Source organism: Thermobia domestica, chromosome 15, assembly GCF_964235325.1.
Source record: "Thermobia domestica chromosome 15, izTheDome1.hap1.1, whole genome shotgun sequence".
Lineage (NCBI taxonomy): Eukaryota > Metazoa > Arthropoda > Insecta > Zygentoma > Lepismatidae > Thermobia > Thermobia domestica.
In genome coordinates this window covers 111524388-111585335 of record NC_137468.1, presented here as the reverse complement: position 1 = coordinate 111585335, position 60948 = coordinate 111524388, and the positions used below count along the sequence as shown (strand labels likewise).

General features: G+C 35.0%; 1 protein-coding gene across 1 annotated transcript; it reads right to left on the bottom strand.

Annotated features, from left to right (window-relative positions):
* Positions 1 to 840: 840 nt before the first annotated feature.
* On the bottom strand, positions 841 to 60473 carry LOC145671203 (uncharacterized). Its single transcript, XM_081740061.1, has 6 exons — positions 59822 to 60473; positions 22188 to 22510; positions 15441 to 15591; positions 14047 to 14231; positions 10625 to 10882; positions 841 to 3685 (listed from the first exon to the last, which is right to left on the bottom strand). The coding sequence occupies exons 1-6, from the start codon at positions 60255 to 60257 to the stop codon at positions 3464 to 3466; spliced, it is 1575 nt and encodes a 524-aa protein (XP_081596187.1). The 5' UTR covers positions 60258 to 60473; the 3' UTR covers positions 841 to 3463.
* Between the last annotated feature and the right edge of the window lie 475 nt (positions 60474 to 60948).

Sequence of the window (60948 nt, the reverse complement as noted above, 5' to 3'; positions counted from 1 at the left end):
AAAAGGCCACTGCTCACACATGCACATAAAGTTACTCGTCTGCAGTGGGTCAATAATAATCAAACATGGACAGTAGCAGACGGGCGCCGTGTCATGTGGTCTGACGAATCACAATTTTGCCTGTATTCGAATGACGCCCGGCGTCGTGTCTACCGACGGCCACATATAGCATTTCACCCGCAGTGTGTGGAAGGTCAGGTGCAGGCCGGAAGTGAGTCTGTCATGTTCTGGGGGTGTTTTTCGTACTACGGGGTGAGCTCACTCATTGAGGTGTCCACGAACATGAACCAACACGTTTATTTGAACATCCTGGACGAACAGGTGTTGCCCTTCAGTTACTTTCTTCGCGATGACTTTGCTATAGACACACCCATTTTTCAAGACGACAACAGCAGGGTTCACAGAGCTGGACCCATATGTGACTGGTTTGAGGAACACTCAGGTACCCTACCACACCTCGAATGGCCCGCAAAATCGACCTCAACCCAATTGAGCATCTGTAGGACCAGTTGGAACAGCGAGTGAAACGTCGACATCAGCATCCCCGACGTTTGGTGGAATTGCGTGATCTTATCCTCCGTGAGTGGGTTCAACTGGATGTGACGACCTTGCAAATCCTTGCGTACTCCCTTCCCGACCGCATCCAGGCAGTTATCCAGGCCATGGGCGGCGCTACACGGTATTAACGTAAGTACCAGAGGGGGTGACTAATTTTTGTCAGTGAAGCTTATAAATATTCGGTTCGCCTAATTTCAACAAACGAAATTATTGGCAGAAAGTAAGAATAATAAATAAAATGCAAATATTAAATTTCAAAAAAAAAAAAAAAAAAAACTCAATTTACTTTGGATTCAATCATTTACACATAAGACAATAATACTTTCAGGAATCATCATTAGAAAATGTTACGTGAGTTGTCCAGGAAAAAAATATAGTTTAATTACAAATTTAATACAAGAATACATAAAATAAAAGTTATTTACAACTTCTCTGATACTAAAACAGTCTTCCATCGTTGTGTTTCTCATCATCACAGCTAATATTTACATACAACTTACTTATGCTATACGATTCTTTACTTTAAAGATGATATTAAGATAACTTTACAATTAGAGGAATAGAAAAGTAATGATCATTTATATCATATATACAAAGTAATATTATACAGACACATGAAATGAGATATCTTTGTAAGCTGATATATATGTTACTATTTTTTCTACCTAATAGCGTTCTGTCTCCTATTACCGTTCCTGAAAATAAATACGTATATTTTGTACTATAGAAAATTTCAAAACGAGGACTATCGGTTATATATATATATATATATATATATATATATATATATATATATATATATATATATATATATATATATATAATTTTGTGTTTTACATATTTTGCGTTGTTGTTAACACATTATATAATTTTCCCTTTTGTTTTATTTGAACTTTTAAATTATCACCGAGAGAGAGAGAGAGTATAAATTCAACAGTATGCCTATTTCAAACATTTCTAAATACAATACTGAGAATTCGACACGTGGTTTACGTTCCTAACCATCATTACCGGTACATCCAACAGAAATAAAATAAAAATAGATTTTGTACTGGTTAGATATTTTATAGCAATGGAGAGAGTAAAAGTATTCTTCCCACCAAAGTTTCCTAGCCTGGATTATTAGAAATATGAGAATATTACTTTAGACAAACGACAAAATATAAGACGACACTAATAACTGTTGCATTACTTCACTTTCGCAGCATTGTAGAGAGAGAAAAGGGTCATGTTTCTTATAAACTTTATAAATTGGATTATGTATTTCTCTGCAAAATGCAACGGTTGTAATACTTATACAAATATATTTATGAACATCTTGTTCGTTCACTGGATCTGTTACTATATGTTCTAGAATCTTTCTTCTGAGCACAATCATTTACCTCTGAATGTCAAATATTTAAATAGATTACATTTAGTTGACAATCAGCTATATTATGGAATCCAGCTTGCATGGTAATTTACAAGATAGCTATTTCGTAATTACGAAATGTTAATAAAAATTAGATTCAATATGGACTGTTATCCTGTGGAACTAGCAATATAAGACAAGGTACTGGTCGTGAGACATAAATAATATTGAGCTTTAAATAGTATAAGAATGCAATGTTAGTCAGTGTCAGACATTAATAGTATTTAATTTTCAACAACATAAAAACAAGGTTTCTGGTAATGAGACAAATAACATTGAGTCCTCAATAGAATAAGAAGGCAAGGCTGCTAGATTTTAGATATTAATAATATTTAGCTTTCATCAATATAACAAGAAGAAGTTATTTGGTGTTAGATAATAATGATTAACTTCCAACAACATAAGGTAAAGTTGGTATTCATGAGACATAAATAGAGAGTTCTAGAACAGCGCCATCATGACGTATACTACTATTCAAGAATGTATACTCAAGTAATACTTAAAGAATTTTAAGATTTGCTTTTCTTACATTAACGGTTTTGATACCAAGTGTGAAATATTTAGTGACATTAATGACATATAAAGCGAATAATTAAATTCAAAACAATTACCACATTCAACAGGCAATTTAGTTGACTGTGTCTCTATTTTTTACAACTTATGTCGTAATTTTTTTATTCATAAAATTTACATACAAATAATTAAATACTTATGAGGGCAATTCATAGCTCATAGCTCACTAGGGCTTATGTCTATAGAGCACCACTAATCACCTTTAAATGGTATTAGTGAAATGAAATGAGCCGAATAATATTGATCTTGTAATAATACAATATAATGTTGCTGGATTTTAGACATAAATAACATTTTATTAGTTTTCAATCCATATCATGTACGTACAGTTACTGTAATATAGGTCAGTACACCGTTCCCTTTTTCCAACAGAAGATCATTGAAAAATATTACAAAATATTTCTTAACATGTTAGCTCTTAGCAGCATCTGAAATGTACCTTTAATATGATATGCACGTATCTATGTTAGATGACTTTTCTCTCATGTATGTATACTTATACATAAATGAAACTAAAGCTTATTAAGACATGTCCGTTCGTTAATTTCACCGTAGTAATGCAGCTAAGTATTTCACTTTTTTCTCCTTTTCTTAATAGTTGGATAAGTACAGAAAATATTATGTCAAAGAAAATACTTTGAATGTTAGTTGCGATTCTACTTCATATATGCTCATAGGCTTGAAGAAGATATTTGAGAACTAACATAAATTCTTCTTGGGAATAGTTTTGTTCTGTCTGATGCTTTGACAAGCAAATATAGTTTTCACATTTTCTTTAATAAATTGCATTTTAAAGTTTAATATACTGTTGAGTAGAGTACATCTTTGTAAAATTAACTACTCTTCCTTTCAAAATGTTCAATCAGATGTGCTATACATTACAAGAATCAGACAATAGAACAATACATTAAAGTAAGTTCTTCAGCGTATTTTGCTCGATCGCTTCTGTCTACTGCTTGATAGCATTTTGGAGATCCATAATCGAGTTGGGATATTCTGGCAGCCTAAGTACTTTTCTTCAAGTTCATACTTGGTAAAAGGTGGCGTAACATCGCAAGGTGCTCCAAATAACGTCAGATGAACGTCTCCATTAGAGGCGTCGTAGTGGGTAGGGTATGAATGGCGTACAGCATGCATCGATGCCTAGAAATAAATAACAATACAACAACATTATAAGAACATTGACAGCAGAGACAGCTCTCTTCTGTTTTCAGAAATACAAGTATGAGAATAATTTATAGAAAATGTAGGCTACCTTAATTTTGTGAAGTCTTAAATATTTATCAAACCACCGTACATTGAAAGCTCTCCTACCGGAAATCGACCCCGGGACTACATTACACGGAGCGGGGAGGGCCTTATCCAGCGGGGAGGGCCTTATCTCATAAGAAGGAATTAAGATGGATTTTGGGTGTATTTATATACGGGAAACATGTCGAAAGTTTTTAGATACAGAAATATAAAAGGCGCTGTCGTATTGAAAGGTATCATGTTTAAAAGCGCATGTTTAAGAGCGTGTAATATATAAGTGAAAGTCTGCAGATTTGTTTGTTTGAAAATTAGAGAGGTGGGATTGTACGCTAATTAAAACCTGTCATTTGACAACAATGGAGATCGAGCGATGTGATTTATGTGCAATGATCTTTTAAGATTTTACGGTTTATTGCAACACTAGAACCATGCTCGTTTACAGAACTGTTTCAGAGACTCTGCTCCTTCACGCGCAATCGCTTTTAATTGATTTTTGGAATTTAAACGCGGTTGACAAAGCCTGACAGATGAGTCTCGCTCTGGGGACGCTAGCGCTGCAGTTACAGATGAAAATGTCGCCACAGTAAGAAATCTTGCAAAAGAGGATCGCCATATCACATACGAGGAAATTCAGTCAATCTTGCAGATTGGATCAACTGCAGTCCAGTCCATAATAAATGATTATCTCGGCCTTTCCAAGCGTTGCAATTACTGGGTCCCACACGAGCTTACGCCTGAGCGAAAAGATGACCGTGTGGAGTGGTGCAGCTATATGCTTAAAAGATTTTCGCAGAGGTGAATGAAAGACGTTTATAATATTGTTATTGATGACGAAACATGGATTTACTAATATGATCCCGAAACAAAAGAGCAGTCGACAGTACAGTGTTTTGAAAATGAAACTCCACCTTCGAAAGTTAAACAAGCGCGCAACTTTTTCTCTGAAACCGACCATGTTGCAACTATACAGTAAGGTAATTGACGTAGAGTGACAGCAGAGTGGTACGTTACTTATTATCTTGCGAATATCTTTGAAGATTGGAGATCTGCTAACCGAAAGTCCTCATTGTATCACTTTCTTCGTCATCACGACAATGAACGGCCACACAAAGCAACCAAGTCTTTGGAGTTTCTACAGAAAAGTGGAGTCTGTATTCTACCATATCTGACTTATTCTCCAGATTTAACTCCGTGTAACTTTGTCTTCTTCCCAAAACTCAAAACTCCGAGGAAGCCGCTTTCAAACAGGTGAAGAGACTATCGCAATGTATAATAATGAAATTTCTGATATTCTGAAAAATTAATTTTTAAACATATTTGACTCATGGTTATTAAGAATGAAAAAGTGTATTGTTGCTTGTGGGAACTATTTTGAAAAGTTGTAAAAGGTTTTATGTAAATAAATTAATTTTTCAGATTGATTAAAAAATTTCGGCACGCTCCTCATACATAAGTATTTTTGAAAACCGTTTTTTTTTAGTATATTGGAATTGCATTTAGTAAATTACTATTATTATTACTATTACATTTTGTTGGTATTGAAGAACAGTTTGTTTATTATTTATTTTAATTGTGTTTATTTATTTATATTATTATGCGAAAGTGCAATTAAAAGTATGATTTAATTTCAAATTTTGATGTTTAAAAGTTAGCCCAGAATTCTCCTTCATTAAACTATTGTCTGAAAGGATATTCAATCCGTGAACAAATTTCACAATTTTATGTTAATTTTGTGGGTGGAGTAGTGCATTTCTGCTCTGGTGTCTAATGGGAAATTAATCTGAACAGTTTTTCGCAGAGACGAGATGCAGTGTTCCAAAGCCAAGTTAACTATATTTCAAAATGTGTCCAATAACACTGTATACGCCAAAATACAAAAAAGTAAATCATTTGATATATTAACAGTAAATATTACATATGGTGTGTTACATCATGAGAAAGTATAAAATGCAAACAAGGGGTAAGTTTGTTTCTATGTTGCAAACTTATTTGTAGCGAAGGGATTGTGGTGAAATATTATCTGATATTATCTGCCCAAGTTGGTACATACAAATGAAATAATTTTATCTATATATATAAAAGAGAACGCACAAATCCTTTGTGAACTCATCACGCTAATACGGCTGAACCAATTTCTTTCATTTTTGGGGGGTTGTTAGGATTTGGACCCTAGATGGTTTTTATCATATCATTTTAATTTTTAATTACCAGTGTCTTGAGATAATTGACCATTCAAGTGTCCATACGTACAAATCCTTTGTTATTAGTTCATCATAGGTAAAAATAAACGTATTTATATGCAACCCGCATGACCATGTGACTCGGCGGGTTAACATAAATGACAGGCGCTATAATTTTAACATTTACTGCAATTTGAAAGCGAAAAAGTAAAAATTATCTAAGTAACAAAGTTTATTGCGTTCCGGGGTGACCGCAGCGAAGCGGGTCACTCGGCGGGTTAACATAAATGACAGGCGCTATAATGTTAACATTTACTGCAATTTGAAAGCGAAAAAGTAAAAATTATCTAAGTAACAAAGTTTATTGCGTTCCGGGGTGACCGCAGCGAAGCGGGGTGAACGCTGCTAGTCTCATATATACGACTTATCACACACTTCATGCGTAAACAAAGAAATAGGTGATCTTAATGACATAATTGAAAAGCTTTATAATTGCTCTACTAATGTAAAATTATTGGAAGTATCCCAATTACCCAGTAAGCCATATACCAAATGTGGCCAACACCTAAATGACGTAAGTGATGCAACTTTTGCAGAGATCTCTATTCATGTGAGAATAGAACAAATAGTCGCTGTCTAATAACTTTTCCAGTCTTTTTTTTTTCTTTTTAATTATTCCTATCTTCTCACTTTCTCTTTCTCCTCCTCATAAAATACGAGTATCATAAGCATAATATCATTGGTGAACATATCCTTCTTTGAGATACTTATTTCTTGTGATCACACTATATCAACGAAATTTTGATATCGAATATTATTTCATCTTATAATTATTTATATTGATGTACATGACAGAACGTTATTGAAATAGTTTATGTTTGAACCATCGGAAAAAAGCCTAGGAACCTTTCAATTTGTGTGTTTTCTTTTTTTTTTCTAATTGTCTAAATTAACGTGCCACAATGAAATTAGCATCCTGAGTGTAATACCCAGTTTCGTTGATCACCCGTGTTACCACGAAATAGGATCAATTTATAGAAGTGGTCAACTTTTAAAGTAAAAGTCGTACATGATTATCTATATGATTCAGCAACAAGTTGTTAAATTAAGCACTTGGTCGAGTTAGGTGACAAATTTAATGGGTTCTGTTTTGTCTTAGTGCATCAGATTTATGTTCTATCTTGAAAATACTAAAGAATACTTTAAAAAAAAAAAAAAGTTGTTTCTCTGATCATCTGAACACTTAAAGGAGTGCAATTCGATTAAACTCAATTTAGACATTAATTAAGCAGTAGTAAGTCAAATAAATATATGTTACTACAAAAGCATTCGAGTTTACATAACCAACAAAGAAGTAAACATACAGGAAGTTTGATTTAAAACTGACCCTACAAACCGTTGTGGATTTGAAATCAAATATTGAATATGAAATACGAAACACCACTGTGCACATCACTGCGGACCAGCTTTAGAGAATATTGAACACCCTGTTCAAGAGGATTGAAGCGTTCCTGAATATCAATGGATTACACTTTCAACACCACTTGTAGCAGAAAAAGTAAGTATATGTATTTCTATTCAGGGTTAGTTTTAAATCATACACCCTGTAGTGTACTATTTGTAATCAGGTCCGTTCAGTAATCCGAAGCTTTTTTGGTGGGTTACTCCGGTTTACAATAATATTTAAATGGTCTTGAAATTCATAATGCCGTATTCGTGTTCATATTTCAGTTCAGTTTATTTTTTGCTTTATAGACAGTATGTCTGGAACTAGTAGAAGATCTGTGTGTAGAACTAGTAGATCTGTGTGTGAAACTAGTAGATCTGTGTGTGGAATTAATAGAAGATCTGTGTGTGGAACTAGTAGAAGATCTGTGTGTGGAACTAGTAAACCTGTGTGTGAAACTAGTAGATCTGTGTGAGTACTGGGAGTATGTATGTCACCGCTACGAAAAGATAAGCAGTAATAGCGGAATAAAAATTGTTAATTATTATTGACAACAAATGACATGTCAAATCGCCATAAAAATTCATTTTGTTTGATTTCCTCGAAAACTACCATGTAAATTTACCCTCAAACATGTAATTTTATTGAACTGGGAATGTTCTTTTTATTGATATAATGTCAATATATTATTTTTGGTATGAGTAAAAGTGAGGGGAAACGTGGGAGGATGCCTTTCCCCACTTTCAGAAGTATATATGGTGTCCCTCCACTTCCTAAAAAAAATTACAATGAGCAAAGATAAGGACGGGAGACGGCATGACGTCATGCGTCCCTCTACCTTTTCAGATCCACTTTCACCCCTGATCTTTGGGCAATATTATGGTTTACAGTTAATCATAATTTTGGACTTAATTTTATTAACTATGTTATGTACTTGCACATTTCTCTTGTTGGCGTCATACTGAAGAGCTTAATTGTAATATACTTCAGTGAAAACATACACGTGTGATGACAAAATGTGAACTGTTACAAACACTAAATATTTAACTACCTGACACTCCTCATCAGTGACCCTAAATATCTGTATAAACTCCCAAATGGTCAACTCAGGTCCAAAACGCTACTCTCAAGATTGTATTTCCGAATTCCCTTCAGGCAAACACACAACAAATATATCTTTTTCATGCAGTACGATCTAGACTTTCAATAGTTCAACGCATGGGCGGCGATTAGGGGGGGCAAAGGGGGGCAGTTGCCCCCGCACTTTTTTTAAGTAACCAATTAATGTATATAGTTTCATTTGGAAATATAACGATTTTGTATGTGTTACTGATTAATAGGAAAAAATGCTGCCATATAATATTTGCTGTTGCGTGAATACGTATTGGTTGTCTTCCCGTGGAGTAAAGAAAGCTACAGTAATTGCGTTTTAATCGCCACAGAAAATAACCCCAAAAAATAACCTATTGGAGCACAATTTCAGCATACTTTCATTTCTTCTTACAAGGGCTCGATATGTTAGTGAGCCGCTTTGAAGCTAATCGAAAGAACATTATGCAAAAAAGTAGGGCCTATTTCACAAGTTATTCTTTAATTGCACAAAAATTGACAGTTCCTAAAATGTCTTTTCTTCTTTCTAAAGTAAGGAATATCGATTAAAAAGAGCGTGATAAGAAACAACTTCTACCTTTTCCATTGTTTTGTAGTGTAATATACGAGTGAAGTGTTGTGTTTAAGGATGTACGAGTGTATATACAATAAAATTTAGTAAATTGAACATAATTCTAGGTTTTAAGTTTATTTTGTATAACTGAAGTGTGGATTGTAAGTATTGTTGTGTTTTGATGTGTTCCAAGAAAGTGAAATCTGCACCTAATGGCAACGAACATATTTCAAGAAGTTGCAAAAGCAAATATTTCTTTAAATGTCGTAGCATATGCTTGTAGTATTTACTGTCTTTCATTTTCTAAGAGTAATAACATACATTTAATATCATGTTTGGAATTAAATATTAAGTTTTTCATTAATCCTCAGTTTCAATATAACTTTTGCAAAACAAGCATCATTATTCATTACTATGATTAATATTATCCTTTCTATTTATTTGTTTTGCAAATTTATTAAATAATCTGATCACACAATTTTCCAGACACAATTTTAAGATGTTCATGAGCAAGGAATCAAATCTCTTCTTACACTTTCGTTGTTTAAGAGTACAAAGGGCTAGTATCTACTTGCGTTGTTCTTCTCAATTTACTTAATAAACTATTATATACGATATACGGTATTTTAACTGAAAATATAGTATCCTATTAGTTATACAACCTTTCGTCAAACAAAATGTTAGAAACAACCAGGAAAACTAACATTTATATAAAATATTCAGATCATGTCTTGCCCCCTCACTTTTAACGTCCAACCGCCGCCACTGGTTCAACGTTCTCTGTTCTACATGCTTCCTAAACTATACAAGGAAATGTCATATACACTCACAGATTTATTTAATTCTGCTGCATAATTATAGCTCTGCACTATGACGTTATTTTGGTGGATAAACTTTAGTCAGCTATTGCCAACCTGTTTATTATCACTTACATATTGTTATATTGTTTTACTAATATATATTATTACTATTGTCATTATTGTTATTATTATTGCATTATGTTTCATCACTTAGATTTGTTAGATAGTCCAATGTAAACTGGTATATCTGGAATTGTGTTCGTTAATAAAAAATAAAATAAATAAATTGGGTTCTGCATCGTATGATTACTGAAAAGTAAGAAGTTTAAAAGTAAATTTAAATGATGAAGAGCTAATATATTGGAAAGATGTATTCGAAGAAGTATTTTGAGAGCTAATGTGAAATTCACGTTATCGCTTTTCCGACTTTCAAACTGTACGATGTTCTGCCAAAACATTATTGATGGCTGGAATTAAGAGTAATATAATACTTCTCAATATGTTTTTGCTAAAATTTTCGAATTAAAAGCACGTTATTAATCTGAAAGTAACGATTCTACATATGAAATAAAATTGATGTCGATCAAATTCACATCAGAAATCGTGATAATTTGAAACTGAGCTTCAATTACGGTACTTGACAGATGTCAGAAATCAGAATGGGATATTTAGCACAGAAGTTTGTGAATCATACAAATTTGTCAAAGAAAGAAACATGAATCTTATGAATAGTCTACATACCTCATGAACTTGCATGGCACATGAATGAGAATGATGAAAGTGTACCCAATGACTTGTGAATTCTCCATTCCAAGATGGCTTTTGATCGTCGCTGCTAGCAAACACAAGAACATTGTGATGTTTCTGTGGAGATCTAGACAGAGCTTGAACTACCTCCCCTGAAAAACTTTGGTCTAACAATAACACCACCTGCCGAGCTAAGCAGTTTTGAATGTCTCTAAGAAGTTCCTTTACTGTGTATACCTCTGTCTCATCTACCTAAAATAAAACAAAGAACAATCATTGTAATATCATTTCGAAAATTTTAATAACTTACGCAAGATTGATGTATATATTATAGTAAAGTGTATTCCATCTATACATGTGTAGTTTATATATAAAGGATGCCGCTTTCTACGTGTGGGGGCTAGTGCCATAAATAAGTCATCGTCCGCAGGAACTTGTGAAAAACACTAAATGGCCAACCAAAACCCTCATTTCCAGCATTTGACAACCGCACGTCAAGTCCACGTGGAGTACTTAGTTGCCACAGTTCCAAACGCTGTCCTTTCAGTCAGTGATTAGAAGATTGCTGTTCAACGTATATAGTTTTCTTATACACATATATTATACTCGATTATAGCAAAATGTGGAGGCCTGACATCTGTTTCACATTAGCGATAGTATTGGGAGAGAGAGAGTAAGAGACACGAGACAGTGGGTGCTGCAACATTGCAACCCCGCAAATGCGGTCAAAAAAAAAAAAAAAAAAAAATAGGGGAGGAAGAGATACTGTTGTAAAATCCAGCAGGGGAAATTCAAAGAATTTGCCGAACTGCCAATGTATAAAAGAAATACACTTTACACATATACACTCTAAAAATAAAGGTGCCGGTACGCTGGACTTCAGGTTCATAATGGTTAAAAAGTTGCATAACTTTCAGGGTATTACTATTACTACTACTACTACTACTACTACTACTACTACTACTACTACTACTAATAATAATAATAATAATAATAATAATAATAATAATAATAATAATAATAATAATAATAATAATAATAATAATAATGCCCATAAGCATATCACTGCAGTCTTATAAGTAAACACTCTTACGCACATACATATAAAGATGCTTTAAAAATGATTCTTATATTGATTTTATAATACAATAAACGTAATGATAATCAATATTTCTTAGTGATTTGTTTCTCGCTTTTTTCTCTTTCTGTAAACAGGGGAAAGTAAGCTGCATTTCTTTGTTTTTAAAAGGCATCAAGAGTTCCACAAATATTGAATTTCAATAACAACACACATACAGTACATTGTTCACATAATGTTCTTAAGAATACTAATCATGCTACCAGAATGTTCTACAAACCTCTACTAAATTAATAAATAAACTTTGCGAAAAAATCTAGGGTGATTTCATTTAATCATCTTACTGATAATGAATAAAAACAATTAATTGGATACATTAAAACAGGAACTGAGCAAAGGCTCCTCGGAGGAGAAAGTACAGAGATGGAGTCCCAACAGAATTTTTGTAATGGCTTTCAGTTTAGTCGAACTTCAGCGACAGACAAATTTGTTGGGATTATTTCTTTGTGGAAGGTCAGCCTTTTCAGAAAAAAAAAAAATCTGGTCAGTTCAGTCTTTATGGTTTATATTACCGTGCGAGAAAGGAATGAAACAAAACATGGAGGGGCGAGAAAGTGCCAGCGAGCGAAAGACAGAAGGCCCCAAGTATTAGTGGTTTTTGAATACAATTAAGGGACTTCAACAAAGAACAAACATTCGCAACTCTTTCTCTATAAAGAAAAAAGGAAAGGGAAAACAATAAAAACTCTGATTTTCAATAAAAGTATATATTTACTATTTGGTATTTTCGAAGTTTCTCGTCACCTCCTTGTTAAGACCGCCAGAAAAAATCACTGCATGAAAATGAGGTGAAGTATACCTTACTGCCTCTCTGCGATTTGCTTAATACTATTTTTAACTTTTTCGTCTAGAATTTAGTAACATAAAAATGCAAAGTAAATAAGCAACTCGTCACTTAAATGTAGTTCTGGCTGGTTAAGAGAAAAAATGATAATTGATAAGCTAAGACATTATGAAGGAGCAAGCATTCTCCAGATGCATCTCGCTAAATGTTACAAGTTAAAATATTAGCAAGCTTGTCGAGTTTCGGGTCACCTCATGTTATCGAGAACTACAGCAAAATGGAATACGAAGTGTTCCTGAAAACAATATTCTTAATCTCCGGTGATTGATACATGTCATTTATTTTACAATTAATTGTAGACCCAGGACATTTAGTCTAAATGTTAAGAACAGTATTAAACTCTAAACAAACTGCAAAAAATAATTTTAGTTGAAGATCGTTAGAATATGGAAAAATATGCAAAATTGATAGGACACTCCATTAATATTTTGTTGTATGTTGTGAATCATATCATCAGGTACACATTGATATAATATATTTTATTGGAAACGTACCGGTATTTATTTTCGTTAACTTATTTAGATTTTTGCTAAAAATGCACCAGCAGAGTGCCACAGTGGTCAGTATATACTGCCTTTGTCTGCATTCTTTTTTCTAGGCCCCTATATTGAATTCACATAAGTGAATTGTATATTCGTATTTTGTAGATCAAACCACACTCATATATCAAATTCGGTGTCTGGGTGTCCAGTAGTTTAAAAGTAACACGTAAGAGTAATATATATATATATATATATATATATATATATATATATATATATATATATATATATATATATATATATATATATATATTTTAAGTGAATTTCACAAGATCCTATCTTATTTCCAGTTTAGGGTTTACGAAGATCTGAACAAAAATTCAAATCGTTAGGTTTAACGATCCCGGAGATTTACAGTAGTGGTGAGCGGGGTCTGTGATTTCTTTATAGACAGAGATTGACACCTGTTTTATTTTTTTAAAAAAAGAGTTCCTTGAGGTAAATCATCATCACAATTTTATTAGATCATTCCGAATGTGATCGATAACTAGAGTGGTTGCATCCACGACAAAATAAAAAATAAAAAAACGGTGTATGCAAGTGTCATATATTTAAGAACATTGTTATAATTATGTTACGACATGAAATTTTCAAACTCAATAATATCACGTCGTAGCCAAGTAAGCAAAGAGCCTGGTCACAAATTTATTCCCAGTGAGGAGATACAAATTCTACGACGCATGTTATATAACGTAGGTACTGAATAGAAATGTTAGAATACTACAATAAATCAATTAAAGCACCATGTACATTTTCATGAATGGAGGTAAACGCAATTACGATTTCTCAGTTTCCACCAAAATGATAATTAAAATAGAAGTTTATTTGACTCTCAACCCTTCAATTAAAATTCATATCAAATTTCGTGTCAAGATTGAAGAAATAAACGTACCTCTCCATTCCCATCGAGATCCCAGAGAAGCGACGCACCGTCACTTCGGGCAGGACTATTCAAGTAAATAACCAATGAGTCGGCGCAATACATGTTTTCACACAAAGTCCTTATATGGTAACGCATGGCAAGCTTCAAAATCGATGGAAACATTCCGGTTTCTAATACTTCTCCTGTTTCTTCATCTGTAATATACAATTACACAAATTAATCCAAATATATATACAGAGTTTTTCTTTTATATATATAAGGGATTTTTCTTCTTGCGCAACAAACTGTTAACAAACCTAAATTTGTATCGCAATTTGTTTTTATTGTATTTTCAACAATGAAGGGAAATTATCATTATTTATCATTATTATTATCATTATTTTAGTATTGTATACTTTATTCTTTTACGTTTATATGGAATAATAAGAATAAAAATTTTTTGTGTATCATACGTACATAATGAAAAGCAAAGTAGAGAAAAAGTAATGAGAATTATATTTTAAAGATGTACTAATATTGACTTCTATAGATTTCTAAGCTGGTATTTACCGTGGTTTTAAATGTGTCTATGTGGAGCTATTTTTAAGTGCTGAATTTGTAATGCTATCGTGAAGTGGAGAATTGAAATCACGTAACATCAAAATTGCTTAATCATGCAACATAAAATACCTTTGACATTCCAATAGTTAATATGGTGCGTTAGATGTTTAAGTAATGGTTATTAAGGAGGAAACACGATGTACATTAAGCTGAGTGTGCTTTTATGGCTAAAATCTACTGAACCACTAATATTTCTCACTAAACAAACACTTAGGTAACAAGAATTTTAAGAATGATCCAAAAATGTATCAAAAGATTGTGATATTGGGAAGTAATTAGTTTTTGGATCAGGGGTCACAAAAGTTTTGAACGGCCCTAAATCGAGTTTTCGTAACTTTTACGGAATAAGCACATCATACAGAGTTAAGTGATAGTTTGGGTTTGTCTACATTATATGTAGTTCTCCAGATATAAAGCGTGCAAGAAAGTTTTTGATTGAATTAAATATATTGAATTTTTGTATCAGGAACCACAAAATTTTTCAACGGCCCCTAAATCTAGTTTTCGTATTTTTCACGGAATAAGCTCATCATGCTGAGTTAAATGATAGTTTTGGTTTGGTTGCACTGTATGTAGTTCTCCAGATATAAGGCGTACAAGAAAATTTTTGCCTGAAATATATTCGATCTTTTGATCCAAAAATGGGCAAAATTTATTGAACTACCAAATCCCCTTATTATTGCTACGCAAGGACTTGTATAATTTTGACTTTTGTTCAATCTTATTAAAGTAGTTGGAGCAATACAACAGTAACCTGCTAATAATATAAAACATTTTAATATTGATAGTGGAGGAGTAATTACCTATTTGAGGCTTTACTCCATTGGCGTAGAATATTTTAATATTATCTTCCTGAAATCCGTTACGTATCAGCATTGAGTAGACATTCAACACATTTTGCTTTGTTTGCATGTCGCTCAGTTGACGATTCCAACCACCAGATATCAGCACAGCCTAAAATGAAAAAGAAATAATAAATATCGTAATGTGAGTTTAAAGCAGCGGTAATTATCAATACATGGCAGAACTTTCCCCTTTTCTTTCCAATGTACTTAGTAGTTAGAAACAATATTCGCAACAATTCAGTCGAATAAACAAACAAACAAACAAACAAAAAAAAAAGATATCCCTTGCCCAAAAATAGTCTAAATACAACCAATACTCGGAAAATAATTCATGTAGTTTTTTAAATCTTGTTTCTTTCCTGTTGAGAGAGTTTCATTACTGGAAGCATTTGTCTGAGGTAATTGCACTCTAAAATGTATAAAATAAATTTAAAATGCACAAATTATTCTCTGATTATAAGACACTTGCGGCAAATAAGGCCCACCTAAGTATAAATGCTTTATTACTTAAATACATATGATGTAATAGACAAAAATTTATATGCATTTTATTTGTCAATGTTTTATCTATCTTATAGTATATTAATTTTAACTTACACATTGAGCTAAATGTATGAAAAACGTATTAAAAGAGAAACATACAAAGTAGCCCTATTACCCGCGGTAGGTAAATAGGGCCCGCCGTTTGAAAAGTAAAATTTAGTACCTGAGAGACCACTGGAACTCAATTATCACCTAATATTTTTACAGCACTTCAAATCAGGCCCGGAGCCAGCCCAAAAATGTAGGAGGCCGGCAGAAGTTAGGGAGGCCCAATCCAACCATATTATAGTTCATTTGCAAGCCTACCGTCAAAATTTTAGGGGGGCCCAGACCTCCTAGATCCCCCTGGATATGGGTCTGCTTTAAATACTAATAATAAAACGATATTTAGTAACAATATGGATATGAAATATTAAGGATAGAGGTAATCTCCCTTGCGTTATGCAGTCGTTACAGGTAGTTATATCATTGCAACTAAGTGAATTTTAAAGATTAAGCTTGGACACATTATAAACAAACCACGATTGGAAACAGATTTCACACTAAGTTTCAACAACGATCAAACTCGAACCTGTAAACCCCATAGTCAACAACTAGGCCCGAACACGACAGACCGCCCTACTACAGAGACTGGCACTGGCCAGGAAAGAATTAGGGATGGCCAGAACCGGTCTCTGGTGGAACCGGTTTTCGGGTCTGAACGGATCCGGTTTTTCGGATCCAGGTCTGGAACCGGTTCTTCGGATCCAGATCTGGAACAGGTTCTTCGGATCCAGGTCTGGAACCGGTTCTGAAAACAGAACAGATTCCTCGCGGAACCGGTTCCGCTGGAACCGAAACTTTGTTACCATCCCTACGCTAAACGCGAGCTGCTGGCAAGCTGTGAACAATATGCTAGATGAAATGGTGGAAGCGACAGGCAGGCGCCCAGGCGGCGGCAGCTTGTCTCATTTGGCTAAATAAACTGGGTAACTGGCAAACTCATTGGCTAAACAGGCAAACTGCCCAACTCATTTGGCTAAACACCCACTGGTGGACCAATTTTTTTTTCTGGGGGCACAAGCGGGTTTGGGCGGGGAAGGCACAAGCGCATGGTCTTCTTTGCATTATTTTTGAAGGTGAACTTTGTGCCTCCTTTACGGGTCTTTGGGGGCTTTCGAATCCAGGTCTGGAACAGGTTCCTAAGATCCGGTTCTGGAACCGGGTTTTCGGATCCAGGTCTGGAACCGGTTCTTAAGATCCGTTTCTGGAACCGGGTTTTTGGATCCAGGCCCGGAACCGGTTTCAGAACCGGTTATGAAAACCGGATCTTCAAGAACCGGTTCTGAAAACCGAATCTTCAAGAACCGGTTCCTCGTGGAACTGGTTCCGCCGGAACCGAAACTTTGTGGCCATCCCTAGAAAGAATAACAAAGTAACACACATTCAAGTTGCCAAATACTAAACACTATGATCCTCACAAATATGCAAGATATTTCGGGTTAGTTTTATTCTACACAGAAAAAATGAACTTACTCTGCCCCCCTAAATTATATCAACACATGGAAACTGGCTTCTCAATGCTTCAATACTGCCAGTTTTCCGTCTAACCATGCACGAAAAGACGAACTCTCTTAAGCAGGCATTGTGTGAGTAATCGCTGTTTGTGATGTTGTCAGATTTCTCCTACATTGATTCTACCCTATGAAGTTTTGCACTGGGCCTTCTTTGCCGCAAATATCTTATATCTTGTCTTTGGGTAATGTTTGAACTTAAATATCTTGAATTTAATTGAACAATTGTGAATATTGGATATTTCCCTACAAAATATATGGACAGATAGGATTGAGTTGAGTTTGAATTTATCGTCCCGTTCAGCAGCAAGGCTATATGAAGCGTGGACCTACAGCTTAACGTGGCATCTAAACCACATGAGCTCCCGCCAGGAATTGAACCCGGGTCACTCCCTCCAAAGATGCGTACACTAACCACACTGCCACGAGGAACCTCTGAAGAGATGAAGATCGGTGCTGTTATCTATTGGCGATAGTCAATCCTTTACTCACCTTTAATATGATCACAGTGAGCTAGCCCAAAACAATATTTTATCGCTTGCGGACGGTGAATATTCTTAAAATGAACAATTCTTCCAGACTATTTAGAATGACTGTTATAGAAGTGTAATGCCATTCGGAAAATAATAGGTTGTTCTATTAAGTATTTGTACTGGCACAAAAATTGGAATCCTATCAGAATGAGCGGCAAGAGTAGGACTTGAAGTCCATGATTTTTCTATTACGCTCCTTAAGTTAACTTTGATTTACTTTGTACGTTACGTACCACCTTAACGACTCAATTCGCTGGATTGAAGTGATCAAGCCAAAGTTTTGCCGTGGAGAATATGAAAGTCGGAACCATGATCCTGGTTTGTATGAATAGCCCCGGGCCCGAGTCAAGGAATGGAGATTTATATTCATCAATCTCATATTTACCATCTTCAAGGGCCTAACTGTGTACGGAAGCCTAAGTATCTTCAACATCGAAACTCTTAGTTATTTACCCTGGAGTTCATTCACTCTTGAAGTAACATTGATTCCATGACGTATGGATGCTGGAAGTCGGGCGTACATCTGGGATGTTCATCTTATATTTTTGTTATTACACAATTATAAATATGTATGTGTGTGCTTTCGTTTTGATAAAAGTTTGGGCTGTTATACATATTCTTGTGGCCTTAGAAGTTAAGCATTTACGCTATTCCATGTTTAATGTATAAGTTCAGCAACTTATTTTCAATTTTTTTGAAGTTCAGCAACTAATTTTATCACTTTATAAAATTTTATAACTCCTGGCACTTATCTCAACATAAATATATGGAATTATGTGGTGGGCCCAACCTCCCTACCAAACGAGAAATCAATACGGACAGAAATAAAACCGCAGAGGTACTTATACTTAAAATGGCTAAATTAAAAAAGAAAAACATTGTTAAATGTTAGTTCATTCTTTCAACATTCTCATTCTTTGATATGTCACCAGAGGATTACCATGATTTTAACAGCTAAAAACGGGACAACTAAAAAAAAAAGTAGTAGTAGACCACTGTGTATATATATATTTTCTGGAAACAGACACATTCACAGATATCTGCAAACATATTTAGTGGAAACAAAATGTTTCACTAAATTTGGAGTATAAACGAACACAACAGTAAAACCATAAATCATATTCGTATGCAAGATTTCCGGCTAGCAAAAACTCAAAACTCGTTACACACACAGAAACAGAATAGAATAGAATATTTTTATTGTCATTAAGTCTGTATACAGACAATAGACAACATTAAATAAAAATCTACTAGAACTTCCCTTTTTACCTATACCAATATATGTTTATCTCCCTCAAATTCCTTAACATTATAGTAATGTACAGCAACTAACCAATCATACACTTTATTTTTAAATTGAGTAATCCGTAAATTTTGCATGTGTATTAGTCATCTGTTCATGAATTTTATACCTTGTATTATATAGCTATTTTTTATTTTTGATAGTCTGCTATACGATATATCAACTTGTTTAGCAGATGTCGTATTATACAGGTGAATATCTTGTCTACGCTCAATACTTGACATATTTTGTTTTAGATATACTAAAACCTTAATATATACAAATTGATAACAGCCATAATTTTCAATTTACAGAACAAAGATTTACAGTGTTCTTTATATGATGCATCACTGATTATTCTAATAACTTTTTTGTAGTAGTAGTAGAACCTCAGTTATGTTGCTGTTACCCCAAAATAATATTCCTTATTTTAAGGTACTTTGAAAAAAAAATCATAATATGCTGATCTTACGTAGTTGTTCGGGACTGTATCTCTTAAATTTCGTATTAAACTTATTATCCTGGAAAGTTTTACACATACATATTCTACATGTGCTTTCCATGTTAATTGCTTATCCAGAATGATACCAAGAAGTTTTACATTCTTCGACGCTAACGGATACTCGTTCAATGAAAATATTTGTCTAGTAGTTTTATTTTCATTAAGAAGAAACCCGTTTGCCTTAAACCATTCCTCATTCAATATCATTAGTTCTGTAAGATTATTGCTGGTGTTTAGCAAGGTTGTGTCATCAGCATAAAGAAAGTATTTCCCTGAGATATTCTATGGTAAATCATTTATCATTAATATAAACAATAACGGTTCCAATACAGAATCTTGAGGAACCCCGTGTTTTATTGGAATGCTATCCGATTTCATTCCATTGACATTAACAATCTGAGTGCGACCTTTTAGATGTTTTAATAAAGTTTAGACTTCTTTCTTCAAAGTCATAATATCCCAATTTGCTTAATAGTATATTGTGTTCTACACAGCCAAAAACTATATAGGCCTAATAAACTACCAAAATCTGTGAAACAAATATCAAATTTGCAGTTTAAAATTCGTTTTAAATTATTGTAACACAATCACCTATTTTACAGCATAGAGTAGTAGTTTAATCAGATTTTTTTATAAGACAAAAATTAAAAGTTACTTTCTGTGTGGAGCAAATATATATTACGTACAAACGGCAGATATTAAAGCGTTTTGTATCTTGTGACGAAGATATGAACTCAAGAGTTCCTAAGGCGGATAATTAATTGAGTACATAAATTACTCCAATCGCACTTGCTTGAAGTTCCTATTGCAATCAGTAATCTGGTTTACTAACTTGGGAGGTCCAATGTTGCCATCTCATCAAGGTGCTCATTGTGTGTGTTAGGGGAGGAATGAACCAATTAATTCCGAGTGTACTAAGCATAAATTATGAGAGTGTAGAAATAGCCATAGCTAAGGATCACTAATTTTAAAATATCCGCGTGTTGACCTTCGTCCACACGTCTGTAAACAATTACACGATTTCTGTTTTCGCACTTAAATTGCACAGCAGACTGCTCGGGAGGCACACAATCCCCAGAAGAAAAAATCCTTCTGTAGACAACGAACTCCTTGCGTTTTACCGGCTTTTCCAGAGTTGCCAACACCCAACCAATACCCTCGCCCGCCAAGTGCCAAGCTACCTGTATATATCGCCATACCCCTAAGATTTGGGTTTGTTATTTACTTCTTTCACTTGCATAAAACGGGACAAATACTACTTTTTTCCATCTACTGATAGGACGGCCGGGACACGCACCGAAAACGGGACTGTCCCGTCCCGGTCAAAACTTAACGTATGGTCGCCCTAGTCACCAGATATATAACAAACCAATTGCTAATAAAACACGCTCTATGTATAATAAATAAACAAGTCTGTATAATGGCCTTCAGGATCTCCTAATATAGCCTGTGCATGGTCAGATAATTCCGAAGTGTATCCATTTGCTATTACGCATTTATTTACGTTTTTTTTACTCCATTCTTGTTTCGTTTTTATTGTTAATTAACTTGATTTTTGCTCTGACATTCGTTACCATACTACGATTATTTTTGTTCCTCTTTAACTTTACCAAAGCGATCTTCCGCCCAATAATATGTTAATAACAAGAGCTTCCACTTCTTCCATTTCATAGTCTATAAATATCACATTTTTTTTCCTGCAGTAAATTCCACTAGCATCTAATACACATTGTACATCTGGGGTCTTCAACTTCAGACAGTGCGGGTCATATTACTAGTTCATTAATACTCGAGGGTCACTATAAGCTGTGCTGCGGTAGTTAGACCTGTAATATATTGTCACCCTTGTACTCAGGCTTTCATATTCAGTAGGGCACCCTTAATTTTTCAGAAGGGCGCCGACCATATGTGATGAAGACCATTGCTATACATCGTTAGATGATTCTAAAACTAAATCATGTTAGATAGATGATCATTTATGAACGTTATTCCCTAAATACATACTTTGTTTTTGTTGTCTCCTAAAATATAGTTTATTTTTCTGTTCATTGCCATCATCTTTAAAAATTCAACCAAACGATTTTTAAAAAAGAACGCATTTTTTCATGCATTTCTAGTTCCATATGTGCAGTAAAAATATCTTTTATTATTTTAAAATGAACTGATTTTCATAGTTACTGACATCCTGCCTTTATACATTCAGCTAAATAAATACATAGTCCAGTTATTACATAAGTGACCATAGTTATATAAAAAACACAAATTAAATAAGTCAAGTTACATTTTACTTACATGATCACAGATTTGAAAGATCCGGCATCGGGTCTTGACGATTTCGTGAGTGGTGTCGCATCTTTTAGTATTCGTATCTAACGGATCGCAGATAACATGCTCCGTTTCATTGAGCGGCCTGAGCTCAGGGCACGAATGATAGGACGGTAAATCTGATCGACACTCTAGTCTTTGTTCCAGCTCCTGTGCTTCACTGCCCTGCACGTGCACCAATGGCAAAAAGTGGATTTCACAACGACGACCACCACTGCGACGACGACCTTTCTTCTCCAGGAGGTTATGACAGCGGTTTTTTAATGCAAGATGAATACAATCGCCATTTTCTGCAATTTAGAATAAGCAATATTAGTTCATATGGTAGATTATTTATCTCATGATGACAACAAAAGCCTGGAGAATACTATAATTTGCCAATGTCTTATGACTTATAGATTAAATCCTTACTGTATATGTCCCTATGAGGGAATAGCCGATTTATGATGGTATAGGGTAGTGGTTCTCAACCTTTTTGACTGACGACACAGTTTACTGAGCATCTAGGAATCGCGACACATTTGTTTGATATTTTCATTATAAATAATAATAATAATATCTATTATAAAAGTGAAATTAATTTGTTTTTACAATGATTCTATATAGCACTGAGCAATATTGCTACCGCTGGAGATATTGACTGGTACAGTCTGTCTCGATTTTAACTAATTATTATTAAATTCTTCATGATTTTTAAATTCTAAAATTTCGCGACACCGCACCGAATACCTTAGGGGACTGCGTGACACCCCAGTGTGTCGCGATACTTCGGTTGAGAACCATTGGTACAGGCGGTAGTGCTTGTGTTACAGAACTCGAATCCAAATACAGAAGCATTAATTATACCATCATTGAAGGTTTGGTACGCTACACAGGACGTAAAGAACACCAGTTGTTAATTATCGGTGAGTTTCTTTCGCCAAATTACTGACGACCCAAGGGAAAAGAAGAAAAATGGGAACCCCATCATGCAAAGGAGCGCCCCCCCCCTTAAATTGCAAAGGAACTCCAATATGCATGTACCACAGGTTGCGGCGAATCGCTACGGAAGCCGTAGGTATATTAGTACTAATAATTATCCGGTTCAATTCTCGATCATATCTACATGTAGCATCGGATAACATGTGAGGGTATTGCATATAGTGGCATATATAATAAAAAAGATATGATTTAGCATTAAAATTTAATAATAAGCAAAGAGCTTCATGCAAATTTCGTCGCGCTTACCTACGCCAACGGAGGTTATAGAAGTTTTACATAGCAAATGAACTTTTACAAATACTTACAAACTTTTATAGCTAAAAACAATTATCACTCAGGATTTTCCATTGATATGAAAAAAGATAATTTTCACATATTGAATATATCATCACTATTTTGCAAAAAGGGGATAACTGACAAATTATAATTTTTTCAGGAGAAGGCAAAATAAATATCCATTGCTCATTTCCAAATTATGTATCTGTCATAACAACTGTAAACTTATACAGATGTTACTCTATAAGAAGTTACACAAATTCCAGGAAAAATAGGAACTGTTGTCTCATGTACTTCCGTCTAGATCTGTTTTTCTAAATTGTGTACGTACTTACCTCCTTTTTGCATAACACCTTTGTTTAGGCCAAATGCATAGTTATCTGGTACAATGCACAGAATCTACTGAACTGTAATTGTTATTGGCAAAATTACACACATTTGAAAGAAAGAGGAACTTTTGTCCAAGATATCTTGCGGCTACATTTTTAACATTTTTTTTATTGTAGTTACCTCCATTTTGCCTAAGACGTTTTTAAGGCTAAATGCATGGTTATCTGGTACAATAATGGAAAGAAACTACTGAACTGCAATTGTTATTGACAACCTGCATTTACCAACATTGATGCTCTTTATATACTAACTATAGTTACAGAAGTGAGTAACTATAGTAATGTAAACGTCAAAAGATGAGGTTGTACTACCGTTGACAAAAGTGTATTACCATCTTATTTTGCATACCCATTAACGTGAGGCAACCAACCAAATCTTTCTAGTTGATTGCCTAACGTTGAAGGATATGCAAGATCTAGGTGGTATTGCAGTTTTGTGCACGGTAGTACAATTGCGTCACTGCACTTGTTGCTGTTATGAAACATTGCGAATAGCATTTAACTGATAACTTTATCTCATAACAATAATCAGTCAATTATGTCATAAGGATCATCATCGTCACTGTCATCTAAGCAGTCTCTTGTTGAAGTTCAATGGATTATGTTCTTTTACTCTTGATGGAATTCAATGGGTATGATCATTTTATCACACGGTCTTGTTAAATCTCGGTATTTCGGTTCAGAAATTTTCAGCTTCTGTTTGTAAGCCTTCTCAATACTTGAACATTATTGTAGTGGCGCTTCAGCGAGATGGTGAAATCTTTAATATCACTGAATATCAAAACGCAATACTGTTGTTGCCTTTTGCAAACCTAAGTGGGAGGGGGCTAATATATTTCTGTTCTTAATGCGCTGTAGACTGTGTCAGCACCCATATAAGTGTGACCTGTTAAAAGAAATTTGAGGTGAATGGTCTTAATACTCTCAAAAACTTGGACAGCATGATATATGATAATTATAGTTAGATTTTTATTTTGTCCGGGACAGTTGTCACAGTAAAGGATGATGATGTTTGGGTTTGTTTATGCTGCAGTTCATTGTCAACAGTCTGAATCCACATACACTCACATGACACAATTTCACATGCACCTCTTGCACCATCTACTTCACCTCACAGGTAACATGTTTCCTTCTTGCTTTTGTTTTCATACACTGTAATATTGTTGTAATACGCATACCTCCTTGAATAATACATAAGGGTATTATCAGTATGTGGTGTTGAGAGAACGCGTTGAAGATCAAAACTTGTAACTATCAACTGATCATCTTCACAAACAGAAGTGTCGGCTTTGTATTCCTAATTATTTATGATAAAAGGAAACAACTGTAAAGTGAAAGAGAAAAAATTAAGCAAAAAGGGGTATCTTATCCCCTTTTTGTAGGTTACAAAGTTATAATCATAATATGCAATAAGGAGACATCTACCACTTATACCTTTTTTTAGAGAACCACAGTCGACCTTTGTGTCAGTTATCCCCTAGCTATCTCTGGATTGGTTGGGTTGTAGTTATAGCCGTTTTGCATGATGATGGGATCTTTTATTTCAAGTTCAAAAATACTGTTATCTCAATTTCGCCAAAAGTGTCAGTTACCACATTTTTTGCAAAATACCGACGATATCATTTTTCTTCTTTTATTGAAAAGTACATGTTGACTCTACACTTTGTATTATGATCTATATTTTTAAAATACAATGAAGATGGCCCTTAAGAAAAGTCGGAACACGCACATCGCGGAATAATCTTGTAAAATATCGAACTTATTCTATTGATGTTAAGATTAGTCTGAAGTTCTCTTTACAAACATACACAGATGCTCTGGCTTTGCATCTTACATTTCGCTGTACCCAAAATAAGGGCTCCTTCCTTTTCGTTGTCTAAGGCTAAAAGGCGACTGCCTCTCTGCTCGCTCATGCTGGTGGACAAAGGCAGATAATCGAACATAGTTTCACAAAACGATTATTTAAGAGATTGTTAATTTTATTTCACTTTTCAGTGTGAGTTTTTGTAATAATGCTTAAAATATTCACTGAATCATCCTACGTCACAATAAAGGACATGTTTCCCAAATGTCCGGGATATTAAGGGACAGTCCCTTACTTTATGATTTTGTCCCGCGTCCCCCGGGACATCGATACGGGACGGCAAAAGTCCCGTATTTTGCCCAAATGACAAATTTACCTCACACAACGACTTTAAAGCCCGCAATTTTTAATGAGTCGCCTGCTTGCCCGAGTCATCTCCTTTTCCTTAAGTATCCCACCGTCAAATTCATTTGTGGAAAGAGTTTTCTCACATATGAATTTGAAATGGACTGACACACAGGGGTAAAAGTACGTCGCCCCCCCACTTCCAGAAAATATATGTAGCGTTGCCCCACTTTCTAAAAAATACAATGGGGAAAGATAGGCGTGATAAGTTTTTCTCCACTAGCATGAAGCAATACAATTTTAGTTTCCACTGCTTTTTTCTCTTGTGCATCACGGTCAAAAGCCGCCCAGTGATGCCAACCCACGGGGAAAATCCCATTTTGTAGGAGTTTTTGACAATAATTTTTCCGTAAGAGATAAAGAGAATTTTCTTCGAAATATGCTAATTATATGGGATTTTTCGTATATATAAAATTCACGCCAATAAAATTCTTTAGGGATGAGAAATAGATATAATGAGTGATCAAAGAGCATAAAATTAGTGTTAACTCTCCAATTTTAACCAGAACTTTTCTTTAACTCGAAAGTTCGTGCTGGTAAGTAAGTAGTTTGTGGAGTGTATAATAATTAAAAAAATCAACTGACAAGGAACGAAAATTGTGCTCTGGTAAAATAAAATAATGAACAAACGAATGAGAGAAAAATAAAAAAAAGGAAGTAAATATCAAATGCGAAGCAATCAACTTCCAAAATTTCCCTCACAAAATATGTGGAAAATTACATTTTTCTAACATTGTTAGGTTCAAGAATCTTCAGTATGGGGTGATGGCATAAAGGCGTGAAAGACACACTGCATTTCGTTGTTTTAGATCGAATAGTTTCGTTTATTATTATTATTATTATTATTATTATTATTATTATTATTATTATTATTATTATTATTATTATTATTATTATTATTATTATTATTATTATCTTGTAATTAGTTTGTGAGGAATTCAGAAATTGTGAGAAAGCAGAATGAGACATTGAACGACTCATTGAACGACTTTTGACTCATTGGGGATTTTATAACTTTTGTTGGCATCTCTGTAGCCGCCATTAATTCCACATAAAGCTAGGTGCAGAACTGTAAGTTCAAGAGTTAAGAATCGATGATTGCTTCCATGTTAGAATCATATGTTGTGACAATACTTTATTTTCCCCTATGGCCCCAGAATATCTCTATATAGTCACTACCGCTTGATCATTTTGACCATCCAACTCAACAATTTGGCTCTGAAAATCGCAGCGGTAAGTGCGATATTTGAGAAGATTTGGTTGCTCGGATTGGAGTTTAGCTTCCCTTTATGCATCGAAACTAAATGAGACGTGGGTCTACAGCTTAACTTGGGATCCGAACCACATGAGCTCCTGCAGAAAATCCACTTCGGGTCTTCCACACCAAAGACGCGTACCCTAATCATATACCCATAAGTGAGCTCTGATATTTGAGAAGAGATTATTATTACGAGGAATTATATTCTTAGCAAGCAAATCACAATTTGTGACAATTCTCTCCAGACTCTGTACACATAATCCACATAATCACTTTCACTTGTCGGTGATTTTTGTTTTAAAACCTAAACCTGAAAGCTACTAGATGCTAAAGCTTTAAATTAAATAGAAAGAAAGGTATTGTATATTCTTGCATACAAGACATCGCATATTCCGGTTTGCATACTAAATTCCCCCTTTTACATGACCTTATATGGACTACCCAGATGGCACCTATCACTTTACAATTATTTTTTGCTATAATACTTACCAATTGTACAAAAACATAGTTTTGGTTTAGATGATATAGTTGCGTATATACTTGAGATCTCATATCCCAATGTCCATATTCGATGGCACCTTTCAATGGCCCCAGGAAAGCTCCAAGGATGGCTACCACACTCCTTGATTGTGGACATGAAACTCAACAAAATCATAACTCAAGGTGCAATTGTTTATATGCTAGAAATCGCATGTGCTGACGTCCGCGTTGGTTTCTTCCCTCCCTAGAGCTCAGACAGACATCTCAAACAGGCATAATGAGTTGTCGACAATTTGGACATACAAACCCAAAACATTAACGTCAAAACCGTAGTTCTAGGCAGGGGCGTAAATAAGGGCCCCTCAGACCCCGCATTGCGGGGAGGCCTCAAGCCATAATGGGCCTCAAATCGTGAAGTGGGATGTAGAGAAAGGGCCTCACTCTACGCTGTCCGCGGGGAGGCCCCCAAGCCTTTAGTTACGCCACTGGTTCTAGGACTAATAGTACAGAAGAATATTGAGTGTATGCTAAAAATCGTGTAGGCTCCCTCTCTCCACAGCTCAGACGCATTACCCAGACAAACATAATTTTTTCCAACATTTATTTCTCAGCTTTCAGAAATGAGACCATCCGTAACATTGCAAGTAATGCACACGATAGAAGCGTCATTTCGAGCTCCAGGGGAAGGGGGTTGTCCTCCACCTCGAGTTTGAGATTTTTACATGTAGCCCTATTTTAAATTATTAGGATAATAATATATCAATCGAAAACGTGAAACTCTACTATATTGGAGGATCTTTACACCTCTAACCCATCCCCACCCCTCTAAAAGCAAAATCTGAAACGACATTGCTAGCACATGAGGCACTGATTTTTTCTTAACATAAGCCCAAAAACTACTTGATTGGTTATCATTTACGACAAAGCTTCAATGCACTGCATGAGAAACGATACCTTATTTTCCAACGGTGAATTGATTGAGCACAGCGACAATGAGTGATGATGATGTGTTAAAGGCCTCGTTGCACAAGAATTTGACGTGTCCAGTCGGCGGCGGATGGACAATTTAAGGATGGTCTAAAGCCACAAAAAGTTTGTTTCTGTGATAAGAGATGGCGTTGCTATCGCCCTATCTTTTCAATGTTAATTAATATTCACAAAAATGACTAATAACTTCTACAAATATTGAACTATGTTCTTCACTGTCAGTCTGTTTGAAGATAATGACTATACGCAGCAATTGTTCCGTGCAGATTTTCGAATTGTTGACTCGTTCATTGTTGAGTTCAACTAATTGTTGCAGAGGAATTCAATGCCTCTCCCCTTACCATTTGTTCTAGGACTCTGGAATTTTGGTATTTAGTACAGCATGATGTAGTCTATAGGTTCCAAGGTGACAATTTTTCGAAATTTTGTTCTTTCCATTGTTGCAAGCTTGTAATTGTTGCAGAGAAATCCTATACTTCTCCCGTTATCATTTGTTCTAGGACACTAACATTCTGGCATTTAGTATAGCGTGATCTAATGTATGAATCACAAGTTGAAATTTTTTCGTAATGTTGTTCTTTCCATTGTTGTAAGCTTTTAATTGTTGGAGAGTAATCCAATGCTTCTCGCGTTACTGCTTGTTCTAAGACTCTGAAATTCTAGCATTTAGCAAAGAATGTAGTAATGTATGAATATGAAAGCGAAAATTTTATTATGAATTTTCGTTCCCATTGTTGTAACCTTTTAATTGTTGTGGAGAAATCTGATCCCTTTCCCGTTATCGCTTGCACAAGGACGATGAAATTCTGTCACTGAGTACAAAATGAAGTAATATATGAAACTCAAGGCGAAAATTTTACAGCATTTTGTTCTTTCCATTGTTGTAAGCTTTTGATTGTTGAAGGAATCCAATGCTTTTCCCGTTATCATTTATTCTAAGATTCTGAAATTTCGGCATTTGGTACACCGTAATGTAGTGTATGATTCATAAGGTAATCATTTTTCGATATTTTGTTCTTTCCATTGTTGTAAGCTTTTAATTGTTGTAGAGGAGTTAGATACCTCTCGCGTCATCGCTTGTTCTAGGTCTCTGAAATTCTGTCATTTAGACAGGACCAAGTGATCTATGAATTTTTATATGAAAAATTTTACTACAATTTATTCTTTCCATTGTTGTAAGTTTGTAAACCAACCATTGTTGTGAACCAACTTAATTTATGCAAAATGTTTTGGTTATTCTGGGTATTATAATAATGGACATGTTCAGTTTAACCGAACCCACAGTTTTTCCCCGCTTTCTTTCACATCTGTTTTCTTTCTAAGTGTCCAATTTCGTTTCTCCCTCCAATTCGTTTCACTGTCCTTGAGGGGAGGGACAACAAACATCCTTCTGAAGACACTGGACACGACCGTCTTGTGAGTTTCTCTCTCAACACCAAACACACACACATACACACAATATAACTATACATTCACACGCACCTTTCTGTTACACATTATATGTGGAAACAAATACCAACCACTCAAAGGTTTCTCAGGAACATTTATGAACAATTTAGAATAATTATGTAACTGAAACTGCGATTAGAAAATTTTGGTTTCAAATTTGATAAATACAATCAATACGTTTTTAAAGCGAGCAAATGCAGCTACATGCTATGACAACTCACCGCGTGTTGTTGAGGGGAAACAATATTGTTTCAATGTCTTATTACTGCATCCATAAAATTCATGTAAATGGACTGGATTAGATTGGATAAACCGCTCACCGCTGATAGCAAAAAACCTTCGAGTTATTTTGTCTTTACACCGATATACTGATCTTATGAAATTATGTAAAAATATTTAACTAAATAAATAAATAAAATTAAACCAAGGATTGTCTACACTTGCTTGTTATCTTTAATTTAAAAAAGTTATTAATTATATTTCTGAAATTTCCTCAAACACGATTATTTGTATTCAAAAGCATCATCAGTTAATTTATTAATCTTCCCAAGATTACTCGCAATTGACAATGAATGAAATGCATTTATTTCTCGAAGTGTACTTAGCCTCATCAACTTTTTTTTTAATCGTCTCTTTTTATCGTAGTCCCTTTGTGCGCTGTATGTGCTCCTTTGAGGACACATGTCAAATTTGTGCATTTACTATCAAAAGACAAACTAAAATAAATGTTTTACTCTTCTCCACTTTTGAATTTCCAAGCCCTTTCTTTGTTCGAGTATTGTTCGTATAAGAATCTGTTCACTTTCCCAACTATAGACGCTTAGAGACTGAAATCATAAGATTTTAATAAGATAAATAATCACTTCCAACTTCAATCAATCTTTGTCGCTTGGATACGATGGGTCACTGGTAGAGCGCTCACCTCTAGTGTCAGGCATCCCTGGTTTGATCCCGCCAACGCAAATTGGTGGTGGAAAACACAGTAGCCGCAGTTTTCTCGGGGCTTTTCCATTTCCAAAAACATTCTCATTTCACCAATTCTATCATAATCATTCACTTCCATTACAGTCACCATGTTTTCTTCTCTTATCGTTACTGGAAAGTAAAAATTATCCAGAAAGCAACCAAAAGCGTTGTTGAATTAAAGCATTACTGAGAAATCGGACTATTCGATTATGCATATAACAGTGATGGAATGGGACATGGGCCACTTGGGTCTCGAATTTTGTCTGAGTCATCCGGGTCCGGGTCCGGGTTCGCTTCTCAGCCTCGGTCTGATTCGGTGACTGAACGAACCCGGACACCAAATCATATCCGGAAACTCAGATACACCTGGTGACTGAGAAGCAACCGAAATAGCTCTGCAGAATTACTGCAAAAATTTTATTTATACTTCATTAATGATGTTCCCTGCTTGAGCTAGAACATTAATTTGCCCGATTCTTGATGTGACATTTCTTAATCAAGATACCATGTTTTGAATATTTCAAATATAATTTCATGTTTATTCGTCTTCAAGCATGTGGTTTTTGATTATAGCCTATAACAAAAAAGAATTAACAAAAACTGATTAACCTCAGCGGTATTTTTTATGTTCTAAATAAAGAAGCTTTACAGGTCGATTAAACATTAACGATCTCTCATAAGACAAACAAGTGACTTATCTTTTCTTTGCGATTTTGAATGTTGGTACCCTTATAAGCGTTGTAGTTATCTTTCAGTGTAACACTTGACACAAGGAAGCAAGCAAGCGAAAAATAAAATTATATTTAGTGGAAAGGCGATGAGAGAGGAGAGAATCAGGTTTGTTAGAACTGCATTAGTAGCCTCACACACATTTCTCATGTATATGACGTTCCATCTCTGGGTTCTATCGAATCATCGGGTCACTCCGGATGATTGGTCGTGGTTTCTCAGTGATGGGTCTTTCTGGGTCTGATTGCAATGTCTCTTCCGAGTCATGTTACACGAAATTCGTGACCTATTCCATCAGTGGTAGACTATCTATATGGCAACATCAAACATGTTATAAGAAAAACGAAAAACAGAAATATAGAAAGATATTGAAATACCCCCCTCCCAAAAAAAGTAGAAAACATTGAATATTGAAAATATCAAATACCGAAAACATCGATTCGTAAATATTTCGGTATTGATGTTTAGATATTCGAAAATATCTTATGGATGGATCAATATATCGAAATATCGCACAGCACTAGTTAGGATGCAGATAAGCATGTAGCCACACGTCTCATATAGACTCGTTCTCGCATTCCCCAAACAAACGATGTTTAAATACACTGTCTAGTATCAAACTCGTTATTTGGCTTGGTCTTCAAAGTAGAATTTCTACCACAGAATTATTGTAGTTTCTGAACCCGCGATAATCAAATTTGTGTGCTGTCAATAATTACCTTTGTTATTAAATATAGAAAACAAGTGACGTTCTCTACCTGATCTTGGCTTTTTCATCATATACAACTCAAGCTCGCATTATGATATTACGGCTCGTATTGGCCGTAATATAAGCCGAACATTTTGTTACAATTTCAATTCTGAAAAATTAGAGTGCGTTATATGTTCCGGACCTTACTAAAATTATGACACTTCTTCATATCATATGCTGCTTCAAGTAAGTTGATTCATCATTTTGGAATAACGATTATACAACACCATTGTAGAAACTGGCCATATTATACAGCAGCGTTTCCCATCCGGTGTGCCGCGAGGAAATGAAAACCAAATTATTAATTATATAGGAACCTAATTGCAAGACAGGAAATATGTGTATTTAAATTTCACATTACTATGAACCACTACAATGAAAAAATACTGTAATTGTAATATATTATTTTACATACATTATTACTACATAGATTGTATTTCGAAAACAGAATTTTATTAATATTTAAAATTGTGACGTAAATTAACCATGTTAATAAATTATAAGTTTCACATTGTGTTACTTATCTGTTCATTTTTAATGTTGAAAAAAGTATTAATTATCACTGTTATGACCATTATTGTTTCTTTATTGTTACAGATTATTTCGTAACTTGAAATTTTAAAATCTCATTATATCCTTTCGACAAAGCAAACACTCATACAAATTACCGCAATTCTGTTTTAAAAGTACAAGAGATTTGTTTGTTCGTTCGTAATTTAGTGATCTTCCTTGTGACAGGTTGGATACATTCTTCGAAAAAGAAAGTGTATTTTTTAAAAGACTGAGCTCTATATTTCATTGGAATTGTTTTCTATTTTTTAATTTGAATGAAAAGTAAGTATAATGATTTACGATGGAGGAAAACCAGTGATCGAGCTTTATTTTTTGTGAGAAGGAGGTCAGTAATCAAAGGAAACAAATACGACGGTATTTTCTATTTACAAATAATAATAATAATAATAATAATAATAATAATAATAATAATAATAATAATAATAATAATAATAATAATAATAATAATAATAATAATAATACCTATGAGTGTGCAGTGAGAATTCAAGTTAGACCCGTAGTGTGCCGCAAGTTGAAAAAGGTTGGGAAACGCTGTTATACAGTATTGTCGAAACTAACTTTCGGTAGTTAACAGAAGTAGTTTGGCAACGGTTGATGACTGGCAAAAATCAATAGGCAGTGCAAATTTTAGGGATGCGCACGAGACGAGTCGAGACAGGATTTTCCTGACAAAATTCGAGTCGAGACACGGCTCTTCCAATAGACAAATATACATTTTTCGAATCGAGACATCACTTTTACAGCTCATTTTCGAGACGAAACAGCCAGAAATCTTGTCTCGTGCGCATCCCTAGCAAATTTTATAACACATTAAAATATGTTAAAGCACTCAAAACAATTAGAAATACGTCAGATGCACATGTGTGAAATTGTCCCCTAATAAATTTCGATTCAAAGCCAAAATCAATCATTTGTATTCTATTTGTGATTGATTCTTTTGAAGAAATAATTTATTTCACCAACAAAAACGAAATATTTAAAAAATAAAGCTCATACTTCACCCTATCCTCAATTTTCAAAATTTGATTCAAAACTAAGAACGCGCACAAGTCGAAATTTAAGTCTGTCTCTACTCATATGAAGAAAATGCCGTCTCGACTCGGCGAATTCAAAATCTAAAGCCATCGTTTGTTAGAAAAATATAAAAATAAATTTTTACATAATACATATGCTTGGGCCTTGAATCGAAATTTTGAAAATAAGTGAATATCGTTTCACAGTGTGGAACTAAGACTTCCAAACTATGTGAATTGAATACTCAAACATGAAGTAGTGCATCTGTAAGTACTTGTTGCAATAGAGTAATAAGATCAAAGATAGAACCTGTTACTCGGACGCTGAATTCGTATCAAAAAGCCATTAGTCGCTGTCACTTATCGTTTTTATTCTATGTCGATAAAGGTTGAAACTAAAAATCGTTTATTTCAACCACTTTCGGATTGAATAGAGGCCTCAGGAAGAAAATCAAACCTATTTTTGGGACACTGAATCAATTGCTAAAAACCACATCTTGATAGCATTTACAGTTTTCGCTTTACGGAAATCAGTACTGAAACCGGAAGTAATAGTATATTTTAGTCAATTTCGGTTTCGGTAGAGTTTGTGGATAGTCATAACATGTCTTGAGACGCTCAATCGTTTACAAAAAAAAAAAAAAAAAAAAAAAGCTTTTGGCTATCTATTACCGACGTAAGTTAATGGTCATAAACAATGAAACCGGAAATAATAGTAAATTTGAATCACTTCTTGTTTTGGTAGTGTTGTGGATAGTCTTATTATGTTGTCTTGAGACGCTGAATTGTTTGTAAAAACTGTTTCTTGTTATCTGTTACCATTTTCGTTTTATGGTGAAAAAGTTGAAACCTAAACCTGAAATAGCTAATTTGAATCACTCCCAGTACTAAAAGAGAGTTAACGAAGCAAGTGGAACTTACTCTTAAAACGATAAATAGTTTTCAAAATACCGCTTTTCTATATACCGGTATGTTACCGTTTTCGTTCTATGGCGATAAACGTTGAAACGGGAAGTGTCTAATTTTAACCACTTCCGGTTTGAATAGAGAGTTAACGGAGGAGATGGCAACTATCCTTAGTATTCTGAATCGATTGCAAAAATTTGCATCACAATATCTCTTGCTGTTTTTGCTCTGATACTTGTCAAGAGACCGACAGCGCCCCTTATGCACAGCATAGTTTGGAAGTCTAAAAGAGGGATCAGTGTGAAGTTGGCCAAATTATTTTTGTAAATATATATTGAATTGTTTCGAAACGAACTATTTTTTTCAAAGCTGTCAATAACAAAGGATTGATTTTGGTTTTGAATCGAAATTCAAAAAGGGAGAGGCTCCATACACATATCAAAATACCGATATATTGTTTTTGATGCATTTATTTTTACACAGTCGTGCAACAGCATTATCATTCTGTGCATACATATATTCAAAATTGCGAGTAAAATAAAAAATTACTCCATTTTACGCAACTAGGTGAATCGTATGATGTATACCGATGCTTGAGTCAAAAGTTACTCGCAGTGGTGGATGTAGGTACATATTTTGAAAGAGGTTTCTCATTTTTTTTTAAGGAGGAGTTAATCAAAGGCTTAAGTGGAATCCAAACTATATGAGCTCCCACCGGGAATCAAATTCGAGTCTCCTGCGCCGAGGACGCTTATGCTAAGCATATAAGCAATAGCTTATAGACTATTTTGTGTTTACATAGCTTAGACATATAGTATCTAAATTACTACTTTGAAAAAAAAATGGATACACTGTAACAGCTCTTTTCTCCATAAAAACAACACTGACGCCCACCGCTATTGCTTCATTGCATGTATTTACGTTACATACTTTCTTAATAAACATACAAAAAATCGAATTTACACCTTTCATCTTTTTCTGCATCTCATAATGCATAGGAAGGGAGTTCATATATAAAAATATACTCTCTAACATGTAAGAGTACAATTTTTATATATAACAATAAACTTAGCAAGAAATCTCACTATACTTGTTTTCTTCATCCGAAAAAAAAATAAATAAATAAAAAGTACGGGTCTCGTTTCCCTTATATTTCCTGGACGTGAGATTATGTTGGGTAATGGAATACACTGTGAGGATCGATCTTTCATGTTGATCTATGCACTAGCCCAGAATCTCAAACTTTCCGATAACGCGGACCCCCTGTTCATTCGGGAAGTGATCTGCGGACCCCCTTGTAATGCTAATTTGAAAATTCACATGCTATTAAAAATATACTAATTAGAATTATTACTGACAAGAAAAAGATCCAGAAAAATAATGCAATAAGTAATTTATTCTAAAGATACATGATTGTTTCCTAGTGAAGGAAATTTCAATTGAAAATACAGTAACTTTCAAGACTATTTTTTTTTTAAAGAAAAGGAAATTCACTTCATAAACAAAGTTCTCAAATCTGTGGGGTCACTAATGTGAGAAATGAAATTCTTTGTGTTTTTTCCATAATTGCATTGAAATGTGGAATCAGTGATGAAAATTTTCCCGAAAATTTATATTGTCTTCATCGCTAAATAGCGTTATGACTCCACACCGATAGTACATGAAGGTTTAAATGAGTAACGCATTTCAAAACTCCTATGCTGCATACAGAATTCAAATTTTTGTACTTTACCCGTTAATACATTGTACAGATCAATGGTATACGATATGAACTTGTGTGCCTGAACTCCTCTTTATGACGTTGTGTATACGCCACTGGGAGTTCTTGTGTTCAATTTGAGTTGTCATTTATGACATCTTTGATTAAATCTGTGCTGAGCAAATGTATTTCATTGCAAGTCCAGTATCACGTGAAAAAAGACAAGCAATATACTGCAAATACCGAAAAAAAAGTGTTCTCAGCAATCGGCATTTTCTCTATTCAGCGTTCTTTACCAGAAATGGAACGATTAGCTTCAAACTCCTCTTCCGTACAAGCTGCAGATTACTAGACAGTGGTCAGTGGTGTCAGGTTACTTAGAGGGATGGAAGTATCGAAAAAGAAAATTCTTACGAAGGTCGCCGACAAACGACATCCCACACCCTCTGCCCCATCCTTCGAGAGGAAAGAAAAATAAAGAAGGGGAGGTAAACTTCTAACTCAATCTTCCAAATTGGGTTCGACAACACTGCCATCTATTTTTGTAAATTTCGTAAAAACTGAAAGCTATGCCCCCTGCGAACGTAAAATTGTACTTCTTTCTGACGACACTATTTCATCCCTTTAGACTAACCTTAAAAGTAACAAGAAACTCTCCCATCCTGACTCGCACCACCTCCTTAAACTTTTTTTTTGAAAGCGGTGCTGTCGGCAACTTCAAAGAAAATTCACGCCATGCTCCGGAATTTAGGAGGTCTCGGTCATTAGTTCGGTGACATCTCACTAGGGGGAAGGCGGGGAGTTACCTCGCTCTCGACATATTGCCGGAGGTTCTTGATGGGAGAGAGGAGGAGAGGATACATGTTTCCTGGAAGATGTGTGAACAGAAAACATGAATTTGGATGAAATCTCTCTAAATGCTTATTTCATGAGCTATTGTATATTACCTGAGTTAGGATTTTTAGGGACAGTTTTCATAGGAAAAAGGGGAGGAAAAAGTGCAAAATATAAGGCCAAGAATCGACTTAAAAGATGCTATTTCCCTCAACTGTTTTTTTTTTTTTTAATTGTAATTGAAAACAAGTAATATACTTCTAGGCAAAGTTGAAGGCCTTCTTCCCTAATCACTAATCATATTCATCCCCACAATTTTTGGCTGATCCTTTGGAACTTGTGAGCCATGTATGCTGTCATTCTTGTCAATGTTTTCCAAAGTGTGTATAAAAGTTCACTTTGAGAGAAATACGTTCATCTTAATGTAATTAGGAAGCTCTTACAATTTGTTGCAACTTGTCGCATACACAGTTTTACATGACAGCAGCTATACAAGGGAGACAAACAAGATAATTCACATTTGTAAACATAACGCTATTCTTTTCCGGTTTGTCTGGACGATTTAACAAGCGGATATAAAGAAAAACGAAACTATCGAACCCACGCGCGTGAAATAAATATAAAGATGTCGATAAAAATATGAAATATATTAATTTTCATATTTACTTTGTAAGTCCACAATATATAGAGTGTTTCAAAACAACACTGACAACGTTTGGGAGGTGATTCCTGACACTAAGGTAAGAAAAAAAGAATAGACTAACCTGGGTGCACAATTGCTTCCTTTAGGAGATATAGGCTGCCAAAAATATGGAAAAATGAACTTTAAAGGTTCATAGCTCCAATACTATAGGACCTACTGTGGTCGGGCAAGACTTTACTTAGGAACTAGTAGTCTATGTGTTCTATCCAAATACCCAAGTTTCAGAATCCTGCGGTACTTCTGCAACAATTTTTATAGAGATAGTGGGTGAATACTTCAGATTATATGGCCGTAGCCAAACTCCCTCTATAAAAGTTGTTGCGTAAGTACTTTAGGATTCTGAAAATGTATTTTTGGATAGCGCACATATTACTTCCTGAGTTAATTCTTGCCCCGACTAAGGTAGATCCCATAGTTTTGGAGCTATAGAAATTTAAAGTTCATTGTTTCATGTTTTCGGCAGCCTGTAACTCCGAAACGAAGCATTTGTGCAATCAGGTTGGTCTATATTTTTTGTTTTATCTTGGTGTCAGGAATCAGCTCCCAAACGTTGTCGGTGTTGTTTTGGAACACCCTATACAAAGAAGTTCTTGGAAAAGCAGACTCGTTAATAAAATTAAATTCTAATGCTGGACTTCTGTAAATTTTATTCTTATAGACTCTACCCAAGCATCTAAGTTGTCCAATATATATATATATATATATATATATATATATATATATATATATATATATATATATATATATATATATATATATATATATATATATATATATATATATATATATATATATATCACGTTCTGGGCTATGGTTTGGGCCAAAGGATGTGGATGTTCCGAGTTATTAATTTACCTATTCTGCTAGTAGAGAGAATTCTTCTAGCTTTGACAGAGGATTGAGGACTGGAGTGCAAGTCCATGCCATATTAACTAAATGCTGGATAGAACATTAGGTCCAGGGGCGATCGGGGCGACCTCCCCCCCCCCGCCCCAAGAAGAGAAAACTTTCTTATTTTATGTATATAAATAAAACCCATCCCAAAGTTTGGAAGCCCTTAAAAGTAGCAGTACGACAACCCACCGCCCCTCTCCCAGAAGTCGGTTCTGGGTCCGCCCCTGATTAGGTTATTCAATATTAGACTGTATTTTTACCGAATATCCTCCAATTTCTGTAAGGTATAAATATCAGTCTTCATTGCAGAGAAAACAAATTATGACACTCAAGCATTTGAAACCACTTGTCAGAGGAAGAACAAAAACCTAAAATTTATTTATTTCATAAGGACAACACAACAGGCTTAATGCTCAGTTATAGTGTAGTATACACAATTATCTAACATACGCTATTATACATACATTATTATACATATACAAATATACATCTTCTAATTATGCAGAAGTTATTGCCTGACAACTCTTTGGAACTTGTTTCCAGACATACTAAATACATCTACTACATTACATCTAATCATTTCGTTATTTGAAGCACACATTCTCCACAGAGATTTACGCAATATGTTAGTTCTTGTTTTCCACAATAGAGTGTCCCAGTGTTTGCAGTTCTAGACAGTTTTATTGAAAGAGCATCTTGAAGTAGAAGTTCGACGCTTGTCTTATTTAATTTATGACTTACTTTCCGAAAAATTAATTTGTTTACGAAACTTTCCAGATTGATGACAGAACAGAGCATTTTTAGAAGTCAATTTAAAACTCGTGGGTACTTCTATTTTGAGCAGCGGGACCAAAATAACGATCAGAAATATTTCTGGTCGGGAATTTCATAAATTTTCCTTGATTTTAACTAAACTACTCGTTTCATTTAGAAGTTAGCTGACAATACCGTAAAACGGGGCTACTTTGACAGGTTTTGGACTAGTTTAGATGTGTACACGGGACACTTTCTGCAACCAATGAATGATACTATTCTCATCATAACAATAGGTATCTAGACTATCACATCCACTACTAAACCTAAGTTTCTACAAGTAAGTTTTGGCAGGAAGAAATGTATTTGCTGCATAAGGTCAAAGTTACTCAACGTATGGAGTTATTTTGACATGGAATTTATGTAAAGTGTATGAAACACCGTTTTGGTAACGTGTAAAGTACGGTATGCTGTATACTTGATAAGCACGAAATCTTTATTTTGTTGTGGTACATCATTATACACCACTATACAAGTTTTTCTAATGCTTTACTTTAAACATCTTTTACTTTGAACATACACGGTGCTTTACCTTACATTGTTACTTTATTTTGTACTCTACTTTATTTTTTTTACTTTACTTTACTTTTAACATAATTATATATGTATCGGTATATTATCTTTACATATAACAATGGAAAGAAAAACCTTAGTCGTCAACATCACAGTTGTAACAAGCATGTTGAGGATTTTTTGATCCACCATTACAAAACCCATACACTCATTTTTTGCACAGGACACATTGAATCCACTCTCTATATCGTCAGAGTGCGAATTAGATTATTCATTTTTGGGGGGAATAAACAGTGGCGGATCTAGAAGTCCTTATATTATATATTGGGGGACAGGAAGGATATTGAGAGGGGGTAGAAATACAATGGGAGAAATCCCTCATCCCCTCCGGCAATTTCGCACCGTGGACACCATATCAGCCTTTATCTATGAAAGTATATGCAACAATTGTCACAGGAAGCACGAATTGCTCATCTGTCAAAGTAGCCCCACTCTGTCAAAGTAACCCTAAATGTCAAAGTAGCCCCGTTTTACGGTATTTTAAAGCCAATTAAAATTAATAAAACAAGGCACAATTCGTTAAAATATGATAATTCTGGTAGCTGAGACAGACAATTATGTGAAAATACCAGCTTTTCATATAAGTACGAAATAAATTTTAAGAATTAAATATAAAATTAAGGGTGATGGAATATTTTCATGTTCCTATTCGTCAGTAACATAAAATTGATTTCCTTCTGCCTATTTTCAGAAGTGGAAGAGAATGGGAGAAACCTGCGAAAACCTCACGGATACAACATTATTCCCCACAAACTCATATTTCCTGGGATCAAACCAAGGATTCCTCACACTAGAAGTGAACCCTGTACCACTGAGCCACCCGCCTCCACTTTTCAATTGTAGTTCCTATCGCCATTTCATAAGCCACTACTCAACTCGAAGTCCCGCCTACGCATGCACATGTGCTATTTACTGTTTCTTGTCAATTTGTTAATATGTATAATAATAAAAATTGCATTCAGCAAAACCCGTGTTGTTCAAAACCACGTTATATAAGATATTTAAATAGTGCAATATAAAACTTTGATATATTCAAGATACAATTTCAATTACACAAACAAAGAAAAGGAATAAAATAATTATTTTTACTTTATGCCACTGTGGGATCAACATCCGCGAAGAGTACAACTTGATGCGTGGTTGAGTTCCGCTAAATGGCAACAAACCAGTTCATCTACAAGCAATACAATGAATGGTTGAGTAAGAAATAATAAAAAAGGATGAAAACAAACTAAAGTTGATCATCTGCAAGCAGAATTGAGTGCATCTTGCTGTATAACGCTTAGTCATACTTTACATTGCGTGAGCTACAATTATTTTGCTCTACACAATAAATAAACAAAAGTTCAGTTTGCTTTGGATTCTAGTCGTCGTATTTTATCCAGTTGTGACAGACTATAAACGAAGAGTCTTCATTAACCAAAAAAAAAAAAACTTTCACGACTTAAATATATTTATGTTATTATCGTTGTTCCGGGGCGTACTAATTGCTTTATTGCACATAAATGAAGTTACATTTCTCAATTTAGAGAGTAAAATAGGAATAAATTTGCAGGCAAGGTCTGCTGTCAGTTTATTTTCATATAATAAAATGCTGGAAGGATGACTCACTGAAAATTAAGTCGCGCTAATGTTAGTTCGTGAGAGCTCCAAACTTCGTGTTGCTTTACTTACAATCTTCGTTTTTTATATAAAGCAAGCATCAAAGGCGTCAGGTAGGCTATATAAAAGTTTTATCAAACTGCTGCTAAAAATCACATTCTTTAAAATAATATATATTTTAAGCAATTAAATACCACTTTTCATCGCAATAAATGTATTTGTTTAGTATGCTTTTTATTATTATTATTTATTTTATCGCTTCTTTTCAACTTTCGAATAAAGAGTGAAAAAATTTATATTGGTAAAAAGCTGATATCCACAATGGAAATTTTTACGATTTATTTCTTTGATCATCCTTATATACTAAAAAAAAAAAAAAAAAAAAGTTTTGATTTCATTAGCAGGAACATTCATATGTATACAGAGACTTAGCAGATACATGGCTTCAGTAGTGTAGCAAAAGGAGGTTTATGTGTTTTCGATAAGATATTATGGGGAAATGAGCATTTATCATTACTAAGATATGCAAAAAATAAAAAAAATAAAAGTGTCTGAAAGTATCGTAACTTGGGTGCCTGACATCCCCTTGATAAAGTTTTACATTGTGCACGATAAAAATGGCAGGGTCATTTTTAGAGCAGAAAAGATGGCAGACGGAAAAAAATGGCAGCCGGAAAAAATGGCAGGATGGAAATACAATATGTAAACATGGAACATATACGGTACATGTAAGAAAGCATTTTCATAAGGCATTTAGCTGGCTGTCCTTTCTGAAGTACCTATTTTGTTTATTGCAATGACATCTCGATTATTTACTGTTATATGTAATATGGGTCCTGATAGGAGAAATAGTTATAACGGTTGCCTATTCATTTCTTCAACGGTTGTATGTGACTTTGGAGTAGCAGTTTGCAATGTAGTTCGAAATAAGCTTGGACATGATGTTTCTATACAAGGATGTTTCTTCCATCTACGAAAGTACTTATCGTAAAATTCAATAATTTAATTTGACAAGACTTTATAAAAGAAGATGTAGAGTTTTTCCATGTTCTGCAACCAAATTGATTCACTGGCGTTTCTTCTGTGAAGACGTGTTGCAGGACATGGAGTACTTAAAACAGATAGCTCCTCCAGAAGCAGAAGAGCTCATTTATTATTTTGATTCACTATATGTATCCGGTTCATACAGAAGATTAGGAAGGAGGAAACTCTGAGAGTAAGACACATTCGAGGGTTGAAACAATAAGTTTTCCTGACTTACTGGGTACAACATCCAACAATATGGAAGTTGGTTGAGTGCCTGCAACAGGACTGTGCGGCATGTGGAGACAGTGATCCTGCAGTATGAAAGGGGGTAAGTGCCGAAAAAAAGACAAAGCAAGTGTATGTTGATTTGCAGAACAGGCTGAGGAATTTGTGTTTAGATTACATTGACTTGAAGACTTCTTACGTAGACGCTCACAATTTGAGATTTTAAACATGAAAGTGTACAAGGTGGTTATTGCTGTTGCATGTACAAGTAATTTATGAGGCTATAGTACAACGAAGCTAACTGTGGATTTCCATTATATGAAATCAGACAATACAAAATTTTAGGGCCTATAATAGTGCAGTTATTTTTGTTGCATATAAGTTATGTTCTGTATATAGTATTGCTAATTTGACTACGTGATTTGCATTATAAAAATAATAATATATTGTGGTTACTTTTGTTTCACTTAAATTAGGTTCTGTATACAGTAAACGTCGATTCAGAAATAATAGAAAATGAAATAAAAGAAGTACCAGAATATTCGTTTGACAATTTGTGTAGTATAATCAATTTGTTTCTCGAATATTCCAGTACTAATAAATTGTCTACAAGGTTAGAAATTCTTCAACTAATACATGCTGGAGGTAAGTTTGAGTAATATATTTGAAAATGCTTTCTTACGTGTGTATCTTACGTATTTACATATTGTTTTCCCTTCTTGCCATTTTTTCCGCTCTAAAAACTACCCTGCAATTTTTTCTGCCTGTCATTTTTACAGAGAATCGTTTTACTTCATGGCTTAACATCCGAACCAGAATGTAAATGCAGAATTTGTAGTTGTTACTCAGAAGTCTTCTCAAATACAAATAGTTCAAGTACTCAGCAGCGTTAGTATTATTTCCTCAGCGACCTACCACCTGCCTAAATTGAGAATCTTTCTTGCACGAATTAGCTATCGAAGAATCAACCAAAATTATTGCTAACTTCTTGTAAGAGTCTCAAATTTTGTTCATATCTGATAAAGCAATTTTAAGTCATTAATCATTATATCACTTTTCTCGAAGTAGGCCTATTTAATGTATTTCACAGAGAAGAAGAGTAAGAGGGACTGGTTGGAATATTTAATTGGAAAGAAAGAACTGTATCATAAGGGAAGTGCAGGAAAGATAGATAGCGGGTAAAATATACTGATAAAGTATAGATTAGGTTATTGCCCACAACTTACGAAATAGAAAATTCTTTTTTCTCTTACTGAACTATCACTTTATTCTGCCTCAATTTAATAAAATACATATATACTAAAGTTGCATCGTTTCGGGGTCGAGGAACATTCTGTGTATTAAGATTCAATGTTGCTGTAGTTAACGTAGGAGAAATCGGAGCAGAATAATTTGATGTAGGATATTCCCACTGCATACTACGTTACATAGATCACAAACGACCGAAGGGTTTCTTCTGGAGGGAGGCAAAGACACACAATACGAATACACATACCTTGATGCATGTAATACTTCATGTAAAACAACAATTATTTAGGCACATTGCTTAACTTTATTAACTACAGTAAATAAAATAAATACTGTAGTGTGAGGATAAGCAAATCTTTTATGTTTTAGTGTAGGGGAGTCAGTGGGACAAGTAGGATAACAAGGTTGACTAATTGTAAGTATATGAGTCAATTGGACAATCTTGTATTACCCCATCTATCGTGATTCACCTTAACCTAGTTTCCCTTCACATTCATACAAGTTAGAGGTGAAGAAAACACGGTAAAATAAAAATAAAAAAAAAAACAAGCAAAAAAAAAAAAACACGGGTAATTCGTAGAAATGCGCAAAAGTATGTACGTATGCATACCAACGCATTAAGTCTTTAGATGTTCGTTTTGATGCCTTCCGAACTTTATCAAAATAGTTTCGAAAGTTTGTACAACATTTTTGCACAAATTACCTTCAAAATATTCAAAAATTAATTTAGGGGTAGCCCCCTCATTGTCAATTGGCACCAAAATGCTCTCAATAGTTAGTGCATATTTTCTACACAAAATGAAAGGTGATACATTGGTGTATCTAGTTTAGGATCCAGACACATCACCATCGCCGATTGGTGCCAAAATGGTTTCAATCGTTAGTGGATCGTTTGTTCATGCAAAATTTTCATTTATACACAAGAGGAAGGCTGAGATTTTGACGTATCTCTGTTGGGTGCCAGGGCCCCAACTCCACTGATTGGCGCCAAATTATTTTTCGGTCTTGGATCTAGCTTAGGCCTGAGGGGATTGGAACCAAACTTGCAGAATTCTACGACCTACGATCAAAAACAAACAATAAATAAATAAACTTATCTATTTGCTTATGTAAAGGGGGGTATGAAGTAATACTTCAAAACAAGTTGTCGGAATGGAACAAAACTTGCAGAATTTCCTCTCCATGATACCCTGGAAAGTGAAACAATTTTTAATTTTTTTGATCTTATTTGGCGGGAGCAGAAGAAGCATATTCCTCCATTTAATGCGGTGGTTAGGCTCTTGGGTCTAGCAAAAAGAACTGGGACAATTGGAATCAAACTTGAAGGACTCATACTTCCTCGCCTAGAAGAAATCTTTGAGTTTTACGTCCCATACTTATGCCGTGTGGGCTAAGGAGACGGTGATGATGAGAAATGAATGAAATGGTGAAATGAAGAGAGTGGAAGGAAACGGGAGGACCCCGGGAAAACCCACGCACATGGTATTTGTCCATCACGAAGTCCACTTGGTGCAAGCTGGGATCAAACCAGGGGCCCCACGCAGCAGAGGTGAACGCTCTACCACTGAGCCACCGCAACCCATTCTTCGGCCTAGAGTTAAAAGCATAATAATAATAATAATAATAATAATAAGAAGAAGAAGAAGAAGAAGAAGAAGAAATTTATCTATCTGTACAAGAGGTGAAATAGGAGGCATAATATATAAACTTCGACCGAATGGAACAACTAAGAAGGGAAAGAAAAAAATTAAATTCTTACTTTTCTCAGAGTGTCATGAAGAGTAAATTATGCAAAATTTGTTCCATTCCTACAAATTTTATGGGATATAAGTAAATAGATGTTTATTATTATTATTATTATTATTATTATTATTATTATTATTATTATTATTGAAATCGAACTGATGGTCTAAATCAAACCAGCTTTTCTCCACCATCACGATGTGTCTTAATTATACCGTTACAAAAATGAATATGAAACCCAAATATTATGATATTTAGCGTTATAAAGATATATGATTTTCTAATTAATGTGGTATTAGTAGTTTCGAGGTTCTTTTTTTCTGACGAAATGAAATGTTTGATACAAATGTATGATTTAAAATTGGTTTTAATATTTTGATAGTGAATATTAAGGAAATGTACAGTATGTGGTGTAGTGAATTATTGTGTATGTAAGAAACATATTTTTATTGACCTGCTATTGATAATATAGATGACTTTGTGCGTGTGTGTGTGTATGTAGATTTGGTGACGATTTTTATAAATAAATATATAACGATAACTGAGACTAATGCAAAGTTTATTAAAATTATTATTATTTTAGTAAAACTTAGAGATTAGATGTGTTACTTTCTATAGGAGGTTGAGTTTAGATTTACCTTTGCAGACTTGTCTGTTAGCTTAGAGAGGATAAGGTGTTTGTTTACAAGCAACGAGCAGCGATATTAGAGACTGAATGAATGAAACTAGGAAATCTTTAATTTATACTAGCTGAACCTGCGCTCTCTACACAGCGTATCATTCACATATGAGCATGAATCTCCTTGTCATTCCTCACAACATCTGTACATGTCCCTTTATAGACATAAATGAAAGACGTCTTCATACAAATCGGCAAGTGATATCATAAATGGGGGATTTTTTTTGATTATTTTTTTTCAATATCTTGCACTGTTTGCAAGATTTGAATCTGTTTCCGTTTGGAGTTTCTAATTCGTGTATGACCAGTGTTTTTTCTTTCTTCTTGCATGCAGTATGTAATAAACAAATATTCACACATTACACACACAATTAATTATAATGTCAGTGATATATGGCGCTCATTGGGCAAAACATTCCAAACAGTAAAGATTCATCTTAGACTTTCGTTTTTCATTATCATTTGGCCATGAAGCAAACATCTGAGAGATATAAACCCCTGTACACAACTATGTAGTATTGGAATGTATAACTCGTTGGATATGATGTTTTTTTTAAATTTCAACACTTCCCGTGTACTCCTAAAACCGTAATAAAGAAATAACCGTCACGTTTTTAGTTTTTTAATCGTCTCTTAAATCGAGTTTTCGTATTTTCTACGGAATGAGGACATCATACTGAGTTAAGTGGTGTTTGGGTTTGGCTACATATTCTCCAGATATAAGGCATATAAGAAATTTTTTGATTAAAATATATTGGATCTTGGGTCATGGGCACAAAATTTTTGAACTAATCAAGAAAATTTTTGATTGTACTATATTGTGTATTTTGATCCAATGAAAGTTTGCATGCACAAATTATGCACTAGCGGTTGAAACCATTTTGGCAGAAATCCCAGTGATAGAGATTACCATTTAGATCCGCCTCAAATTAGTTCTTCAACATCTTAAAATTGGAAGGATGCAGAAATGTTTGAGATTATTTTGGTAAAGTTTGGAAGAAGTGAGGGGGGGACTCGCTAAATGGACGTAAACTTTAAGTGCGTTTTGAATGTCGCGTGTATGCTGGCAAACATAAACGGATGAAATCGCTATAGGGTAGACAAATTAACGGAAATTCAATATAATTAAGAGAAGTACAGCTCTTCATTTAGTAGCTCATCTTTGTAAAGTCGTTGAAGAAGAAAATACAGAGTAGAAAGATTATGCTTCAAATAGGAAATGAATACCTATATTGTCTAACGAACATAATTCTTTTAGAACTGTTTAATTCGAAGTATTTTGTAATCTATTTTGAAATATTTTGTGTTAACTATTAGGCAGATGGATCAAAGTATAAAATTAGTTAAAACATTACTGAAGGATCTCAGCATATATTTGTCTATATTTAGGCTAAAGGTCTTTAATATCAGTACTGCGCCTTTTAGTTATTTATATTTATATTTTTATAAAATAAAGTTTCTTTTTTCTTTTTCAAAGTTCTTAATTGAGATGAGAATGTTACATTTTATATTTTAATGCAAATGAAATGAAATTTGGGAACTTATTATATCACATAATAATAATAATAATAATAATAATAATAATAATAATAGAATGAAATCATTCAGTTTTTCATCCCACGCTTATGCCTGCTAGGCTAAAGGAGACGATGATGTTGAGAGATTAATGAAATGGTGGAATGAAGAAAGTGGGAGGAAACGGGAGAACCCGGAGGAAACCCACGCACACAGTGTTTGTCCACCACAAAGTTCACTTTGCGCGAGGTACGATCGAACCAGGGACCCCATGCACCATAGGTGAACGCTCTACAACTGAGCCACCGCGGCCCCAATAATAATAATAATAATAATAATAATAATAATAATAATAATAATAATAATAATAATAATAATAATAATAATAATAATACAAGACAATTGCGATGATAAAATGAGAGACAAGCAGAAGTATATTTTTCTACCTCAGAAAATGTACGTATGCATAAATTATGTTTGAGCAATGTCATAGAACTCGCGACTTAGTTCGAAAGACATAAGACATCCACTCAGCCACGAAAGTCCCTCAAATGTGTACTAATTCGTTATAAAAATTAAAGTATCCTAAAATTAAATTGCATTACAGACTGCAATATATTTTTAAGGTACAGAGCTGTTTATGAATAAATGTTTCCTATTTCACAACGTTTTTACTAAGGTTGTGGAACGATAGACATTTCTTGCTTTGTAATATTCAAGCTTCTGAGAAGAAAAAAGTTCCTTTCAATAGAAGGTAGGAGTGCTATACCACAAGGAAGTCCCCTAATGCATAAGCTGCTCCGACTTAAGTATTACTTTTGTTCGTTTTTGCTACGGTGAGCACCGGCGGCAAATCAGGAAAGACCCCCGCATCACAGCAATAAGCGCCGACCTGCTAGAAGCAAGGAAAGGCGGCAAACATCAAAGAGAAGTGGCTCGTGGCACCAATGGGGCCGTTCCATGAAAGGTTGCTGCCGGTTTCTGTGTGAGTGAGCAAACAGCCTGGCTGGAGTCGTCCCAAAAGAGTTGGCTAGTCTGACAGGTGAAAGGGGGGAATAGAACCATTTATCGAATGCTTTTACAAATCGGTTTCTAAACACATACATAGACGAGTCTAGTTCCTTCTTGCTCCGCCCGCAAAGCACAAACAGAGATCTGCTGCAAACATCACGAAAACCAGTTGAGCACCGCATGAAGAAACAATTAGATTTTTAAACATTTGTTATTTAAAATAACAGCGCTTCTCACACATCATGATTTGTTTGTTGAGAATTGTCGTTTGGCATTATCTTGCATGACCTGAACCCACGCTATAGCTTTTCAATTTGAAGACTAAATTGTGTGCATCGAGGCCGTCTTCAATGTTTTTTTTTTTTTTTTTTTTAATTACTTATTGCTTTTTATATATCTTTCCATGAGCAGACTCAATGTACTATTTTAGATCCGTAATGGCACCGTCACATGTACGGATAGAAGTTGTAAGTGGTAGTATAAGTAACTTTATCTAAAAGAAAGACTTGGACACAAATATCAAATCTAGATAAATCATTTTGTAAACAAAAAGCACAACTCAGAGCTTTATTCAACTGCCAACAGATAGAAGTGGAGGTAGTGGAGAAGGCAATGATTGAAAAGCCGAACACATTGACTTAGAAAGCCGGACTTTATGAATTTCTAAACCTTTTCCCCACATATAATATTCAATTTATTAATTGCGTTTATGGGCATCTTTCGCTCAAGCAAGCTGGGAAAGCTACATTTAGAAATACAGTAGTTATATTTTCACTCACTTTTTTTTAGATCCTTCGCTGTCAACTCCCACGCTATCCAAGGTGCCTATGACGCGGTCGTTTTCTAATACAATTGAAGGCTTATGAAGCAGACGGATATTTATAACTAGCAGCGTTCACCCCGCTTCGCTGCGGTCACCCCGGAACGCAATAAACTTTGTTACTTAGATAATTTTTACTTTTTCGCTTTCAAGTGATTTATAGCGCCTGTTAGTTATGTTAACCCGCCGAGTCACAGGGTCATGCGGGTTGCATATAAATACGTTTATTTTTATACCTATGATGAACTAATAACAAAGGATTTCTACGTATGGACACCTGAATGGTCAATTATCTCAAGACATTGGTAATTGAAAATTAAAGTGATATGATAAAAACCATCTAGGGTCCACATCCTAACAACCCCCCAAAAATGAAAGAAATCGGTTCAGCCGTATTACCGTGATGAGCGGACAAAGGATTTTTTGTACGTATTTACACCTGATTGGTCAATTATCTCAAGACACTGGTAATTGAAAATTAAAGTGATATGATAAAAACCATCTAGGGTCCAAATCCTAACAACCCCCCAAAAATGAAAGAAATCGGTTCAGCCGTATTAGCGTGATGAGCGGACAAAGGATTTTGTGCGTTCTCTTTTATATATATAGATTGATATGGCCTGGAAAGGGTTGCCAATCTAATGATTTTCCTGCCAAATTTTGGAACTCGAACAAAGTTTTCTTACTTTACAACTTACAAAAATGTACTGATAATAATTTGCAAATTCTGAAATGTCTGATACTGGAGCCATCGAGCCATCAGAATAATGGAAAGTTAAACACTTATAATGAGACAATTGAAAAGCATCACAAATGGGGGTGCAGCTCGATTACTAAGCCGAACACGGGACAGGACCTTCAAAAGTCGGACTGTCCGGCCAAAAGCAGGACATCTGGCCACCCTAAGTGGAGGTTCTAGTGATAAAGAAAACAGGTGTTTTATTTCCGAATTTATTACAGTACCTATTGCGTTAATTTCTGGAAAACAAAGAAAATATTACTTACATCACTAACCTGTCCATATAAATGTGGAAGTAGAAAAAAATAAGTTGACCGATGAGTAGTATTTTCTGGAACTTTTCCAAAATCTACATGATGACTTTGACAGGGGCGGATCCAGGGGGGGCGATCGGGGGGATCGCCCCCCCCTATAAGAGGAAACTTACTTATTTTTATATATAAATAAAACCCATACCAAAGTTTGAAGCCATGAAAAGTAGCAGTATGACAACCCACCGCCCCCCCCCCAGAAGTAGGCCCTGGATCCGCCTCTGGACTCTGATGACTCAGTAGTAGAAAGTTCACCTGTGGTACGAAAGATCCCTTGTTCGATCTTTGCCCATATGGGTGTCAGACATCATCATAGGTATTCTCGGGATTTTACCACTTTCTCTTTCCACCATCATCATTTGGAATACTTGCATTATCATTTCGTCTTCTTGAGCCCACAGAGCACAATCGAGGGACGATAAAGATATTTTTTTAAAAAAGAAAAAAAAACTCATACCATATGCTGCAGCTGAAACAATAAGTAAATAATTACTTTGAGTGTAAGTACTACTTATGTAAGGTAAGATGACCGGTTAAGACGGCAGGTAGTTCTTTGTGTCCTTGCACATGCATCTACATTAATTTCTCATTTACACCAAATGTATCATTGTTTCGCCACTTGTTTAAGCAAACAACCTCTATGTTTTGGTTTTTAGATTCATAATATTAAGTGGCAACGTTTGTCACTGAACGCCAGAAAATACCATTTTGGAAAACGGGATTCACTCAGGTTCATGTGGGTTCAGGTTCCTCAAAGGGACTCGCGCTCATTAAACTCAATGAGGCTCAACTCGAACACAACACTAGCTCAGACTCTCACTTGCTCAACTTAACAGCTCGTGCCTTCTATCCGCAATAAGGTTCGCGCAATAAAATAAAAGAACTAAAAGAGTTGTCAACGTTGTCAAATAAGCATGTGTCCAAATTCAGAACAGGTGTGCAAATAATTGGGGAAGCATCTAATTAACAATTATGTTTTGTACAGACGAACGTAAAAAGTGAAGAGAAAACTTGATTGGCATTGGGATGAGTGGATGTTTTCCTCTGACTTTCCACTTATATTTAAGTTCTTATTCTTTCATTCATCTTTCATAACGTGCCTGGTGAAGGTGATGTTACATTACAGAAACTCTTACACAAGTGTTATTAGATATTTTGGTCATTTTTGTTTTATTAATACTATGGAATATTTCCAAGTAGAATGGAAGAAAGTAGAAACGCTTTCAAAGGCTTGACTGGAAGACCAATCGGAAAACGACTATTAGGAAGACCTAGGTGCAGATGGGAGGACAATATTAAGATGGATCTCGCAGAAATAGGAATATAAAGTTGAAACTGGATGCAGTTAGCTAAGGATAGAAATCAGTGGAGAGCTTTTGTGAACGCGGCATTGAACCTCCAGGTTCCATAGGCCATAGAGTTAGTTAGTTTTAGTTATGGAATATTTCCAAAGCTATAATGAATAATATATAACAGAAAATAATGTGTACATTATGGTAGTTTTGAGTATAAAAATAGAAGTAGCTAAAAGTAAATAATTTACAGCTTTGATTTCGGAATTCGGCGAACAAATTAAAATTACATTAAAAGTCAAAAGACAGTGGAATTTGACAATACACTCCAACTTTTATCACTAAATATATTCTGGAGAGGAAAACAAGCATCCCCTCCCCACAGTAGAGTTCTAAATGGGCTCGGACCGAACCCGTGGGCCGGACTTGGGCCGTATATTTTCAAATATACAACCATATTTCTCGGGCCTAACTTTGTAAATATACTGTACAACGATATTTATTGGACCGTTCTTTCTGGAGATTTTTAAAGCACAACTGCAAAATTAAACTTCTAATTGTTGTAGCTAAATATAAAATACAATTTTGCGTTAAACATTAAGTTTCTGTAATTCGGACTCATTTGATTATCCCACGAGCTCGGGTCGGGCCTCACATTATAAATTCACAGGCCGGCCGGGCCGGGCCCGGGCTAAAGATTTCGGTCCGTGCAGACCTCTACCCTACAGGGATACTTCAGTTAGTTTATTTGGCGAGATCAAAATGTCATTGAGAGGAAAATCTTCTTCTTCTCCTCCGATAATTCTTATCCTGATGTTATAGAAATATTTATTTATGAAGTATGAACGAAATCGCTTCAGTCGTTTTTGATAAAATAGTCCAAAAATGACTCGCCCACAAGAGTAAACTACTCCTTCTGAATTTCTGCAGAGAAATCATTTAAACACGGTATAGGGTTGTTAATGAAATATTGATCTATGCAATGTAAACAAAATCCTTAGAGCCATTTTCGAGAAAATCGCATATTTTTATTTTTACTCTTCAGTAAACTACCCTTATTTTATAGGGTAGGAAGAAAATTCGAAATATCCTCTTAAGAATCTTATGAAAACTTTAAGTTCAAAATTTGATACGGTTTCATTGAACGGTTTGGCCTCTAGGTGAGTGAACATATATCGAGACGAACGGATGGACACTCAAAAATAGCTTTGTCAGTATTCAGGGGTCACAAAACGTGCAAATCCGTTGAAATCTTGAATTCGTTTTTTTTTTTTTTCCCTCAAGATCATTATACTTACTTCCTATTGTCGTCCGAAAGTAAAAAGTAAAAATTCAAATAGATTTCATAAAAGTGATTTCAAACTCTTGTTGCGTATGCAATCCTATAAAGTGCCCTATAGAAAAATTTAATTTATATATATATAAACAATCAAAGATCGATATTATGATCTTAATATATTTCATATTATTTTCCCACATAACTACACTGTAGAAAATATCACAAGCGTATTCCAAGCGATGTTTCAAGGAGTTTAAGCATAATTTAAACTTAAAACTAATTCTTGACCTACCCCTGAATGATGTCAACTTACAAGCACCACGATATAATCCATTCCATGTGATTATTTCTCTTATATTTGTTTACTACTTTGCTCAGCAATATAAAAGAGGAAAGAAAGAAAAATACAATTTCTGACCTTTCAATAGCCACATACAGTAGACTAACGATTAGACCTTCGTACTATCCAGTCTACCTCCAAAAGAGAAAAGAAAGAAAAACTCCGTAATAAAATATTAAACATATTTCAACGATCTACTCGAAATGTAACGCATAAATAAAAACGTGACTTTACCTACGAACAGCAATTATTTGAATTTCATGACTTTCCCAATAACTAAAGGCCGCAAGTTTTTACTTTTTAAAACCTACCTTTTCACATTTGTATCATCATTTATCAACGAAGAGTAAAACAAGCTTAAATCATTTATTTAAGATTTGGGCCTACGCCTTACGTCGGTTTTTCTTTTTTCTTTCTTTTATAATTATATGTATGTTTACTGTACATTATTCTGTTTTCTGCAATTAAGTTAAACATTATAAAATTTATCTTAAAATGTGTACAGTATTTTTATTTTTAGACTTCATCTTCTGTAATAAAGTTTTAAAAATACAACCTACATTATGAAATTGGAAGTGACAATCTCTTGAACCACCCGATTGATCTCGATCAAATTTTTAACGTAGATGAGGTTTTTGCCTGTTAGTGTTTTTATCTCTTCACTTTGACGATAGAACTTAGGGGTAGAGAGGAGGGGAGTTATAAAAATAAATAAAACTTTATAATTCTTGAACCAGAATTACGGATCTCAATCAAATTTTCGACATAAATGAGGTTCGGATCTGGGAAGATTTTTTTATCATTTCACTTTGACAGTACAACTTAGGGTATTGGCAGATATATCAAAATAAATAAAACTTAATAACTCTTGAGCCACACGACGATCTCAATCAAATTTTCAACATAAGTGAGGTTCGGATTTGGGATGGTTTCCATCATTTCAATTAGACGGTGCAACTCAGGAGAGGGGAGGAACGACATTTAAAACTGATCAAATATGACCGATATTAATGTCGAATCTAAGTTTTCAGGGTCGCTGAGATGAACATTGACATTTCCGATGCTGTTTAAATCCATTCAGCCCCACAACTTGGGAAAGGAGAAGGAGAAGGTATATAAAATGATCGAAAATGACTAATATCAATAGTTGCTAACGCTCTTGCCTTCGGTGCGAGCGGTCACGGGTTCGATTCCCGGTGTGGACACTCGATCGAAAAAGCGTAAAAAGCTTTTTCAGGCCAGCGATCCTGAATGAGGTCTTTCTGGGATGTCCTCATTCACAAGAGGCAAACGTCGGGGCGGTACCTAACTTGTAGGTCCCAGGCGGCTTCCTTTCTTCCCCTTCCCCCGGATAGTGTGCTTGCCGAAGGACGTCATCCCTCATATACGTGACGGGCTAAATGGCCTTAGATGCCGAAGCCCAGAAATCTAAAATCCTAAATCCTAAATGACCAATGTCAGCGTCGAATCCATAGTTTTCGGGATCGCTGTGATGAGCAGCGACACTTCCGATGTCGTTTAAATCAAAATTCAGCTACCAACATGGGGAGGAGGAGGAGGAGAAATATAAAAATGATCGGAAAAGGCCGATATTACAGAGCGCTTTAGTAACAGTAAAAAGTGACTGAAAAAATGAAATCTTTGAGTTTTACGTCCCACGGTTATGCCGGTTAAGCTAAAGGAGACGGTGATTATGAGAGATGAGTGAAATGGTGGAATGAAGAAAGTGGGAGGAAACGGGAGAACCCCGAGAAAACCCACGAGCACGGTGTTTGTCCACCACAAAGTTCACTTGGCGGGAGCTGGGATCGAACCTGGGACCCCAAGCACCAGAGGTGAACGCTCTACCACTGAGCCACCGCGCCCCCCAAAAAGTGACTGAGTAACGGGGCATAGTTACTACTTTTTTTTTTCAATTTAACCCAGCGAAGAGTGTATTTGATGCTAGTATAATATATATCAAACATTATAAAGTACTAGCGTGTACTAACACTCAGAAAATGTGAATAAAAGCTAGTTTTTGTACAGAATTTGTGTTTTTAATAGTATGTGTGGAGTAAAGGTGCTAATTATAGAGCTCTGGGATTTTCGTTATTCGACCTGCCTTTCCGCCACATTAGTTCGGATGCTCGTGAGTCTACTGTACTTCATCGTAAATTTTTACACATTATAACCACTTCCTACCGTACACATACACACACACACACACACACATATATATATATATATATATATATATATATATATATATTCATTGATTTTTTTTTGTATATAACAACTCCTGACGCAATAGTTCTTGAAGGCCAGGTCCTGCCAGTAGGCCTGTGGCATTCATACCTTTTGGGTGATGTGTGGTCAGCACATCAGCTCCCTTTATTAATGCTAGCTTTCTAGAGCGGAAAAGAAGTTCATATTTCTTCAACAAACTCATTATATAGAGCCTATCTAATTATTTTGTTTTAAAGTGATTAGTTACAAATTTATGCTAAAACCTTTAAACACAAAGAATTAGTCAGACGCCTACGTAATATCAATACTAAGAGATTCAGCAATAATGCAAAAAAAAGTCCAGCAAAACTTCGTAAAGTCCATTTGACTTTTAAAAAATGAATGCACAAAGCTCAGTGTAAAATATTTACAAGGTACTACAGTAATTCCCAAAACATTTATGGATAAGAGTAAACTCAGATCTACTTTAGGAAACCACATAGGTTACATCTTTAGTTACAACACTAGCACAACGAATACTTATTAAACGAACACGTTCCACAGAAGCGCGTTTGAAATTTCGTTCCTTGGACAATTAGAAATATTTAATGCATTATGTCTATATCTTATATTTGTAACCAACATAATACAATCAAAAAATATGTAGACCCCCTATTATTTTATACGTACCTATTAGGAAGTAAGTATTAACATTGTTCGCAAAAATTTTCAGAACCGTAAGTCCCCTCCTGATAGCATTTGTCATCCTAATTTTGATATCTAAACATAAGATTGAGATAAGCAATATTTTACTATTCATCCACTTATGAAGCTCCCGAATGGCTAATAAGCATGCTTTCTATACAGACCTACAACCACTAGCGGTGGGCGATTAATGTATGCTTGAAATAAGGAGTTTTATATGAAATCAGATTAGTGTAATGTTTTTTTATGTAGCCCTATAAAAAGATAGCCTTAGGGGGTCGCTGGACCTCATTGCCTTCCCCGTGAAGCCGGCAGCGTCCATAGGCAAATAAAACAAGGGAGGAAGTGCGATTTCGAGGGGGGGGGGAGGTGAGCTGACTTCATATTTTCGTACGTACAATCATACTTTCTTGATTCATAAATACTATTAGACTCTATTATGAAATAAGATTTGTGGCTCCGCATAGCGTAGTCGCTATCTCTCTCGTCTTTGGTGCGAGCGGTCCGGGCTTCGATTCCCGGCGGAGATTCACGGTCGAAAAAGTGTAAAAGCTTTTTCAGGGTAGCGATCCTGAGTGAAGTTTTCCTGCGTTTCCCTCACTCACATCAGGCAAATGCCAGGATAGTACCTAATACACGGGTTCCAGGCCGCTTTCTTCTTTCCCCAATGCTTTCTTGCATCGCTTTCCTCTGATAGTGTGATCGCCGGGGAACGTCATCCCTCATACGTGACAGGCTAACATGTTATAAATGCCGAAAGCCCAGAAATCTAAATCCTAATCCTAATCCTAATGACATACGATTTACCTTAATGTTATATAAAAATAAAAGTACAAACATTGATCCATTGAACAATTAGTGCAGTTGAATGTGATTTCAACAGCTTCTGAAAATTGATTACAAAATGAATATGCAATTCTGTCAACGAATATGAAGCCTACCAACGTGCAGAAGACAAATCCATCTGCAGCTTTCATGGCAAGAAAAAAACTAAAGAAATATCGAACCATACAGATTAGCACAATAAATGAAACGCATCTTCCGATAAAACACTTCAATTTTTGAAAACAAGAAGATGAGTTGAGTTTAACGTCCCTTTTCAGCAGCGAGGCTATTGGAGACATAGACCTACTGATTAACGTGGAATCCGAACTACAAGAGCTTCCGCTGGGAATCGAACCCGGATTCCTCACGTCAAAGGCACGTACACTAACCGCTTAGCCAAGAAGCTCTGAAAATAAATGATTAAACTTCTCCCTCCACAAGTTCATGATATTATTGTTAAATCAATAAGGAGAAAACTTCCAAACGATCAATTTACCCAACCCCCACAAAAAACTAATACGTTCTCCCAGAGTAACGTTGAGTCAGAAATATTAAAATTTTTAATTGTATTTGGCCTAACAACGAAATCAAACATAAAAAAAAAATAAATAAATAAACTATGATAGTTCCTTGACGGCTAATGTTTTTGAACAAACATATATCTAAACAAGCAACTGAAAGTTTGAAGAGGCTGAAGAACTTCGAAAGAGGCGGAATCCTCCTGGCAACCCCCTAGCTATTATACGAGCCTGTTTCTGTGTACGTGATCCGATATTAGCGTAACTTAAATATCACATCTCACTCATTTAGTCTCAGTGTTCAAATAATCTCTAACAAAGAAAAACTAAAATATTTCAATTATTAGAATGTTGATTTTGACCAATACGGGAATTACTGAGGGGAAAGATAAAATTTCCCAACTTCAGATGGTATATCCACCTCTGCAATGAATGAAAGGTCACTGGAAAAGATGTTTGTGTAAGCTATGTAACGCAAGGTGTCATTTTCTTCTTAAGTAGATTTTGGTCCCCTTTGTAAAAATCCTTTAATTCGAACCCTGATTTTGACAAACTAAGACCATGTGTGTTACTCCACAAAATCAAATTTTAGAATACTTCGATGTCTTGAAACATTGATGTATCAGCCTTTGAACCCGAACTAGTAAAACATAGACTGTCGGAGGTTAGTGCTTCACACTTGGAATGTCCTGGGTGTGAATTCGTTGGCTGGCCACTGTGATTGAGTTATTTCCAGAGTTTTTCTTGAGTTTTATCTGGTGAATGCCGAGACGGTATCTTTATATATAAGCTTCTTTTCCCAATATTGTTGTAATTGGCCTCGCATGCTGCACAAAAATGTTAATTAACAGTTTATACACTATTAACGCTCGAATTTTTTTTAGCTTCTCATGATAAATCCTGAACTATGAAATGTCTTTAGAAGTTCTAGTCAAAATCTTCGAATATTAAATGGTTGGTTCATCTTAACATAGGTCAGTATTTTTTCAAGAAGTTAATTACAAAGCTAATACATTAAATAATATTACTTACCAAGATGGATTCCATTAACTGCTTTGCAACGTCGATCCGGAACATTGAGGTCGACAAAAAACACTACAACGAGATGTCCAAAACTTGCACCTGGAAAAGGGTCAAGGACGATGACAGCATCGTGAACACCGGCTCTGCTTAGAGAACCATCCGGAAGCACAGATAGCAGCGGTCCATCAGTAGAGGCTTCAGCCGCGTACACCCGTATTCGAGATTTCGGAATTCGCACAATATCACGGCAAGTCTTTTCAGTCGTAAACGGTGCTTCAGTGCAAATACTCTCTGTAGTAAGCCAACCATATGCAGCATCCACCCACCTCAGGAGCTCAGTTGTGGCAGTGGGCGCCAAGATCTCCTCGAGGTCAGAGGTCATTCCCGAAGAGGCCAAGGTGGTAGCGAAGAACAGTAAAACCGGAGCAATTGCTGTTACAACCATGATTGCAGCTAGAAATAGACTGAAGTGTTTCTCGCGGCAGCCGTGGGAAGAGATCTTCGGTGGCTTTTATAAAACCGCAGCCTGCAATGCAAACACGGGACAATGATCATCACTGAGATCAAAGGAGCCGACAACGTGCCCCCAAGGTTGGGGGGAGAGGCCGAGGGAAGGAGGAGGTCTGGGTGGCTCTCCAAGGCGGCTTCAGTTCACCTTCCTGGTGTTACAGGGATTGAGCCGTGACTGAGCACGACATGACCCGAATCAGCCCGAGGAGACCCGATGTCACAGTATTCATTGGGGGGAAGACAGGTTTTTCGGGATGGTTTACCTCGAAATTGTAAATTTACACCTGAATAATTTCTCTCAAATTGCGTTAACCTCAAAGAAAACTAACCAGTTCGATAAAACAAATTGAACATAATAATAATAATAATAATAATAATAATAATAATAATAATAATAATAATAATAATAATAATAATAATAATAATAATAATAATAGTAATAAAAGCATTACAATTTACTTACTATCACTGCTATATATTTAATTGAAACATAAGTTGAAAATATAATTCAGCTATAAAATTTGATAAGCATGTATTGTCATTTGTGCAGTTATATATACAACAAAATCAGGACAGTACAACAGCATGCAATACTCTACTTGTGTAAGAAACTGTTAATTTTACGA

Excerpts from the sequence above, each read along its gene's own strand:
- LOC145671203 (XM_081740061.1), bottom strand. The coding sequence starts at position 60,257 with ATGGTTGTAACAGCAATTGCTCCGGTTTTACTGTTCTTCGCTACCACC. Across the intron at positions 15,592-22,187 it reads TCTTTCAAATCTGTGATCAT|GCTGTGCTGATATCTGGTGG; the intron begins GTAAGTAAAATG and ends TTTTCATTTTAG. Across the intron at positions 3,686-10,624 it reads GTGCCATGCAAGTTCATGAG|GCATCGATGCATGCTGTACG; the intron begins GTATGTAGACTA and ends ATTTATTTCTAG.